Consider the following 69,543-nt stretch of genomic DNA (forward strand, 5'->3'; position numbering starts at 1 on the left):
CTCCCGCCTTTCCCACCTCCTTATGTCCCCTCCCCTTGTTCCTCCTCTTTCCTCCTCTTCCTCCTTCCTCACCCCCTTCCTGGGCATTTACCAGCACCTCACTATGCCTCTGGTCTTCCCAACACTCACACTAATACCCACATGCCCCTGGTCTGCAGCACCACCCACCCTGCCCCTGGTCTGCAGCACCACCCACACTGCCCCTGGTCTGCAGTGCCACCCACACTCCCACCCACTGCTTTTATGTAGAGGGCAGTATGATTTTTTTACCTAACGATTGAACCAAAGCTAATCTCACCTAACCTAACCCAAGCTAACCTAAGCCAAGCTAATAAATCAACCTCACCTCACCTCACCTAACCTAACCTAACCTAACCTAATCTAGCCGAACGTTTTTTTTAAATCAAGACAGGACTAAATTCACACTCCAGACCGTGGATGTTCAAATTCCACTGTGGAGGATAACCATTGTATACCTCCTCCCACAAGTCTTGGGTGTGACTTCAAATATGTGTGTTGTGGTGACACTTAAGTTAGTTATCCCTGCAGGAAGGTTGTTCTTGTGTTGGGTCTAGGAAGGTCAACAGAGGTCAAGGTCAATATGTGAAAGATCTTGAAGTGTGACCTCCTATTTTCGTGGAAGTCTTTCCCAAGTAAATCCGGTTCTGAAGTGATGATTTTTTCCTGGTAAAAGTCTGGCGATGTTATCCAAGTGATGACTCATAGACGACTATTTACTGCTTATGTTATTGACTAATATTTGATTTAGTTTTAAGTTTTGCCGCCAGCGAGAATTATATTATTAGTGTAGTAAATAATTATGTACAGTCACTCATAAACCTATTTGTACTTGGAAATCAGTAAGGCTAGAGAATGAACACTGTGACTCCTGTTGTCTCGGTAGGGTTGTCAAAATCCTTCGTCCGTTGTGTCATCTTTTTCAACACAATTGTGTATAGATAGTTTTTGGGTGACTGTACGAGAGGATGTCACAATGTTTATGTTCAAAACTCCCTAATTTACTTACCTGATGAAGTGAGTGAGTGGAGCAGCGAGGGAGAGAGAGGCAGGCAACAGGACCTTCACATTCTCAAAACCAACCTTCAAACATTAAATTTCCTCTCGTAACTTGCAACAACGTGACAGTGCATTCATCTTCACATCTGTCACGACACAAAGACCCTAGTCAGAACACCTGTATAGTCAGTCACACATTTTGGTGGTCATTATCTAAGGGGCTTTTGTTTATTTTGGGGAGATAGATGAGGTTCTTCCCTCCCCCTCCCCAGCTGGTGGTGTGTGAGGGAGGTTGGGTGATGACGGAGGTGTATGGTGTACTGTATATACTTCTGTCTGGACATATGTCTGTCTAGCTAGCTGTTACAGCCAGCTTCGTACATCTTCTTTACACTCTTACACCCCCATACACCCCTCTACACCCAACACACTCCTCCTGGCCACAGAGCCACACACACGCAGTCAACACACTGCCTCCTGCTCACACCCGCCCACACACACCTGCTGGCCACACTCAACACACCCTTATTATTATTATTATTATTATTATTATTATTATTATTATTATTATTATTATTATTATTATTATTATTATTATTATTATTATTATTATGCTATCTTAGACTTTTGTAATAACTATGATTATTTTTGTTTCAGGTGAGTTCCACCACACACCCCTCACCCCCACCCCTTACCCCTACCCCTACCCCTCCCCCTCACCCCACCTCCTCACCCCACCCTTACCCCCACCTCCACCCCTCACCCCCCCCACCTCTCACCTCCCTTTACCCCCACCAGCTTCAAGGTCGTCACGTTCCTAAGGTAAATTGTCTAGTTATCACCTCTCTCTCTCTCTCTCTCTCTCTCCCTCTCTCTCTCTCTCTCTCTCTCTCTCTCTCTCTCTCTCTCTCTCTCTCTCTCTCTCTCTCTCTCTCTCTCTCTATAACCTCATCCCATTTCTCCTCTCCTCCTCTTCCTCCTCCTCTTCCTCCTCCACACCCCAGCCCCCTCTCTCCCCCCTCCCCTCATCCCCCCTCCTCGTCACCTATCTTCCTCCTCCTCCTCCACTAACCCCCTCTCTCCCCTCCTCATCCCCTATCCTCGTCACCTATCTTCCTCCTCCTCCTCCTCCCTCCTCCTCCTCCTCCTCCCACCCCTTCCCCCTCTCTCCCCTCCTCGTCCCTATCCTCATCTACCCTACTCTTCTCTCCTCCTCCACCCCTCTCCCCCTCCTCGTCACCCTGTCTTCACTCCTCCCTCCTCCCTGCCCCTCTCTCCCCCTCTCTCCCCCTCTCTCCCCCCTCCGTCACCCTATCTTCCTCCCTACTCTCTGTAACAAGTTTCAAGATATAAACACCTTTCCCACTACTACCACCTAACTTACCTTCTACCACTACTACCACTATTACCTTCTACCACTACTACCACTATTGCCTTCTACCACTACTACCACTATTACCTACTACCACTACTATTTTTTTAATGGCCTCCAGCCTCCCCCAATAGCCATTCCTTCGCCACCATTTTATTACCTTAATATTAAATATCCTAATACATAAGTAGCTCTCCTAACTGTGTTGAGTTAGTTGAGCCGCAGATCTATGCGGCTTTCGGTGACTGTTGCCTCATAGTCAATATCTGCAACTGTTGTCGGCTTTGGGGCCGAAGCTCTCGTTCCCCTGACGCAGAGCAAAGCCGACCGAAGGAGAGAGAAGGACAGTCGACATCTCATTCAGGCTGTAACATAACTACTACTACTAGCACCACTTAAGGAGAATTTGACTTAGATAAAGAATCACTTGTCATGGAAGAATAAAAATGTTGCTTGTCCTAAATTTCTATTCATGTGTTGGGATATCTAGGACAAGGTTGCCTCCCCCCCCTTTTTGTACCACGCTGTATCACTCTACCGCCTCTTGTGCTGTACACCACTCTATCAGTCTGTACCACCCCTCTTGTACCACTCTGTATTAATCTGTACCACCTTTTGTACTGTACCACGCTGTGTTACACTGTATGTTTAGTTGAATGACATCAGTTGAGTGACATCATTAGTTAATTGACATCATAGGTTGGGTGACATCATCAATTCGGTGACATCATAAGTTGCGTGACATCATAAGTTGGGTGACATCCTCAGTTGGGTGACATCTTAAGTTGGGTGACATCTTCAGTTGAGTGACATCCTCAGTTGGGTGACATCATCGGTTAGGTGACATCATCAATTGGGTGACATCATAAGTTGGGTGACATCCTCAGATGGGTGACATCATCAATTGGGTGACATCCTAAATTGGGTGCCATCATTAGTTGGGTGACATCATCATTTGGGTGACATCAGAGATTGTATTGACTGTATATTTTGAGCCTTGTAATTAAACCACGTCAATATTAGCCCTGGCCTTCCCCTCTTCCTCCTCCCTCCCTTTCCTCCTCCTTCCCTTCCTTCCCTTCCCTCCCTCCATCACCGGATATCTTCCTCAGCCAATTATCAGCTCCCTATTGATCTCGTTGGATCAGTCAAAAGACAAGACGCTGTTTGAACTTCTCCCTGATTGGGATGGGCCAATAAACGGTGCCGCTCACTGACGTCACTCATGTCGGACAACCAATCACCATGTTTGCTTTGGTTTTAGGTACTAGTGATTGGTCTACTCAGCTTTAAGTACTCGTGATTGATCCAGTCAACTTAAACAACTCTTGATTTGTCTGGTCAGCTTTATGTACTCGTGATTTCTTTAGTCAGCTTTAAGTATTCGTGATTGGTCCAGTCAGCTTTAAGTACTCGTGATTGGTCCAATCAGCTTTAAGTACTCGTAATTGGTCCAGTCAGCTTAAGGGTGATTGATGCAGAAGACAACTGAAGTTTTCCTCGACAGTAAAATTAAAATAAACATCAAAACAAAGGAAGTTAGGTTATAGGTTATAGGTAGTAGGCAGCTACCAAACAGGGAGGTACTACGGCCTGTGAAGATAATGGAAGCATAATGTGTTGTCTGATGGTAGACCCTGCTGCCATATGTGACCAAGTCCCAGGTTGATGATCTAACTTTCTGCCTCATATACACACAATTGTAGGGTTTGCCCACAGGCCCTGATGTGGGTCATTGACCTGTGCCCTGGTGGGCTAATCCCGTAAAAAATTGACAAAATATATTAAAACAAAATAAATAAGAAATAATTAAAGGGAAATACGGCTTTGAAAAGACATGAAATGTGCAATTATGGTTCAGATTTGTCCAAATTTTTTCTGAAACTCCAAAAACGTGAGAAAGAATGCGACTCTCCACCAATAAGAATGCGTTAATTGTCTCCCACGTTTTACGACAGGAAATTCCTTCGGTTGTACATCTCACCTGGCGACGTTGAGGCGAGCCGACGGTCCTGGAGGTGAGGGGAGGAGGAGGAGGGGAAGAAGAGAAGGGGAAGGAGAAAGGAAAGGGGAGAGGAGGAAGAGAACGAAGGGAAGGAAAGGGGTGGGGGATGAAAGAGGGGGAGGGGAGAAATGACAGTAAAGGAGAGGAGAGAGGAGGAGTAGGGGGAAGGGAAGGGGAGAGGGGAGGTGAGAGAAGCGGAGAAGGGGGAGAGGGAAGTGACTGATTGAGGTTAGTGTTTTATTATGGTCAGTGATGTGTGTGGGGGTGTGGGTGTGGGGTGTGTGTGTGTGTGGGGGTGTGTGGGTGTGGTGTGTGTGTGTGTGTGTGTGTGTGTGTGTGTGTGTGTGTGTGTGTGTGTGTGTGTGTGTGTGTGGGTGTGTGTGTGTGGGGTGTGGGTTGTGGGTGTGTGTGTGTGTGTGTGGGTGTGGGTGGGTGTGTGTGTGTGTGGGGGTTGGGGTGGTGGGTGGGTGGGTCACCATACTTACCGCCTGACTATCAGACCATTACCACTACCCACCACCACAATACCATCACCACTATTACCACACTACCACCATCATCACCATTATCAACCCCTACCCACACTACCTTGCATGGTGGAGGGGAGGGGGCGTGGGTGGGTGGGGGTCACCTTGGTTCCTGCTCAGAATATTATCCACCAAGAGTTAAAATACGCCAGTATGTTAATTGACTCTAGGCACCTTGACCTCTCACCCCCTCCTCCCCCTCCTCCTTCTCCCCCTTCCCTAGCCCCCCTCTAACATCCCTCACACCCCCTCCTTCCCCCATCTCACTCCAACACCCCTTCTTCACCCCTTTCCTCCCTCTTTCCTCCTTCCCCTTTCCGATTATTCCATTCCCAATTGCCTCCCCCACCTTTCTCCCCTCTCTCCATTCCTCTTCCCCTCTCCACCCACCCTATCCTCTCTCCCACCTCCCTTCCCCATTCCCCTATCCCCCACAATCTTCCCCTCCTTCCCCACACACATCACCATCACTGACAGCCGCCCTCCAACAATCTTTCCTCCTATAAGGTTGAATCCTAGCGTAATTTTGCCACCATTTAGTACATTAACGTATGACCTCAATAACACACATACACTATGTATTATTGAGGCCATACGTGTTAAGTACTTATGAGTGACTTGTAACAGCATATTTAAGTACATTTAAGTATTAAGATAATCCTTTCATTGTATAACTGACTGGTTTATTATTGTAAGAAGGAGATTGTGTGACTGTAGTTATAACTGTGAGCATTGTGTGACGTGACTGAGCATATTTGATTGTGTGAAGTAGAACTCTCTCTCTCTCTCTCTCTCTCTCTCTCTCTCTCTCACACACACACACACACACACATTGGCGCCATCTTGGCTTTCTTGTCAGTAAGTCTTGTCCCTCACTCTGGCTACCTCCCTTCACTCTTGCCCCCTCACCCTCCCTCCTCTCTCTTGCCCCTCATCCTCCCTCTTCCCTCGCCCCTAACCCTGACTACCTCCCTCTTTCCTTGCCCCTCACCCCCAGCAAAGACTACGCTCCCTTCCTTTAAATCATATCTTAAAAAATATCTATTGTCTAAGTATTAATATTTTTTTATAATACCTACCTTATATACCTGCTTTAATTTTACCACCAAAACCGTATTATCAGAAACTATCGTGTACAGTAGATAGATAGAAATTACCATTGCAATAAATATATTTGCCAACTAGACAAAATCCTGACAGCTGTCCTCTTGTTCCACCTTAATACAACCCGCGTTGGACTCCCTTATCTTATTTATGTTTTTCAATTCCACTGTAAATTATGTATATACTTGTAATATGAATGAAAAAAATTATAAATAAAATAAAATAAATTATTATCGAAGTGATAACCGTGATATAATTCTGATATGTTCTTACCACCACCAAGCTGTGTGTACTATTCCAGATGATACTAAATGTTACATAATACTTCCTTGTGATAAATGTACAGTATATATCAGGTGCAGCTCAGGTTCTCAACTGGCTCACCCATGTTAATATTGTTATTATTATCCACTCTGTATCTGTGTTATACTGGCTAAATAAACTGTTTCATTATCAATATCACCCTGACTACCTCCCTCTTCCTTTTCCCCTCATCTTCCCTCTTTCCTTGCCCCTCATCTTCCCTCTTTCCTTGCCCCTTCACCCATTATGAGGCAATTCCGTAGAGTTTGTCTTGAGTCAGTTTATTTGAGTCACACCAACTGGGTTATGAGTCTTTCTTTCAGTGTTATAAATTGATGTAGTTGTTGTTGTTGTTGTTGTGGTTTTTGTTATTGTTGGCGTTGTTGTAGTTATTGTTTTAGTTATTGATGTTTATGATGTTACTGATGTTGTTGTAGTTGTTATTATTGATGTTGTTTTTGTTGATGTTGATGTGTCAATGTACTGAGGAGAAGAGAAAGGGAAGGAGAGAGGAGAGGGAATGAGGGATGAGTGAGAAGGAGGGAGGAGAGGGAATGAGGGAGGAGATGGAAGGGGAGGGGAAGAAGAGAAATAAAGGGAGAAGAAAAGAGAGTGGGAAGGGGGAAGAGAAGAGGAGGGAGAGGAAGAGGAAATGGGGTGAAAGGGAGGGAAGGGGGAGGAAGGGAAAGGAAAGAAAGGAAAAGAACTGGAGAGGGAGGAAGAGGAGGGGAGGGGAAGGGAATGGAGGGGTGGGGAGGAGAGGAGAGGAGAGGGGATCGCCACGCAGGAGCCAGCGGCATCAAAGGACTTTGGCCCTTCTTCTTCTTCTTCTTCTTCTTCTTCTTCTTCTGTGGTGGGGGCGATAGAAGGTGTGGTGGGGGAAAGAGGGATTTTGGAGGTGGGCCAGGATATTGAAGGGAGGGAGGGGAGAGGGAGGGAGGGATAATGAGACGGAGGGAGGAAAGAAGAAGGAGGAAGGGATAGCGGGTGAGAGGTAGGAAGGGAGAGAGGTAGGGAAGGAGGGAGAGGGCTAGTGAGACGGAGGGAGGAAAGAAGGGAGGGTAACCACAGGGTGTACCGGTCGACCTTGTGCTCCTTACCCAAGGTAGGGCTCCCTCCACCATGCCCTCCACCCTGTCTTCCACTCTGCCCTCCACCATGCCTTCCACCCTACCCTCCACCCTACCCTCCACTCCCTCCACGGAAGGATATAATAAAAATAATAATAATAATAATAATAATAATAATAATAATAATAATAATAATAATAATCGCTATCACAAAATGAACCACACTCACTCACTTGGTGAGTGAGTTGTGTGTGTGAGTGAGTGAGTAAATGAGTGTGCTGAGTGAGTGAGTGAGTTGAGTGTGTGAGTGAGATATGTGTTGAGTCTCTCTTACCTGTCATATATAGTAGTTGTCTCCTGATCCCCGTCACCGTACTGGCCCAGCCCCCGTCCCCCAGTCCCTGTCACCCGTCACCGTACTGGCCCAGCCACTGTGCCGTCCACCAGCCCCTGTCACCCGTCAACCTCACCACCACCATTACAATTAATTGCTAACTTCCTTGACTCCTCCTCTTGCTGCACAGTGTTAATAATGTTAATATATAACTATAACATGATGCTGGGGACCTGCGGCCTCCCTGTGCTGTAAGTAAACAAGGTTAAGTTGACAGTATATATATCGAGGTTAATAAAGTTAATCTTGTGGTGTTCAGTGAAGAAAGAAAATGGGTACAGTTTTAGTGGTCGTTTTTTGTTTGGTTAGGGAGGAGAGACTAAAGTAAATGAGCCATTAGTTTCATGACGACTTTTACTTAATGTAGGACGTTTAGGCCACGTATGTTTGGGCCACGTATGTTTGGGCCACGGGATGTTTGGGCCACGGGATGTTTGGGCCACGGGATGTTTGGGCCACGGGATGTTTGGACCATGGATGTTTGGGCCGCGGGATGTTTGGGCCACGGGATGTTTGGGCCACGGGATGTTTGGGTCACGGGATGTTTGGACCATGGATGTTTGGGCCGCGGGATGTTTGAGCCATTGGATGTTTGGTTTGGCCCAGGGTGGTTAGGGCCGGGTCCGTGTCTATTGCAGGCACTGGGTTCAAACTCTCCAAATCTCGTAAAACATGAACACAAAAAATTTACACCAACTGTAGCACTAAAACCTCGATGACTGATCTGCCTTAACTTATTACCTTCACTTAACACCAGTTAAGGCGTAGTTAAAGCTAGAGAGCTCTAACTGAGACTCTCTTAACCTGTCTCGTCTCACCAAACTGAGTCAATCTCGTCTAATTTAATCAGTCTCACCTAATTTAATAACCTCACTTAGACTGTGCAGCTTACAATAGTGTCAAGAAAGCTCACACACACACACACACACACACACACACACACACACACACACACACACAGAGGCAATAAATGCGGTGTTATGTCCTTTAGCTTCTACAAGTTCAGAGGTGATGAAGGGAAGGAATGGCATGGTGTCCTCTCCAAGGGCGCTGGGGAGAGGAGTCCTCACGTTGTTCCCGCGCCTCCTCCTCCTCGTCCTCCTCCTCCTCATCCTGCAGCCACACCCTCACCCCACATCACACCACTCCCTGGAATCGCGGTGACGCAAGACTTCCAAGGGCGTCTTGAGAATTTCCCAGCGATGGTGACTCGTGAGGAATGGGTAATGCTGTTTCGGTGCTTTGTGTTCTGTGTTCTCCTTCCTGACTGCTGTTGCTGCTGTGGCTTAGCTGTTAACTGGTCGTAGTATTTATAATGCTGTTGATAATGCTGCTGTGGTTTAGCTGTTAACTGGTCGTAGTATTAATAATACTGTTGATAATGTTGCTGCTGTGGTTTAGCTGTTAACTGGTCGTGCTGTTCCTCATGAATAGTCACTACGTACCTGAAGCAGAAGAATGGAGAGGATCGAGATGACTGACAATAATCGCTCCAGCTTTATCGGGAGGAGAGGCAGCAGCGGGAGGAGGGGGAGGCTGATTGATATGTAACCCTGACACGTCGTAGGGAAGAAAGTCTCACTGCTGCCGCCACACTCAGATAGTTGATCTCGGTGATTCCTTTATACGTCCTTATTGGGTTAATGAATTACCTTGTATAACCCAAGGGGTTACGAGCCAGATAATATGGGTTAAGAAGGTATGTGGTGTCAGGTGGTAAATAATGCACCAGTATCTCCACTAACAGACTATCTCCACTAATAGACTATCTCCACTAACAGACTATCTCCACTAATAGACTATCTCCACTAATAGACTATCTCCACTAATAGACTATCTCCACTAACAGACTATCTCCACTCATAGACTATCTCCACTAATAGACTATCTCCACTAATAGACTATCTCCACTTAAAAAGCCTTAGATTATTGACAAGATAATTATATAACTGAGGGTGACAGCTGCTAAGAATTTAACATTAGTGGACCATCTGTTATCATGTCAAGCGTCTATCAGGAACTACTCAAGTGTACCACCAGTTAATTGGACGGTGTAAACCAGGGGGGAATTCCCCCCTGGGGGGGAATTCAGGTTTTCAGGGGGGGGGAAACTGATTCGGGAGCAAGAGATATGTTCGATGAGAAATCAATCACAGAATTTTGGCCCTTGATGTGCGATTCCTACCCAAAAGTGGCAGAAAGAGCTATCCGTGCATTGCTTCCGTTTGTGTCGACATATCTTTGTGAGTCAGGCTTTTCAACTCTGTTGCAAATTAAAACGAAGCAACGTAGTAGATTAGAGGTAGAAAATGACCTGCGTTGTGCCCTTTCAAGCACTCCTCCGCGTATCCCAGAATTGGCGAAGAAAAAACAATCACAGGTTTCTCATTGACTGTAATCTTCATCTGAATAAAATTAATTACAAATTTACAATATCCTGGTATTCTATTGAACTTTTTGTTTATTGCATTATGCTTCAGTTTGGTCTGTTAAGTAATTCATTATAAAAAAAAAAAAACTATTTTACTTTTATTCAAGTTTTATAAATCCATCAACATTTTCAATTGGCCTTTAATTTGTAAAACTCCACTATAAAAATAATCCATGTAAAATTGTAAATGTATATGTACTAATATGGAAAAAATAAAGGATTTTCAGTATTATATGCATATTATTTGGAATGCACTTTTTGAGGCAGACAATCTTGGAAAGGAGGAGGGAATGACATTCTGACATATGGTGAAAGGGGTGCATGGGGTAAACAAGGTTGAGAACCACTGGTGTAAACAATAGTCAACTACTACTACTAGAGTGGTGTTGGTCGCCTCTCCTCCTGCACCACTAACCTCCGAGAGATTGAACCCGAAACACAACACACTGATACAATATGATTCTATCCATAAATGCTTCAAAGAGAGAGTGTGCGTGTGTGCGTGTGTGCGTGTGTGTGTGTGTGTGAGCAGCATTTGGAAGGTTGAGATCTAAAGATGTTTGTTCACTTGATGTAACAGTGTGTGACAACCTCGCCACACCTAACCTATAACCTTCTTGCTCAGGTTGTAGTTGTGGTCGTTGTTATTCTGGATATTACTTTGGATATTAGGGTTGTTGTTGTTCTGGTTATTGAGGTTGTTGTTCTGGTTATTGAGGTTGTTGTTCTTGTTATTGAGGTTGTTGTTCTGGTTATCGAGGTTATAGTTGAAGCTGTTGCTCTGGATATTCAGATTGTGGTTATTATTGAGATTGTTGTTGTTGCATTAGATATTGATGTTGTTGTTTTTGTTGCAGATATTCTGGTTATTGAAGTTGTTGTTGTTTTGGTCACCACCACTCAGGGCCACACACACACACATCGAGGTGCTCCACTTTTTGTAGGTCAAAACTTGTCTCCGGAAATTACTAGATCACTTCTGGGGGGAGGACGTAGAGAGAGAGAGAGAGAGAGAGAGAGAGAGAGAACTTGTTTGGCATCCTGTTGGCAAAGGGCGAGGCGAGGCGAGGCATTCCAGAGAATGACGGCCCTGGCACGAGTGAGCAGATTTGGGCTTCCAGGTAGAGGGTCCAGAGATACCTTGTGGCCAGCCTGGAAGTGGCGGTGATGGCAGCGGCGGCGGCGGTGATGGCAGCGGCGGCGGCATACTTATGGGGGCAGTCTTCCCTTCCAAGAATTTTGATGCCTTGTTTATTTCTTAATATCTCTAACCTAACCTAAACATCCCCCGAGTAGCAATAGACTATTTGACCAACAGGGAAAATAAACAAAGGGGTGTGTAATCTTCAGGTGAATTCGTTGTTGGCAGCTTCACCTAACTGTAGACGAGAGAGTACAGTACTGTAGAATACCTGTACTAGAGCGTAGACCAGGACAGGTTTGAGTAGCGGTGGAGGGCCGTTGTACGCCCACATATCTCAGCATACATTACCTACCGCTTATTGGTGTGCGGCTGCTTACCTTCACCTAGCCCACAGGGGGTCTGCTGTCACCAGTAGGGAGGGAGGGGGGTTCTTACCTGTTCTACTCTGGGAGGGAGGTGGGTTCTTACCTGTTCTACTCTGGGAGGGAGGGGGGTTCTTACCTGTTCTACTCTGGGAGGGAGGTGGTTCTTACCTGTTCTACTCTTGGGAGGGAGGGGTTCCCACCTGTCTCTACTCCTGGGAGGAGGGGTTCTCACCTGTCTCACTCTGGGAGGGAGGGTGACCTCTACCTGTTCTACCTTGGGAGGGAGGGGTTCTTACCTGTTCTACTCTGGGAGTGGAGGGGGGTCTCACCTGTCTCACTCTGGGAGGGAGGGGGTTCCACCTGTTCTGCTCCTGGGAGGGAGGGGGTTCTTACCTGTTCCCACCTGGGAGTGCAGGGGGTTCTTACCTGTCTCCCACTCTGGGAGTGGGAGGGGGTTCCCCACCTGTTCCCACTCCTGGGAGGGAGGTGGTTCTTACCTGTTCTACTCTGGGAGGGAGGGGGGTTCTTACCTGTTCTACTCTGGGAGGGAGGGGGGTTCTTACCTGTTCTACTCTGGGAGGGAGGGGTTCTTACCTGTTCTACTCTGGGAGGAGGGGTTTCACCTGTTCACTCTGGGAGGGAGGTGGTTCTTACCTGTTCTACTCTGGGAGGAGGGTTCTACCTGTTCTACTCTGGGAGGAGGGGGTTCTTACCTGTTCTACTCTGGGAGGGAGGTGGTTTTACCTGTTCTACTCTGGGAGGGAGGTGGTTCTTACCTGTTCTACTCTGGGAGGGAGGGGGTTCTTACCTGTTCTACTCTGGGAGGGAGGTGGTTCTTACCTGTTCTACTCTGGGAGGGAGGGGGTTCTACCTGTTCTACTCTGGGGAGGGAGGGGGTTCTTACCTGTTCTACTCTGGGAGGAGAGGGGGTTCTACCTGTTCTACTCTGGGAGGGAGGTGGTTCTACCTGTTCTACTCTGGGAGGAGGGGGGTTCTACCTGTTCTACTCTGGGAGGGAGGTGGTTCACCTGTTCTACTCTGGGAGGGAGGGAGTATGATCTATGGTGTGTGACACAGAGGGTGTGTTCTCTACTGGGCGTAGCTCATGGTGTACGCTGGGGGTGTTACTGTAAGGTGTGGGAAGAAGGGAGTTGTGGTGTTGAGGTGTGTTAAGGTGTTGTGGTACTGAAGTGTTGTTGTGGTGTTGTATTGTGTTGAGGTGTTGTGTTAAGGTGTTGTGGCGTTGTGGTGTTGTGTTGTATTGTGGTGCTAGTTGTTGTGGTGTTGTGTTGAAGTGTTGTGTTAAGGTGTTGGGGTGTCGTTGTGGCGTTGTGTTGTGTTAAGGTGTTGTGGTGTTGTGTGGTGTTGTTGTGTTGAGTGTTGTGTTATGGTGTTTGGGATTGTGGTGTCGTTGTGGCGTTGTGTTGTGTTAAGGTGTTGTGGTGTTGTGTTGAGGCGTTGTGTTAGGTGTTAGGTATTTTGTTAAAGTGTTGTGTCGTTGTGGCGTTGGTGTTGTGTTAAGGTGTTGTGTTGGGGTGTCGTTGTGGCGTTGTGTTGTGTTAAGGTGTTGTTGTGTTGTGTTAGGTGTTGAGGTTTGTGTTAGGTGTTGAGGTGTTGTTTTTAGGTGTTGGGGTGTTGTGGTGTTGGAGTGTCGTTGTGTTGTGTTAAGGTGTTGTGTTGTTGAAGTGTTGTTATGTTATGGTGTTGAGGTGTTGTGGTGTTGAGCTGCTGTGGTGTTGTGGTGCTGTGGTGTTGTGTTTTGTTGTTGTGTTGTGTGCTGTGTTGAGGTGTTGTGTTGTGGTGTTGTGTTAGGTGTTGTGTTGTGGTGTGGTGTTAAGGTGTGGTGTTGAGGTGTTGAGGTGTTGAAGTGCTGAGGTGTTGAGGTGTTGAAGTGTTGAGGTGTTGTGGTGTTGAAGTGCTGAGGTGTTGTGGTGTTGTGGTGTTGAGGTGTTGTGGTGTTGAGGTGTTGTGTTGTGGTGTTGAGGTGTTGTGGTGTTAAGGTGTTGTGGTGTTGATCGTCTTTGTGTTGTAGTTCACTAAAGTCCTTCTCCTGTTCTCCACCAAGGTTAACATCTCACGATATACTACTGAACTCTCTCTCTCTCTCTCTCTCTCTCTCTCTCTCTCTCTCTCTCTCTCTCTCCACAATTATATTTTCTTTCCTCTTTCTGTCTTTATTCAGTGTTCTTGTCTACTTCCTGTCCACCTCGCCTGTCTTTACACTGTTTTTGTCATTATTATTATACATCAGTGTCTGTTCGCGTTCTCTTTATTTTGTTGTTCGTTTAAAAAAAAAAGGTTAACTGTTTTCTTCCTGTTCTTATATTTCCGTCTTGTTCTTCCACGAGATGTTGTTATTATACTGTCTGTCTGTCTGTCTGTCTGTCTGTCTGTCATAGCGTGTGTGTGTGTGTGTGTGTGTGTGTGTGTGTGTGTGTGTATTCCTATGTCTGTCTGTCTTCATCCTTATACACAATTTTTCCGTAACAGTGAAACAAGCTCCCTTTAACGGACCTCGATATCACGAATATAGTCCGTTACATGGAGGTCTAGGATATAACAACTTGATCTCACAACGGACTAGTACGTTATATAGAGGTTTCTAATAAACCTCGATTTACCGGACTACTTACATCATTATATACATATTTTAAGTAGTTAAGAAGTGTGAACATACGTGTACAGTGAAACCCTCTATATAACGGACTTCCTTTCTAATTAATCCGTTAAATAGAGGTTTCACTGTAAAATAAACGTTAAAGGCTTATTGGGTAGTTTAGTGATCCTGACGAGGATTTGCCATGATTGGGGTCACTGTGTATATAGTGTAGCAGGTGGGGGGGTATGACTCAGTGTTGGCCAGGGGCTCACAGGGGCAGGACTTACACAGCTCTGGGAGTTTGATTGTTTTTGTCGTGTTTAAGTGACGTGATTGGATGATGATGATACGAGTTCCACTGTACTTCTGTGTCCCTTATAAGTGAAGGTTAGTTGATGTGTTATGTTATGCCTTCTGTAATTGTTGTGTTATGTTATACTTCTGTTATTGTTGTGTTATGTTATGCTTCTGTTATTGTTGTGTTATGTTATGCTTCTGTTATTGTTGTGTTATGTTATGCCTTCTGTTATTGTTGTGTTATGTTATGCTTCTGTAATTGTTGTGTTATGTTATGCTTCTGTTGTTGTGTTATGTTATGCTTCTGTTATGTTGTGTTATATTCTGTTATTGTTGTGTTATGCTTCTGTAATTGTTGTGTTATGTTATACTTCTGTTGTTGTGTTATGTTATGCTTCTGTTATTGTTGTGTTATGCTTCTGTAATTGTTGTGTTATGCTTCTGTAATTGTTGTGTTATGTTATGCTTCTGTTGTTGTTGTGTTATGTTATGCTTGTTATTGTTGTGTTATGTTATGCTTCTGTTATTGTTGTGTTATGCTTCTGTTATTGTGTTATGCTTCTGTTATTGTTGTGTTATGTTATGCTTCTGTTATTGTTGTGTTATGCTTCTGTTATTGTGTTATGCTTCTGTTATTGTTGTGTTATGTTATGCTTCTGTTATTGTTGTGTTATACTTCTGTAATTGTTGTGTTATGCTTCTGTAATTGTTGTGTTATGTTATGCTTCTGTTGTTGTTGTGTTATGTTATGCTTCTGTTATTGTTGTGTTATGTTATGCTTCTGTTATTGTTGTGTTATGCTTCTGTTATTGTATGCTTCTGTTATTGTTGTTATGTTATGCTTCTGTTATTGTTGTGTTATGCTTCTGTTATGTGTTATGCTTCTGTTATTGTTGTGTTATGTTATGCTTCTGTTGTTGTTGTGTTATGTTATGCTTCTGTTATTGTTGTGTTATGTTATGCTTCTGTTGTTGTTGTGTTATGTTATGCTTCTGTTATTGTTGTGTTATGCTTCTGTAATTGTTGTGTTATGCTTCTGTAATTGTTGTGTTATGTTATGCTTCTGTTGTTGTTGTGTTATGTTATGCTTCTGTTATTGTTGTGTTATGTTATGCTTCTGTTATTGTTGTGTTATGCTTCTGTTATTGTGTTATGCTTCTGTTATTGTTGTGTTATGTTATGCTTCTGTTATTGTTGTGTTATGCTTCTGTTATTGTGTTATGCTTCTGTTATTGTTGTGTTATGTTATGCTTCTGTTATTGTGTTATGCTTCTGTTATTGTTGTGTTATGTTATGCTTCTGTTATTGTTGTGTTATGTTATGCTTCTGTTATTGTTGTGTTATGTTATGCCTTCTGTTATTGTTGTGTTATGTTATGCTTCTGTTATTGTTGTGTTATGTTATGCTTCTGTTATTGTTGTGTTATGTTATGCCTTCTGTTATTGTTGTGTTATGTTATGCTTCTGTTATTGTTGTGTTATGTTATGCTTCTGTTATTGTTGTGTTATGTTATGCTTCTGTTATTGTTGTGTTATGTTATGCTTCTGTTATTGTTGTGTTATGCTTCCTTCTGTTATTGTTGTGTTATGTTATGCTTCTGTAATTGTTGTGTTATGTTATGCTTCTGTTGTTGTTGTGTTATGTTATGCTTCTGTTATTGTTGTGTTATGTTATGCTTCTGTTATTGTTGTGTTATGTTATGCTTCTGTTATTGTTGTGTTATGCTTCTGTTATTGTGTTATGCTTCTGTTATTGTTGTGTTATGTTATGCTTCTGTTATTGTTGTGTTATGCTTCTGTTATTGTGTTATGCTTCTGTTATTGTTGTGTTATGTTATGCTTCTGTTATTGTGTTATGCTTCTGTTATTGTTGTGTTATGTTATGCTTCTGTTATTGTTGTGTTATGTTATGCTTCTGTTATTGTTGTGTTATGTTATGCTTCTGTTATTGTTGTGTTATGTTATGCTTCTGTTATTGTTGTGTTATGCTTCTGTTATTGTGTTATGTTTGTTATTGTTGTGTTATGTTATGCTTCTGTTATTGTTGTGTTATGCTCTGTTATTGTGGTTATGCTTCTGTTATTGTTGTTATGTTATGCTTCTGTTATTGTTGTGTTATGTTATGCTTCTGTTATTGTTGTGTTATGTTATGTTTGTTATTGTTGTGTTATTGTTATGCTTCTGTTATTGTTGTGTTATGTTATGCTTCTGTTATTGTTGTGTTGTTATGCTTCTGTTATTGTTGTGTTATGTTATGCTTCTGTTATTGTTGTGTTATGTTATGCTTCTGTTGTTGTTGTGTTATGTTATGCTTCTGTTGTTGTTGTGTTATGTTATGCTTCTGTTATTGTTGTGTTATGCTTGTTATTGTTGTGTTATGTTATGCTTCTGTAATTGTTGTGTTATGTTATGCTTCTGTTATTGTTGTTGTTATGTTATGCTTCTGTTATTGTTGTGTTATGTTATGCTTCTGTTGTTGTTGTGTTATGTTATGCTTCTGTAATTGTTGTGTTATGTTATGCTTCTGTTATTGTTGTGTTATGCTTCTGTTATTGTTGTGTTATGCTTCTGTAATTGTTGTGTTATGTTATACTTCTGTTGTTGTTGTGTTATGTTATGCTTCTGTAATTGTTGTGTTATGCTTCTGTAATTGTTGTGTTATGTTATACTCTGTTATTGTTGTGTTATGTTATGCTTCTGTTATTGTTGTGTTAGCTTCTGTTATTGTTGTGTGTTATGTTATGCTTCTGTTATTGTTGTGTTATGTTATGCTTCTGTTATTGTTGTGTTATGTTATGCTTCTGTTATTGTTGTGTTATGTTATGCTTCTGTTATTGTTGTGTTATGTTATGCTTCTGTTATTGTTGTGTTATGTTATGCTTCTGTTATTGTTGTGTTATGTTATGCCTTCTGTTATTGTTGTGTTATGTTATGCTTCTGTTATTGTTGTGTTATGTTATGCTTCTGTAATTGTTGTGTTATGTTATGCTTCTGTTATTGTTGTGTTATGCTTCTGTTATTGTTGTGTTATGTTATGTTTGTTATTGTTGTGTTATGTTATGCTTCTGTTATTGTTGTGTTATGTTATGCTTCTGTTATTGTTGTGTTATGTTATGCTTCTGTTATTGTTGTGTTATGTTTGTTATTGTGTGTTATGTTATGCTTCTGTTATTGTTGTGTTATGTTATGCTTCTGTAATTGTTGTGTTATGTTATGCTTCTGTTATTGTTGTGTTATGCTTCTGTTATTGTTGTGTTATGTTATGCTTCTGTTATTGTTGTGTTATGTTATGCTTCTGTTATTGTTGTGTTATGTTATGCTTCTGTTATTGTTGTGTTATGTTATGCTTCTGTTATTGTTGTGTTATGCTTCTGTTATTGTTGTGTTATGTTATGCTTCTGTTATTGTTGTGTTATGTTATGCTTCTGTTATTGTTGTGTTATGTTATGCTTCTGTTATTGTTGTGTTATGTTATGCTTCTGTTATTGTTGTGTTATGCTTCTGTTATTGTTGTGTTATGTTATGCTTCTGTTATTGTTGTGTTATGCTTCTGTAATTGTTGTTTGTTATTATGCTTCTGTTATTGTTGTGTTATGCTTCTGTAATTGTTGTGTTATGTTATGCTTCTGTTATTGTTGTGTTATGCTTCTGTTATTGTTGTGTTATGTTATGCTTCTGTTATTGTTGTGTTATTATGCTTCTGTTATTGTTGTGTTATGTTATGCTTCTGTTATTGTTGTGTTATGCTTCTGTAATTGTTGTGTTATGTTATGCTTCTGTTATTGTTGTGTTATGCTTCTGTAATTGTTGTGTTATGTTATACTCTGTTATTGTTGTGTTATGCTTCTGTTATTGTTGTGTTATGTTATGCTTCTGTTATTGTTGTGTTATGTTATGCTTCTGTTATTGTTGTGTTATGTTATGCTTCTGTTATTGTTGTGTTATGCTTCTGTTATTGTTGTGTTATGCTTCTGTTATTGTTGTGTTGTTATGCTTCTGTTATTGTTGTGTATGTTATGCTTCTTGTTATTGTTGTGTTATGTTATGCTTCTGTTATTGTTGTGTTATGTTATGCTTCTGTTATGTTGTGTTATGCTTGTAATTGTTGTGTTATGTTATGCTTCTGTTATTGTTGTGTTATGTTATGCTTCTGTTGTTGTGTTATGTTATTTGTTATTGTTGTGTTATGTTATGCTTCTGTTATTGTTGGTTATGTTATGCTTCTGTTATTGTTGTGTTATGCTTCTGTTATTGTTGTGTTATGCTTCTGTTATTGTTGTGTTATGTTATACTTCTGTTATTGTTGTGTTATGTTATACTTCTGTTATTGTTGTGTTATGTTATACTTCTGTTATTGTTGTGTTATGTTATGCTTCTGTTATTGTTGTGTTATGTTATGCTTCTGTTATTGTTTTGATGTGTCGCGTGCGTGTTGGATAGTGGTTGTGGTATTATGTGTTGCCACCACCCTCACTACCACCATCCTCCCTCCCTCCCTCACTACCACCATCCTCCCTCCTTATCTCACTACCACCATCCTCCCTCCTTATCTCACTACCACCATCCTTCCTCCTTATCTCACTACCACCATCCTCCTCCTCACTACCACCATCCTCCTCCCTCCTCCACTACCACCATCCTCCTCCTATCTCACTACCACCATCCTCCCTCCCTCCTCACTACCACCATCCTCCCTCCTTATCTCACTACCACCATCCTCCCTCCTTATCTCACTACCACCATCCTCCCTCCTTATCTCACTGCCACCATCCTCCTCCTTATCTCACTACCACCATCCTTCCTCCTTATCTCACTACCACCATCCTTCCTCCTTATCTCACTACCACCATCCTCCCTCCTCACTACCACCATCCTCCCCTCCTCGCCTCCACCACCAATACCCGACCAGCTGGCTCTCTGGCTAGGAGGTGGAGGAATGGTAATGGGAGAACGTTGGGTCGATCCCTACTGTCTGTGAGGAACAAGAGGCAGAAGAAAATTGGGGAGGAAGAAGAGTGGTGGAAGGGGAGGAGAGAGGTGGGAGAGTTATGGTAGGGAGGTGAGATGGGAGGGAGGAAAAGGTGAGGTGGAAGGGGAGGAGAGAGGTGGGGAGAGAGTTATGGTATGGGAGGTGAGATGAGGAGGGAGGAATAGGAGAGGTGGAAGGGGAGGAGAGGTGGGGAGAGAGTTATGGTATGGGAGGTGAGATGGGAGGGAGGAAAAGGTGAGGTGAAGGGAGGAGAGAGGTGGGGAGAGAGTTATGGTAGGGAGGAGATGGGGAGGGAGGAATAGGAGAGGTGGAAGGGAGGAGAGAGGTGGGGAGAGAGTTATGGTAGGGAGGTGAGATGAGGAGGAGGAATAGGAGAGGTGGAAGGAGGAGGATGGGGAGAGAGTTATGAGTGTGAGATGAGGAGGGAGGAAGAGGACCGTAACCATCACCACCACCATCACTACCACCCCTATCACCACTACCACCACTCTATCACCACTACCACCACCCTATCACCACTACCACCACCCCTATCACCACTACCACCACCCCTATCACCACTACCACCACTATCACCTACAGTCACTACACACACCCACCACCACCACCACTACCCACCACCACCACTCAACACCACCACCACTAACACCACCCACCACTATCACCACAATCACTACCATCATCACCACCACCACCAACACCACACCATCTCATCACCACCACCACTATCACCACAACAATCACTACCATCATCACCACCACCACCACCCACCACCACACACCCACCACCAACACCACCCACCACTATCACCACCCACCACTATCACCACCATCATTACCCCCAACACCACCATCACTACCCCAACACCATCACTACCCCAACACCATCACCACTGTCATCATTACCGTCACCACCACCACTCGGCAGAGCAGCGGCTTCTCCACTCCATCCTCACTCTCCCATTTATCAAGCTTCTCAATTTATTTCCTGAAACACAAACTACTCTCTCTCTCTCTCTCTCTCTCTCTCTCTCTCTCTCTCTCTCTCTCTCTCTCTCTTCTCACACACACACACACTGGGTCTATACCGACTAGACCTGATGAACCGGTATTGGCTGTACCTCGACTATGAGAACCAGTGCCAAGTCCCTTTGTCTACCGTATGAGTCTCCTGTGTACCGTGATTCCTTAAGTTCTTAAGTCCCCGTGAGTCTCAAGTCTCCTGTACCGTATAAGTCTTAGCCTGGTTGAGTATTAATTACATATTTACTTAAGTTAATTAAGTTACTTTGGTTGAGTTAAGACTTTTTGGTGAGTGTTGGATAATTGAGTTGAGTAAATAAGTGAGTTGAGTTATTGTGTTGGATAAGTGAGTTGAGTAAGTGTGTTGGATAAGTGAGTTGAGTAAGTGTGTTGGATAAGTGAGTTGAGTAAGTGTGTTGGATAAGTGAGTTGAGTAAGTGTGTTGGATAAGTGAGTTGAGTAAGTGTGTTGGATAAGTGAGTTGAGTGAATTGGGAAAGTGTGTTTAATAAGGGAGTTGAGTAAATGTGTTGTGTTAGTGAGTTGAGTAAGTGTGTGGTAAGTGTGTTGAGTAAATAAGTGAGTTGGGTAAGTGTGTTGGGTAAGTGTGCTGGGTAAGTGTGTTGAATAAATTAGTGAGTTGGGTAAGTGTCTTGGATAAGATCCTCACTGCCACAACAAGTGTCTCACCACAATCCCTCCTAACAAGCAAAAGTTAACCAGTAGAGAAAATACAAGTGAGAGAAACTTAACTTGAGAGTGAGAGAAGACTGAGGAAAGTGAGATAAAGTTTTTGTTGATTTCCTACGTGTGAGAAGCTTCTGAGATTACCATGAATGGCACGTAAGACACATTTAAGTGACACATAAGACACATTTAAGTGACACATAAGACACATTTAAGTGACACATAAGACACATTTCAAGACACATTTAAGTGACACATAAGACACATTTAAGTGGCACATAAGACACATTTCAAGACACATTTAAGTGACACATAAGACACCTTTAAATGACTCATAGGACACCTCTCTTCCTCCTCCTTTTCCTCCTCCTCTTTCTCCCCCCTCCTCCCCGCCCCTCCTTCCTTCGTCCGCCTCGTGTTCCATAAGGTGTAGGATACGTGTTATAATACCCGGGGAGCGTTAGTTCATTACCAAGGAAGAACTGCAGGAAAAAACTTGGCATTAAGCAGTTATAACTTCTTGTTTAACCCTGAGGGGGTGGGTAGAAGGAAGGGGTAAGTGAGGGGGTGGGTAGAAGGAAGGGGTAAGTGAGGGGGTGGGTGGAAGGAGGGGTAGGTGAGGGGGGTGGTGGAAGGAGGGGTAGGTGAGGGGTGGGTGGAAGGAGGGGTAGGTGAGGGGGATTGACGGAAGGAGGGAGGTTGATGAGGGGTGGTGGTGGTGGTAGTGATGCCCGATGTGTAAATGGGTTATTTGGTTTCGTAAGTGTAAAAAAAAAACGATGTTTACAAGAATACACTTAACAAACCAGCAGAGTAAATGAGGTTTGTAAATAAGTAACCTAACTTAACCCAACCCGAGACAGGACACTGTTGCAGGAAGACAGTGCTTAACGTGATTCCCTCTACCGTCAAGGTCTGGGCTGGCTGGTGGCAATTTTAACACTGTTGCCACATCTGTTGTTGTTGTTTCCTTATACACTGTGGCTATTGTACGGATCACTCAGAGGGGTCGATTTGGCACCACTGCTTCCTAAACAAATTCATTCGTGAACTTGATAATAGTCTTGGTTGATTGTGGTTGATGGTGGTCTTTAATTGATGGTGGTTTTTGGTTGATAGTGGTTGCTAATAGTTTGGAGTACATGTGGTTGATGGTAGTTGATGGATGGCAGTGGTTGATGGTGATATGAAAAATGACATGTTGCAGAGAAAGATCTAATGGACCCTTGATATAACGGACTTCCATAACTAAATAATTCGTTAAATGGAGGTTTCACTGTATCCCTCTGTTCGTTTAAGAACGTCCTTAGGCTGTCGACACACACACCACACACACGTAAAAACAAAGGAAGTATAGCGCCTTATTGTGTGTGTGGTCACAGGTGAAGGTTAACGCGTGTCCCTTACCGCCACCACCTCCTCCTCCTCCCGGGATTAAAACTTATTGTAGAAATCTTCTATAGATTAGGTTACGTTGGTGGCGTGTGGTGTACTGGATGAGGAGCAGGGGGGGTAGGTGGGCGGGGAGGGGTAGGTGGGCGTGGGAGAGGTAGGTGGGCGTGGGGAGAGAGGTAGGTGGGCGTGGGGGAGAGGTAGGTGGGCGTGGGGGGGAGAGGTAGGTGGGAGTGGGGGGAGAGGTAGGTGGGCGGGGAGGGGTAGGTGGGTGGGGAGAGGTAGGTGGGCGGGGGGAGAGGTAGGTGGGGCGTGGGGAGAGGTAGGTGGTGGGCGTGGGGAGAGGTAGGTGGGCGTGGGGAGAGGTAGGTGGGCGTGGGGGAGAGGTAGGTGGAGTGGGGGGGAGAGGTAGGTGGGCGTGGGGAGAGGTAGGTGGGCGTGGAGAGGTAGGTGGGCGTGGGGGAGAGGTAGGTGGGCGTGGGGGAGAGGTAGGTGGGAGGGGGGAGAGATGGGTGGGCGTGGGGGAGAGGTAGGTGGGCGTGGGGGGGAGAGGTAGGTGGGCATGGGGAGAGGTAGGGTGGGCGTGGGGGAGAGGTAGGTGGGCGGGGGGAGAGGTAGGTGGGCGGGGAGAGGTAGGTGGGCGTGGGGGAGAGGTAGGTGGGAGTGAGAGGTAGGTGGGCGTGGGGAGAGGTAGGTGGGAGTGGGGGGAGAGGTAGGGTGGGCGTGGGGAGAGGTAGGTGGGCGGGGAGAGGTAGGTGGGCGTGGGGAGTAGGGTAGGCAGAGTGGGGGGAGAGGTGAGGTGGGCGTGGGGGGGAGAGTAGGTGGGCGGGGAGAGGTAGGTGGGCGGGGGAGAGGTAGGTGGGCGTGGGGGAGAGGTAGGGCGGGGTGGTGAGGTGGGCGGGGAGAGGTAGGTGGGCGTGGGGAGAGGTAGGTAGGTGGGCGTGGGGGAGAGTAGGTGGGCGTGGGGAGAGGTAGGTGGGCGTGGGGGAGAGGTAGGGTGGGATGGGGGGAGAGGTAGGTGGGCGGGGAGAGGTAGGTGGGCGTGGGGAGAGGGGTAGGTGGGCGTGGGGAAGGGGTGGGTGGGCGTGGGGGAGAGTGGGTGGGCGTGGGGGGAGAGTGGAGGTGGGCGTGGGGGGAGGTAGGTGGGCGTGGGGGAGAGGTGGGTGGGCGTGGGGGAGGGTGGGTGGGCGTGGGGGAGGAGTAGGTGGGCGTGGGGAGGTAGGTGGGCGTGGGGAGGGTAGGTGGGGGTGGGGGAGGTGGGTGGGCGTGGGGGGAGGTGGGTGGGCGTGGGGGAGGTGGGTGGGCGTGGGGGGTGGGCGTGGGGAGAGGTGGGTGGGCGTGGGGGAGAGGTAGGTGGGCGTGGGGGAGTGGGTGGGCGTGGGGGAGAAAGGTAGGCGTGGGTTTAAAAAATGCGTGAGGACAAGAATGGGTGGCATTGGTACAAGGGTGGCTGGGTGGCATAGGTACAGGGGTGGCTGGGTGGCATAGGTACAGGGGTGGCTGGGTGGCATAGGTACAAGGGTGGCTGGGTGGCATAGGTACAGGGGTGGCTGGGTGGCATAGGTACAGGGGTGGCTGGGTGGCATAGGTACAGGGGTGGCTGGGTGGCGTGGCATATTGACTCCACCTGTCTACAATACAAGTTTTTATTGTCTTCACCGCTGCCTCTGTGACGCCATGCAATCAATATGACGTCACGTGCTCTTTATAGGTGACGTCACGCGTTCTTGTAAGGTGACGTCACGCGTTCTTGTAAGGGCGACGGCGAATTGTTTTGTTTGTCTTTCAGGGAACGAGTGGAGGTGAGGAGGAGGTAGGTGAAGAAGTTCTCAGGTGTCATATGAATTCCCAGGTGTCGTATGTGTTTTCAGGTGTCATATATGTTCTCAGATATGATATGTGTTCCCAGGTGTTATATGTGTCCTCGTATGCGACAAGTGCCTTCATGGCTCGTGTATGTGTCACCAGGTAGCTACTTACATGTGTGTGTGATAAAAATATATTAAAACTCCTAAGCTAACCTAACCAGAGGCATTGATATAGCACGAGTTAGGGGGAAAATTGACGATTATTAGATGTGGGACTCTTGTTATGGTTGAGACGTTCTATACTGTGTGGTGGTCGTCGGGTGTTGTGTGTGGTGAGGCGGAGGAGTGAGGTGGGAGGGAGGCGGTGTGTGGTGAGGCGGAGGTGGTGGGAGGAGGCGGTGTGTGGTGGGGCGGAGGGTGAGGGTGGGAGGAGGCGGTGTGGTGAGGGGGGAGGTGGGGTGGGGAGGGAGGCGGTGTGTGGTGGGGCGGAGGGTGAGGTGGGAGGGGCGGTGTGTGGTGGGGCGGAGGGTGGGGTGGGGAGGCGGTGTGTGGTGAGGCGGAGGGTGGGAGGTGGGGAGGAGGGAGGTGTGTGGTGAGGAAGGGAGGTGTGTACGTAAGAGTGTGGTAAGAATTAAGAGGATGTGTGCGTTGGGTGTGGTAAGAAGGAGGAGGGATGTGTGCGTTGAGTGTGGTAAGAAGGAAGAGGAGGATGTGTGCGTTAGAGTGTGGTAAGAATTAAGAGGATGTGTGCGTTGGGTGTGGTAAGAAGGAGGAGGAGGATGTGTGCGTTAGAGTGGTAAAATTAAGAGGATGTGTGCGTTGGTGTGGTAGAAGGAGGAGGAGGATGTGTGCGTTAGAGTGTGGTAGGAGAGGGATGTGTGCGTTAGAGTGTGGTAAGAAGGAAGGAGGATGTGTGCGTTGGGGGTGTGGTAAGAATTAAGAGGATGTGTGCGTTAGAGTGGTGAAGGAGGGAGGGGATGTGTGCGTTAGAGTGTGGTAGAAGGAGGAGGAGGATGTGTGCGTTAGAGTGTGGTAAGACGGAGGAGGAGGATGTGTGCGTTAGAGTGTGGTAAGAAGGAGGAGGAGGATGTGTGCGTTTGAGTGTGTGGGGAGGAGGAGGATGTGTGCGTTAGGTGTGGTAAGGAGGGGGATGTGTGCGTTAGAGTGTGGTGAAGGAGGAGGAGGATGTGTGCGTTTGAGTGTGGTAAGGAGGAGGAGGATGTGTGCGTTAGAGTGTGGTAAGAAGGAGGAGGAGGATATACTTGCTGTCTATAATTGTACATTGCTTTGTGGAATGAATTCTGTCTGTCTGTTAAATAGGAAATGAGAAGAGTCAAGAGATGGTGACAACACTTAGATTGAAGGTCACGTGAGACGTACACTCACACACACAGCTATAGACCACTACTGGGTGAGGGTAGGGAAAGAAGGGGGAGGGTAGGAAGCAGGGAGATAGAGAGAAGAGGGCGAGGAGAGGGTGTAACAGGCTGGAGAGACGAGGTGGGAGATGGAGAGGGTGGGAGGTGGAAGGGAGAAGGGGAAAATAAACCCCGCCTGGTGACATCATTTATCATACCGATATTCATTTACCCAGCAGTACCTCTTCATACTATAAGCACCACTCATATATTAAAATAACAAGGGATCCAAAATGAAGCCCAAAGATTCGTCACAGGTGAAAGATACCCCTTCACCAGAACCACAGCCGAGATACATAGAGACCTGAGAATAAAACCCATCACCCAGCAGCTGCACACCCTGGCTAGCAGAGTCTGGCAAAAGATAGAACGATCAGAGCAAGAACTCCTTCAAAGACTCCCACCAGATAACGACAACAACCATACATGGTTCCCAAAAAGTTACCAAATCTCAAAAGGTCCATTACCACCCCCGATCTATACGGCCAGGCAATAGACAACCTCCCTTGACCAGCATCCGCCAGTAGGGTCGGCGGAATATGAAATAATAAGGCCCCCAAAACACCCATATATGGGACAGGGTAGGCTGTCTAGTGCCTGTACCGACAGACAATAAGTAACCCATGACACAACCCTAACGCACCATTAGCTTAGCTGGGCGGTCAGCCCGCCCTCTCTTACCTCCTAAATATCTTCAATTTCCGAACTATAACTTCCTTCCCCCACCTCTAATCTTCTTTCACCCCTCCTTTCTCTACCCAAAAAAAAGGGAGATGGAGGAAGGGAAGGAGAGAGGAGGAGATGGAGACCAGGAGAGAATAGAGAGAGAAAGAAAAAGCAGATAATATAACGAAAGGATTGACAAATTGTGTTTGTGTTGAGGCTAAATGATAGTAATGATAAGAATGATAGGAATGATTATAATAATCATACTAAATAATGATGTCATTATTATTATTAGTATTACTATTATTGTTGTTGTTAATGTTATTGGCTTTATTATTATTATTATTATTATTATTATTATTATTATTATTATTATTATTATTATTATTATTATTATTTGTTGAGGGCCACATTTCAGGTCATTCACACCTGTGTTTAAAGCTACACACCTGCTAACCCTTCCTTCCCTCTTATTTCAGGTGTGTACCAGGTGTGGGAGACCTAGCGTGGTGTAGTGGCGTCAGTCTCCAGGTGTAGGTAAGAGTCCTGGCTCCATTATGAGTCCCTTGGCTTTGTTGTGAGTCCTGGCGCCATTATGAGTCTTCTGGTGTCAATTATGAGTCGTGTCGCCAAATATGAGTCTCCTGGCGCCAATTATGAGTCTCCTGGAGCCATTATGAGTCTCCTGACGCCATTATGAGTGTCCTGGCGCCATTATGAGTTCTAGCACCCTTATGAGTCTCCTGGTGCCCTTATGACTCTCCTGGTGCCATTATGAGTCTACTGGCGGCCTCATGAGTCTCCTGATGTCATTACGAGTCTTGGCGCCAATTTTGAGTCAATTTCTGTGTGTGTGTGTGTGTGTGTGAGCTCTACGCACTAAAGGTCACAAGTGTATAAACATTGACCTTCATCTCTGCGTGCCAAGGTCGCGAAGGTCACAGTCGTGTATAAGGCAGTGTACAGACACGACACTGCCGGGCATACATACATACATACATACATATCACCTGCGTTATTGACACCTTCACGCTCCTCACCTCCCCCTCCTACACCTTCACGCTCCTCACCTCCCCCTCCTACACCTTCACGCTCCACACCTCCCCCTCCTACACCTTCACGCTCCTCACCTCTCCCTCCTACACCTTCACGCTCCACACCTCCCCTCCCCTACACCTTCACGCTCCCTCCTCCCCCCTCCCTACACCTTCCGCTCCTCCCTCCCCTCCTACACCTTCCGCATCCCTCCACCTCCCCCCTACACCCTCACACTCCCTCACCTCCCCTCCTACACCTTCCCTCCCTCACCTCCCCCCCTACACCTTCCCACCTCCTCTCCCCTCCTACACCTTCACGCGCTCCCTCCCCCTCCCCCTCCCACCACACCTTCACTCCACACCTCCCCTCCCCTACACCTTCACACTCCTCCCACCTCCCCTCCCTCCCCTTCACACTCCTCCCTCCCCCCTCCCCCACCTTCACACTCCTCACCTCCCCCTCCCCTACACCTTCACGCTCCCCACCTCTCCCTCCCCTACCTTACGCTCCTCCCCCTCCCCCTCCCCACATCTTCACGCTCCTCACCTCCCCTCCCCACACCTTCACACTCCCCTCACCTCCCTCCTACCTTCACACTCCTCACCTCCCCTCCTACACCTTCACGCTCTCACCTCCCCCTCCCACCACCTTCCTCCCTCCACCTTCCCCCCCTCCTACCTTCACGCTCCCTCCCTCCCCTCCCTACACCTTCACGCTCCTCCCTCCCCCCTCCTGCCCTTCCACTCCTCACCTCCCCTCCCTACACCTTCCCTCCCTCCCACCTCCCCCTCCCCTACACCTTCACGCTCCTCCACCTCCCCTTCTACCTCTCCGCTCCTCACCTCCCCTCCCTACACCTTCACACTCCCTCCACCTCCCCCTTCTACACTCTCACGTTCCTCCTCAAAACAAAAGACCCCAATCATAACTGACTTCTCTTTCTGTATAATCGTTAGATGGGGTACACATCTAGCGGACTACCTCAATATAACGGAATTCCTCTCCATCTCGTCCGTTAAATAGAGGTTTTGCTGGATAAACTTAACGTGTGATGTGTTGGCAGAGCGGAGTTAACTTTTGACTAGAGTTTTATGTATGTGGATGGACGGTGGTGCTGTTGGTGGAGGGACGGTGGGGAAGGGGAGGGTTAGGTGGTGGTGAGAGGGGGCAGGTATTGAGGGAGGCGTAGAGGGGGCAGGTTCAAGGTAGGAGGAGAGGGGGTTGAGGGGGAGAAGGGGACAGGTATTGAGGTAAGAGGGAGGAGGAGGGCATGTTCAGGGAAGGCGGAGAGGGGGTTGAGGGGGCAGGTATTGAGGGGGAGAAGGGGGGCAGGTACTGAGGGGGAGAAGGGGGGCAGGTATTGAGGTAAGAAGGAGGAGGAGGAGGGGGGCAGGTTCAGGGTAGACACAAATGGCAGGCCAGCACAGGAAGGACAGTCAGTTTAACAGAACACGTGGAGGCAACAGGAGGACTGTACCACCTCGCCCGACGCTGGTACTACTGGCAGCCTCTGATCACCATCTTACTAGTGTGTGTTAGCCTTACTGGTAGCTGTCATCGTCAGCCGGTTATATCCCGTCACCCACGTCCACTGTCCCTCTCCCACAGTATCTCAACACAAACATCTCCCAAGTACTCCAGACACACATACATACATACACTTGCTCAACATACAAACACAAAGTGGTGATTATATTATCTAGTGTTTGTGTACAGTGAAGGTTTTTGTGTTTTGTTATTGTGAGTGATCCAAGGAAAAAAACTACTGCATAGGACAGGGGCCTATTGTCCGTCACCTAGTACAGGACAGGTGAGTACTGTCCGTCACCTAGTACAGGACAGGTGAGTACTGTCCGTCACCTAGTACAGGACAGGTGAGTACTGTCCGTCACCTAGTACAGGACAGGTGAGTACTGTCCGTCACCTAGTACAGGACAGGAGTATACTGTCCGTCACCTAGTACAGGACAGGTGTGTACTGTCCGTCACCTAGTACAGGACAGGTGTGTACTGTCCGTCACCTAGTACAGGACAGGTGTGTACTGTCCGTCTCCTAGTACAGGACAGGTGTGTACTGTCCGTCACCTCGTACAGGACAGGTGTGTACTGTCCGTCACCTCGTACAGGACAGGTGTGTACTGTCCGTCACCTCGTACAGGACAGGTGTCTACTGTCTGTGAACACTTCCAGGCTGTAAAGTGAGGGTAAGTTTTTCTTCATGTTTATTCACCTTGTCATAACTCAGTCCCTGTGATCTTTTAACACCTGAACTTTTAACTGGCGTCCACTAGTAAACTGTTACACCAGGATTAGTCACGTGTTACATCTCTTAATTCACTGTAACCATTTGCGTTCTTTTATTTCCTGTTACATGAAAAATTAACGTATCTTAAGGTACCTAATAAGAATCCAGTGTTGAGGAGTACAGGGGACCAATCCAGCGTGTCCTTCTGAAGCAAAACTCAACCGTGTTATTCTTAAGTCTTTGAATTATCCTCAGACTTTTAAAAAATAAAATATAATTCCCTAATTGAATGTGTCGTTAAGTTAATCTCTCAAGTACTGAGATGTTTACAAAGACAACATTGTATAGAGATTAAGAAGTCAGCAAGTAGGTATATTGTGGTCTTTTCACTCTAAATCAGTTGACTTTTGCTTCACTTAACTATCCTGTGGTGATCACTGATGATTTCCTCACTTAGGGAAGTAAGAATTGGCTTCGGCTCAAGGTTGAAGAAGCCACAAGTCCAGAAAACTGAGGGCAAACTTTTTCCGAGTGAGAATTATCGGAGCAACCTGCCAGTGTTCAAGGCCACACTTGACCAACACGGGGGCAGGTTATGATACATTCAGGAACCAGTGCAAGCCCAGTACTTGCGCGGGCGTAACAGAGACGTAACCGACCGCCCAAGCAGCTAACAATCCGATCAGTGGTGAAGAGGATAAAATAAAACAAAAGTTGTGAAACACACTGACTGACTCAGCTAGATAATGGCCCCCTGGCCACGTGACGTCACACAGTGCGGTGGAGGATGTCACTGAATTTGTATAATTCATTTGTTGTTTTCTTTAAGACATTCATGTTGCCAATTGATTTCACATGTTTTTTTTTTAAGTTATGAATTTTACATCACCACCAGTCCTCACTGGTGACAATCTGACACACACATTAATCTAACCCCCTCCGGGTATAGCATTAGGGTATTTAATCAAGTGAAAATAATTTGAGGATAATCATCATGTGATTCTACTTTTTTGCGGGTGGTGAATGATGTACGATAATTGTTACAAGGTGTACGATAATTGTTGCAAGGTGTACGATAATTGTTACAAGGTGTACGATAATTGTTGCAAGGTGTACGATAATTGTTACAAGGTGTACGATAATTGTTGCAAGGTGTACGATAATTGTTACAAGGTGTACGATAATTGTTACAAGGTGTACGATAATTGTTACAGGGTTAGCGATAATTGTTACAAGGTGTACGATAATTGTTACAAGGTGCACGATAATTGTTACGATGTGTACGATAATTGTTACAATGTTTATTACGATGTGTACGATAATTGTTACAATGTTTACGATAATTGTTACAATGTTTACGATAATTGTTGCAATGTTTACGATAATTGTTGCAAGGTGTACGATAATTGTTACAATGTGTACAATAATTGTTACAATGTGTACGATAATTGTTACAATGTTTACGATAATTGTTACAATGTGTACGATAATTGTTACAATGTGTACAATAATTGTTACAATGTTTACGATAATTGTTACAATGTGTACGATAATTGTTACAATGTGTACGATAATTGTTACAATGTTTACGATAATTGTTACAATGTGTACGATAATTGTTACAATGTTTACGATAATTGTTACAATGTGTACGATAATTGTTACAATGTGTACGATAATTGTTACAATGTTTACGATAATTGTTACAATGTGTACGATAATTGTTACAATGTGTACGATAATTGTTACAATGTTTACTATAATTGTTACAATGTGTACGATAATTGTTACAATGTGTACGATAATTGTTACAATGTGTACGATAATTGTTACAATGTGTACGATAATTGTTACAATGTTTACTATAATTGTTACAATGTGTACGATAATTGTTACAATGTGTACGATAATTGTTACAATGTGTACGATGGCCGTTCCCCCGAGTCCTGCCCCACCATCACTGCCCCGGCGCCCCGCCCCGTTCCGCCCCGGATTGTCATCCCCTTACATTAACTAATTATTCTGTGACTGTTTTATTCATGTATTGACCAAGTTAATTCTGTACCTGCATCTGCACTTGTATCTGTACCTGTGCTTGAAGCTGTACCTGTGCTTGAAGCTGTACCTGTGCTTGTATCTGTACCTGTGCTTGTACCTGTACCTGTGCTTGTACCTGTACTTGTATCTGTATTTGTATCTGTACCTGTGCTTGTACTGGTATCTGTACCTGTGCTTGTACCTGTACCTGTGCTTGTACCTGTACTTGTATCTGTATTTGTATCTGTACCTGTGCTTGTACTGGTATCTGTACCTGTGCTTGTACCTGTACCTGTGCTTGTACCTGTACTTGTATCTATACCTGTGCTTGTACCTGTACTTGTATCTATACCTGTGCTTGTACCTGTACTTGTATCTGTACCTGTGCTTGTACCTGTACCCGTGCTTGTACCTGTACTTGTATCTATACCTGTGCTTGTACCTGTACTTGTATCTATACCTGTGCTTGTACCTGTACTTGTATCTATACCTGTGCTTGTACCTGTACTTGTATCTGTACCTGTACTTGTATCTGTACCTGTGCTTGTACCTGTACTTGTATCTGTAATAATAATAAATAAATATAATAATAATTAACGGTTTATTGAAAGAGCTTGGCAGCCAGAAGGCTGAAAATATACAGTTACATATTTGGGGAATGGGTTTGGAATTACAAATAATATACAAGTAACATAAGTGATACAAATAAGATATATAATAACTAGATGGGGAAAAGCTCAAACTACAGTGCATTTCAACATAGTGACAGTGCAAGAAGTAGTATTTACTGGGAGTGAATACACTGGTTTATTACAAGTTATTGATAATTTTTACAATGGTTGGGACTGGGCTGTTCTTATAGCGATCAGTTCGTGCACGTATGGGCTGGATGCGGTTGTGGTGTCGAACAGCAATTCTCGGGCTAGGGATCTCAGGTGGTAGTACCTGTGCTTGTACGTGTACTTGTATCTGTACCTGTGCTTGTACCTGTAATTGTATCTGTACCTGTACTTGTATCTGCACCTGCACTTGTATCTGTACCTGTACTTGTATCTGTGCCTGCATCTGTACCTGTGCTTGTACCTGTACTTGTACTTGTATCTGTACCTGTACTTGTATCTGTACCTGCACTTGTATCTGTACCTGTGCTTGTACCTGTACTTGTACTTGTATCTGTACCTGTACTTGTACCTGTACTTGTATCTATACCTGCATCTGTACCTGTACTTGTACCTGTGCATGTACATGTACTTGTATCTGTACCTGTGCTTGTGCTTGTACTTGTACCTGTACCTTTGCTTGTACCTGTACCCTGTACCTGCATCTGTACCTGTACGTGTATCTGCACGTGTTCTTGTACCTGTACTTGTATCTATACCTTTGCTTGTACCTGTACCCTGTACCTGCATCTGTACCTGTACTTGTATCTGTACGTGTTCTTGTACCTGTACTTGTATCTGTACCTTTGCTTGTACCTGTACCCTGTACCTGCATCTGTACCTGTACTTGTATCTGCACGTGTTCTTGTACCTGTACTTGTATCTGTACCTTTGCTTGTACCTGTACCCTGTATCTGCATCTGTACCTGCATCTGTACTTGTATCTGTACTTGTATCTGTACCTTTGTTTGTACCTGTACCCTGTACCTGCATCTGTACTTGCATCTGTAACCTGTACTCATATCTTTACCTGCATCTATACTTGTATCTGTACTTGTATCTGTACCTGTTCTTGTACCTGCGCTTGTACGTGTACCTGTTCTTGTACCTGCACTTGTACGTGTACCTGTTCTTGTATTTTCCTGTACTTGTATCTGTACCTTTGCTTGTACCTGTACCCTGTATCTGCATCGATACTTGTATCTGTACCTGTACTTGTATCTGTACCTGTGCTTGTACCTGTACTTGTATCTGTACTTGTATCTGTACTTGTACTTGTATCTGTACTTGTGTCTGTATCTGTACTTGTATCTGTACTTGTATTTGTACATGTATCTGTACTTGTGTCTGTACTTGTGTCTGTACTTGTATTTGTACTTGTATCTGTACTTGTATCTGTACTTGTATCTGTACTTGTATCTGTACTTGTATCTGTACTTGTATCTGTACTTGTGTCTGTATCTGTACTTTTATCTGTACTTGTATCTGTACATGTATTTGTACTTGTGTCTGTACTTGTATCTGTACTTGTATCTGTACTTTTATCTGCACTTGTATCTGTACTTGTATCTGTACTTGTGTCTGTATCTGTACTTGTATGTGTACTTGTATCTGTATCTGTACTTGTATCTGTACGTGTATGTGTACTTGTATCTGTATCTGTACTTGTATGTGTACTTTATCTGTATCTGTACTTGTATGTGTACTTGTATCTGTATCTGTACTTGTATGTGTACTTGTATCTGTATCTGTACTTGTATCTGTACTTGTATCTGTATCTGTACGTGTATGTGTACTTGTATCTGTATCTGTACTTGTATGTGTACTTGTATCTGTATCTGTACTTGTATGTGTACTTGTATCTGTATCTGTACTTGTATGTGTACTTGTATCTGTATCTGTACTTGTATCTGTACTTGTATCTGTATCTGTACTTGTATGTGTACTTGTATCTGTATCTGTACATGTATGTGTACTTGTATCTGTATCTGTACTTGTATGTGTACTTGTATCTGTATCTGTACTTGTATGTGTACTTGAGTCTGTATCTGTACTTGTATGTGTACTTGTATCTGTATCTGTACTTGTATCTGAACTTGTACCTGTACTTGAACCTGTACTTGTTTCTGTATCTGTATCTGTACTTGTACCTGTACTTGTATCTGTATTTTTACTTGTACCTCTATTTGAACTTGTACTTGTATGTGTTCCTGTACTTGTACCTGTATCTGAACTTGTACCTGCATCTGTACTTGTACCTGTACTTGTATCTGTACTTGTACTTGTATATGTTCCTGTACCTGTAGTTTTGCTGAATTTATAACAAAAACACAGTCGCTTAGAGTAAAAGGCAGCGTGGAGTGACAGGCAGCGTGGAGTGACAGGCAGCGTGGAGTGACAGGCAGCGTGGAGTGACAGAAACAAGTAACATTATGAAGTAACAGTAACGGGCAGCATGGAGGATAGTAACCGTAACAGTCAGCATAAAGTAAGAGTAACAGGCAAAAGTAACAGGCAACAGTAACAGACAACAGTAATAGGTAACAGGTGCCAGTAACAAGTAACAGGCAACAGTAACAGGTAACAGTAACAGACAACAGTAACAGGCAACAGTAACAGGTAACAGTAACAGGTAACAGTAACAGGCAACAGTAACAGGTAACAGTAACAGGCAACAGTAACAGGTAACAGTAACAGACAACAGTAACAGGCAACAGTAACAGGTAACAGTAACAGACAACAGTAACAGGCAACAGTAACAGGTAACAGTAACAGGTAACAGTAACAGGCAACAGTAACAGGTAACAGACAACAGTAACAGGCAACAGTAACAGGTAACAGTAACAGGTAACAGTAACAGGCAACAGCAACAGGCAACAGTAACAGGCAGCAGTAACAGGCAACAGTAACAGGTAACAGTAACAGTAACAGTAACAGACAACAGTAATTGGTAACAGGTAACAGTAACAGACAACAGTAACAGGCAACAACAGGCAACAGTAACAGGTAACAGTAACAGGTAACAGTAACAGGCAACAGTAACACAGGCAACAGTAACAGACAACAGTAACAGACAGTAACAGGTAGTAACAGGCAACAGTAACAGGTAACAGTAACAGGCAACATTAACAGGTAACAGCAACAGTAACAGGTAACAGTAACGACAACAGTAACAGACAACAGTAACAACAGTAACAGTAACAACAACATTAACAGGTAACAGCAACAGTAACAGTCACAGTAACAGACAACAGTAACAGACAACAGTAACAGGTAACAGTAACAGGTATCAGTAACAGGCAACAGTAACAGGTAACAGTAACAGGCAACATTAACAGGTAACAGCAACAGTAACAGGCAACAGTAACAGGTATCAGTAACAGGCAACAGTAACAGGCAACAGTAACAGGTATCAGTAACAGGCAACAGTAACAGGTATCAGTAACAGGCAACAGTAACAGGCAACAGTAACAGTTAACAGTAACAGGTAACAGTAACAGGTAACAGTAACAGGCAACAGTAACAGGCAACAGTAACAGGCAACAGTGACAGACAACAGTAACAGGCAACAGTAACAGGTAACAGTAACAGGTATCAGTAACAGGCAACAGTAACAGGTAACAGTAACAGGCAACAGTAACAGGCAACAGTAACAGGCAACAGTAACAGGTAACAGTAACAGCCAACAGTAACAGGCAGCGTATACGTGTGGGCAACTCTACTTGGCGGTCAGAGGCCCACAAAGTGAACATCATTGGGTAGTGTTGTGTTGATAATACATCGTCGAGGTCACTTGCCCTCATTACCAGATGTCTCCTGTGCTTTTATCTGTCTTTATGTCTATCAAGAACTTACAATAAGGTTAGGTTAGGTTAGGTTAGGTTACATTCGGTTATGTTGGGTTGTGCTTGGTTTGGTTGGGTTGTGCTTGGTTTGGTTGGGTTGTGCTTGGTTTGGTTGGGTTGTGCTTGGTTTGGTTGGGTTGTGCTTGGTTTGGTTGGGTTTGGTTGGGTTGCGTTTGGTTAGATTAAATTTGGTTTGGTTTGATTAGGTTGTATTGTGATGTGCTTTGTGTGTGTGTGTGTGTGTGTATGTGTCCAGACATTCCTTAAGAGCGAAAATAAATTAATTTTTCGCTCCTCAGGAATGTGTAGATACCCGTATAGTAGGCCTATATATTTACAGTTAAACCTCCATATAACGGATTTCTCACTATATATAATCCGTTTGCCGGGAATTTCACATTTAACGTCGTTTGATGGAGGTTTCACATATCACAAACCCTCGACATAACTGATTTTCCTCTCGATATAGTCCGTTAAATATAGGTTTCATTATAACACATCTCGTACAACTGTAACTCTTAATGAATAACGAAGTGTGTGTGTGTGTGTGTGTGTGTGTGTGTGTGTGTGTGTGTGTGTGTGTGTGTGTGTGTGTGTGTGTGTGTGTGTGTGTGTGTGTGTGCCAGTAAGAGTGAAGCTTGAAGTTTTTTTTCAACATTAAAGAGCAAGTTTATGAGATGTTTTAATAGGCGAGGAGAGACCAATGACAATGATCACTTGTATCTGTCAAAATAACCCCAGGTGTGTTGTCGAGCTTCGTGTGTTGAGGAAAAAGGTGTTACCAGCTTGACTCTCACGTGTTGAACGTAAGTAATTATGTTTATATGTTAATTAGCAAGATTTAACTGGGTTATTTATCAGTTTAGTTTATTTTAAGTGATCAGGTTTCGTTGGGTTTGGTTAGGTTAGGTTGCATTAAGATCATCTGTCACTACCAAGGGGGTGGAGGGTGTCGGTCAAGGTGTAAGGAGGTAAATGGGTGTCAAGAGGGAGTTAGTCAGGTGTCATAATGCCATCTGTCAAGGATTACATCCAGCCTTGACACCCTGACATTCTTCTGCGGGTTGACCACACACACACATTTGTTCCGAGGTCTTATTACCTCTTACTTATTACCTGGTGGTTGTCTGTTACGTGTGCTTGACTCCTAACATATAACCTAATATAAGGTGTGTGTGTGTGTGTGTGTGTGTGCGCGCGCGCGCGGGCGGGAGGGAGGGGGCTGTTGTGGATGCAGCAGTGAGTGTGTGTGATGGTAATGAGTCTTGGCCACGTCCCACCTGTGGTGACGCCAGACCCGGCCTCCACCCCCCAAGCTTGTTTACACACAGCAAGTATAGCGCAGCACACACTACCCGTGCACGCACTCACTCATCACCCGTGCACGTACTCACACAACCCGTGCACCCACTCACTCATCACCCGCGAACGCACTCACGCACAACCCGCGCCCATAATCACGCACCTGCCACACACCCTACGCAGAGTCAACACCTGTCCGGGTTTCTCTTGACCTCCTGCTTGTCACGTGTAGGTAAGGGACATAGACGTGTGGTTCTCCCATCCCAAAGGTTCCATTCCAGCCGTGTCCACACTCCAGTCGTGACTTGAGACGTGTGAGTGAGGGACACGGAGGACATGGTGATGCCCCCCACCCCCCAGCTTCCCCGTGTGTCCCGATATAACTAGGTCTGGAATAATTCCTGAAGGGACTGTCGACAACATGTCACCTTTTGTAACGCTTACCTTGTTTAAATCTACCATGGTCGTGCAGGTAAGGGTCACTCAAATGTTTTTTTTCTGCGGCCATGATTCTACCCCAGGTGTGTTCAGCCCTGGAGGAGGCGAAGAAAAAGGTTCTTCCTTGTCGTCTGGTCCTGGACGTGGAAGTAAAGTGACTTGACACACGACGTTGGCATGCTGTTATTCTTCTGCCCTGGATCTACTGGTGGCCGTGTTTGAAGACAGGACGGGCAGGCCAACATACACACACAGACACACACACACACCACCAAGGCTGACCGTGATGCTCGTGCCAGGAACAACAGGAGAGGAGTCAGTCTAGTCATGGTAGGAGGGAGGAGGGATGTGTAAGAGGAGGCAAAGGAGAAGAAGGAGAGATGGGTGATAGGAGAAGGAGGGATGGGTGAGAGGAGAAGGAGGGATGGGTAAGAGGAGAAGGAGGCAAGAGAGCGATGGAGGGAGTTAGGTCGGTGTACACAGGTCCCTCCTGACACCCATAATAAGTCCACACACGAAGCTCTTGACAATATTAAACGAAATGACCCATTGAGGTTATTTTGAGAACCTAACCTAACCTACATTCAGGCACCAACTACGACACGACGTACTGTGTTTATTGCCGCAGAACACACACGCACGACATGCATACAGGACCCAGCCAGTCAGTCACTACTTATTTGGTGACGTAAATAAAAAAAATATATATATCTACAAATATAGGGATTTTTTTCCTCGTCTTTTCGTCCATAAACTTAAAGAAAAATATATTGTCTTAGGTAAGGTTAGGGCGGCGTTGATTGACTATTTATCTTTTATTAGTCAATTTTGTGTTGAGAGAGTGGGCAGATGACCTTGCGTATGTGTGTGTTGGATTATAATAACAGGTATCACGAATTTATTATATTTATTATAATGTGTCTTGTATAGAGATGAAAAACACACACACACACACATAACCACAATCAAACCATTATCACATATCTGGACAAAAATAAGAGGTCTGCCTTTATTGTGTGAGTAGTGAGGTGAACTTGCTCACTTCCTCACCATTTAAAGGTTGTGTGTGTGTGTGTGTGTGTGTGTGTGTGTGTGTGTGTGTGTGTGTGTGCACCTCATGGTAATGTCAGCAGGCAGTAGGAAACAAAAGCCTCTCTTCCCTTCTCTTAACTGTCTGTCTCTTAAGGTCGAACTTCATGTCCACTAGCTCAAACTTTATCACCTCTAAGATCAACAGGTAATTAATCCCTTGGCGTGTGTGTGTGTGTGTGTGTATTTAAATTATAATACAGACACAAGAAGAGGAACATCCGGGTTGCTGAGAGGGAGATACTGTCGCGCTGACAAAAGTTTTCGCTCTGTGGTAAAACTGAGTCACGGGAATGAATCTCTGAATTTACTTATATTTACCCTTACTGTCATCTGCTGTGTTATCTCATTTGGTGGTTTATGCTGCTTCATTTTTCGAAGGGAGAACTTTTTACCCTGATTGCATACACCCACCAATAAAAGTCCTGTCAGTCTTACGCCTCGTCCATGAACGGCCTTTGGGATGGTCAGGTGTGGCCCGCGGGATGACGGTAAAATTTATCATCCCGTGAAATAATGAAAAAAATAGATATAATCATGTTTATTTAGTAAACTGTATTTTACATACTTAAGATCAGACAAAACCCAAATGAGGTATTCCTTTCAACCCGGGTAAGGCAATGTGTGAAGCTGTGAACTTCAATCCTGCAAATATGTGATATAGCACTTGTGTTGGCCCTGAAGAGGGTAACTAAAATACGAATTGGCCCTCGAAAGGTTTTGAGTTTGACGCCACTGGTCTACTGTGTGATGTCTCAGATTCACGAGTCTCAGTCTGGTTCATGGATGGTAGAAAGGACTAACATGACTTTTTTTGTGGGTGTAATGTACAAAGAAAGATAAAAGTCGTTTTTCTTGAAATTTGGTGAAAACATATGCCGAAGGGCTAAACTTTTGGTGCTTGCCAACAACGAGTATGTAACTGTGGTAGGGCTCTTATAATGTTTCACGAGTTACATTTAATCTTCGGACAAAACCGCGACACAACTTTTGTCTGATTGTACATACACTCAAAATACTATCTGTAAGGGGGGGTGGGGGGGTGGAGTGTGATCGATGAATTTCAGAATGAACACTGTGACTCCTGGTGACTCTTGTTGTCTCGGTTGGGTTCCCAAAATACTTCGTCCGTTGTGACATATTTCAACACAATTTTGTATAGATAGTTTTTTGGGTGACTGCACAGTACAAACATGACATATATATAACGTAAGCATTAACATACTTCATTACCAAGTCCCAGGTTGCTGATCAGACTTTCTGCCTCATTTACACTTAATTGCAGGATTTCAATATTTTCTCTTCCTTTGACAACACAACACAACACAACACAACACAACACAACACAACACAACACAACACAACACAACACAACACAACACAACACAACACAACACAACACAACACAACACACGTATATTGTTTCTCACTGTTGGTCTTTTTATTTATTTATGGTCCTTTCTTTTCTTCTTCTTCTTCTTCTTATTATTGTTATTATTATTATTATTATTATTATTATTATTATTATTATTATTATTATTATTATTATTATCATTATTATTATTATTATTATTATCATTATTATTATTATTATTATATTATATTTGTATATAATATTTTTAATATTTATTAATTTTAATTAATAATAATTATTATTATTAAATTATATTATATTTTTATTTCATATTTTTGTAATATTCTTATTAAGTTTTATGTTATTATTATTATTATTATTATTATCATTATTATTATTATTATTATTATTATTATTATTATTATTATTATTATTATTATTATATTATATTTGTATATAATATTTTTAATATTTATTAATTTTAATTAATAATAATTATTATTATTAAATTGTTATATTATATTTTTATTTCATATTTTTGTAATATTCTTATTAAGTTTTATATATTATTATTATTATTATTATTATTATTATTATTTATTTATTTTTTTTTTTTCGCTCCCAGGCCCTGATGTGGGTCATTGACCTGTGCCCTGGTGGGTTTATCCTATAAAAAATAAATATAAATATAATGCTATTAATGTATTACATGTTAGAGTAGGAACGTTGGTGCGTGGATGGTAAGTCATGTCTTGCACACCAATTATGTACCATTCTGCAATAATATTATTGCTGTTGTTGTTATAATGTTTGTGTTTGTTTCAGCCATGACGACCGGCTGGACAAGATGGAGTGCGGTGGTGGTGGTGGTATTGACCTGCCTATGCCTGCCACCCCTTGCTGTCTCCCACACTCTGCCAGTCATGGTCAGTATACCTGTCTACCTCTACTTGTCTACCTCTCTCCTTTTCTCCCTGTATCTCTATCTCTACCTGTCTACCTCTACTTGTCTACCTCTCTCCTTTTCTCCCTGTATCTCTATCTCTACCTGTCTACCTCTACTTGTCTACCTCTCTCCTTTTCTCCCTGTATCTCTATCTCTACCTGTCTACCTCTACTTGTCTACCTCTCTCCTTTTCTCCCTGTATCTCTATCTCTACCTGTCTACCTCTACTTATCTACTTCTACTTATCTACTTCTCTACCTGCTTACCCGTATCTCTATCTTTACCTGTCTACCTCTGTTTGTCTACCTGTCTTACTGTACCGTACTTCTCTCCCGTTCTCTACCTCGTTACCTTTCCCCATTCTCCCTCTCTCTCTCTCTCTTCCTCATTACCTGTGAGTGCTGGCCTTGGAGGATGATTATGTAGTTGGTGAGTGAGTGGGTGTTTGTGGTGCATGGTGAGTGAATGATGAGTAAGTCACGAGTGAATGATGAGTAAATCTTGAGTGAATGATGAATAAATAGTTGACTCAGTCACCCACCATTCACTCCCTCCTTCAGGATCACGGCGAGGTACCACTAACCGACTTCTCCTGTATCGGGAAGATCATCGGCGGTTACTATGCCGACGTCTTCACCGAGTGTCAGATGTTCCATGTGTGTACGATCAACGAGAAAGGTAACAAGACCTACTGTAGCTAACATGTTTCCTAACCTAACCTAACCAAACCTCACCTAACCTACTGTAGCTAACATGTTTCTTAACCTAACCTCACCTCACTTAAGCTACATACAGTAGCTAACATGTTTCTTAACTTACCTCACCTCACTTATACAACAGTAGCTAACATGTTTCCTCACCTAACCTAACCTAACCTACTGTAGCTAACATGTTTCTTAACCTAACCTCACCTCACTTAAGCTACATACAGTAGCTAACATGTTTCTTAACCTTACCTCACCTCACTTATACTACAGTAGCTAACATGTTTCCTCACCTAACCTAACCTAATCTACTGTAGCTAACATGTTTTCGAAGTTCGTAAACCTAACCTAACTATAGCTAACATGTATTCTAAGTTCATAAACAGGGAAGGAATTAGATATGCGTCTTTATCATGGGTAATTTTTAACCACTTCGAGTCTATAAGATGATGTTTTTCAGTCAGTTTTTATGGTGACATTTTCAAAGGGTGCAAACTTAGTTTTGTCCAGGCGTGTTTAAGAAACTGAGTTGAGATGGATGAGTAAGGTTTGGGATTTTTTTTTTTTTTTTTTAGATGGCTATGGTAAAGAGAAATATTATGAACAATATAAGCATAGGTTAGGTTTAGTTTGCAGTAGGTTAGGTTAAGTTAAGTTTAGTTTACGTTAGGTCAGGTCCTAAACACCCTGGCCCAAAAATCAAACGTCCCGTGGCCCAAACGTCCTAGAACAGTCAGACTCAATATCCATTTTTTTTCGCAGGTAAAATCCACGACTACACTTTCCGATGCTTAGCGGGCACTGTGTTCGATCAAGAAACTCGAGTGTGTGAGCGTTCTGGCGAGGTGAACTGCAGCCAATCAGAATCCTTCTTTCACCTCAACAATGATCTCTATGGTCCAGGCATCATCCCTCCCACTGCGTGAGTACAGTACAGTATCATCACAACAAATTGAAGGAAACAGTTATTTTATTTAGGTTTATATGAGGCAATAATTATTCAGTGCCGTTAAATATTAGTCAATAATAATTCCATATAATATTTTTTACATATTTTGTAGTTAATATAGTTGTACAATCAACTACTACTTAAAACCTGATGGTCGTCTCTCCTGAACCACGAACCCCTGAGAGATTCATCAGACTCGTGAACCCGAAGCAGTAGACTGATACATTATTCTGTCGATAAATGCTTCCTGTTCATGAGTCTGAATCTCTCGGGGGGTGGGGGGGTGGTCATGGTTCAGTGGGAGAGGTGATCGAAGGAGTTTATTAGTTGATTGTACAATACTGAGATCCTAATGATAGTAATTCCAATTTTAAGGATTAACGTGGCACCTTTGACAATGATACTCTGTGTATTTGTATGACGCACCTTCCAACACCACTGTCATGCTTTCATTTACTGTACTGTTTTTCTTTCCTGCATATAAATTTTGATAATCGATATAATATATCAGATGCAAATATCACAGTTTATTTCCAGTTCTGTGTAAAGTTTTGAAGTGGATGAAGAACACAATTATAACACTGCGCACTACACCAGTTGTGGGACAGAATGGACAGTTTTTCAGTTGGTGGTGACAGACGAAGACCAATAAATGACATCTTGCGATATGATTTATTGACAGTTGTATAACAAACTGACAAATACAGCAACAAATAACGTAAATTAATTGTAGGTGACACATACTTTAAGCTGGGGCATTCACTGTGTTTAGTAATGTCACCTACGTCATTTGTTGGTGTATTTGTTAGTTAATATTTTACAACTGTCAATAAAACATATCGCAAGATGTCATTTATTGGTCTTCGTCCGTCACCACCAACTGAAAAACTGTCCATTCTGTCCCACAACTGGTGTAGTGCGCAGTGTGTTATAATTGTTGTACTTGCAGTACAGTGTTATCATAATACTGTCGATTAGTTTAGTACTAATATCGTATAACCTTTATTTAATGGACTATATGAGGAAGAAAATCAATTTTATCAAGGCTCCATTAGATGTGAAACCTCCATTTAATGAACTCTATAGAGATGAAAATACATTATATCGAGGGGCCATTAGATGTGAAACCTCCATTTAACGGACTATATGGAGATGAAAATCCGTTATATCTAGGAGCCATTAAATGCGAATCCCCCTTCCCCCATCTAACTGATTATATAGGAGAGAAAAGTCCGTTATATGGTAGTTTCACTGTAGTTTCAATGGCAACCTTATTATTATCATTTTTTTGGGAGGGGGGGGGGGGTTGCTTGGGGGGTAGGGGCGTGAGATAGTACCAGTCACTGATATTGTAAGAAGAGGTCTTGTGATAGTTGTGTTGGACCAATGTTTATTCCATCTTGTGGCCAATTACTTACGAACTACAATATAGTATCGTTAATGATAAGAAAATTAACCATTCAAGTAGTACACATAATCCCTACCCCTTGAGAAAAAGCTCTTGTATCGACCTTTACTGTACCTATTCTTGCTTCTTACAATTCACTTTCACAATATTGGTGTGTGTCTTGAGTTGGTCTTCACAAGTGCAGTAGTTTTGCTTCTGCTTTTACAGTCATAAATCACAGCTCTAGGATTGTTTGTTTGTTTTTTCGTCTAACAGTTTTTGTCTATAATGGTTTCTTATTACACTGGTGGTGGATAGCTGAGGGTTAGTAAGATCAGTGTTTTCTATACATTTTATACCTATTTAAGAGTTTTATTGTCACTTGTCACAAACACTCATTATAATGTTAAAAGGACTTGAGGTCATTAGATTGTACAGTCAGTCAAAAATTTATCTATACTGTATGTGCAAAATTGTGTTGAAAAAAATATGCCACAACAGACCCCAACCGAGACAACAGGAGTCGCAGTGTTCATTCTGAAAAATCATCGATCACCCCCCAAGTAGAGATAGATTTTTGAGTGACTGTACAGTACATGCTGTAAATATCTTATATTGAAATATACTCAGAAACATGAATAGAATGTATTGGAGAATTTTCACTAGACAAATCATTATTTTGTCATTGGGAAGTCAATTATGTATAAAAAAATAGTTTTTGTGAGCTTGAAAGTTTGTTTTGAGAATTTTTAATGTTTGCAAGACTTTTACTTAATACTCATGATATTGAGGAGGCGATTATTTTACGATACAGAGTAAATGAAAGTACTGTTTATAGTTTTATGATTTGCATGCTTTTTGGGTAGAGTTCTGTATAGTCAACTAATATAGTCCTCCGGTCACCTCTCCCCCTGAACCACGAACCCCTGAGAGATTCAGACACGTGAACCCGAAACACAGTAGACCAATACATTATTCTGTCTATAAATCCTTTGGGTTCATGAGTCTGAATCTCTCGTGGGTTCGTGAATTAGGGAGAGGGATGAGCGGAGGACTTTATTAGTTGACTCTTTTATTAACGCCGTTAAGTTAAGAGTTATTTTGTCTTCTAAATATATCAAAATAAAGTTAGGAAGTCAGAGCAGTCCACCACTAGCTATCATATCTCCTATTTAACATGTTAGTTATTTTGATGCTAATACTTGCTTGTACTCTAGTATTTTCCTTTTATAACTTCGCTCTGGGGTCACCCTGGGTTCACCCCCACCCCCTATGTCTCCACCTAGCCTTGTTTCCTCCTTCACCCCCAGAGACTCGGAGGGCACCCCCAGCGCCGCTAAAGTGCAGGTTCTGGACCCCACTGTCGCCCTCATGGGGGCTTCTGACCCTCCCACTGTCCCTCCTGCCACTTCGGAAGTTACTACACCATCCCCTCCTCCTGCTGCTCCTTCTCAACCCCAGCCTCAGCCCACCAGCTCCCCACCACCTCCTGTGATCCCTCCAGGAGTCACTGCCTCCACTACTCGTATGTCCACTTCAACTTCCTCCTCCGTTACATCTGCCTACTCCTTTCCACCCTTGCCCTTCACTGTCAGCAGAACATCCACTTCTGTGTCCGCTTCCTCACATGTCCGCATCCAGACGCCCCTTGCGCAGATCTCCCTTCAGCAGGGTGTGGACCACTCTGTCCTGCCTGCCCCCCACCTCCGGCCCTCCTTGCTCCGCCTGGCAGCTGAAGCTCAGAATGCAGCACAGGCAGCAAAGATACTTGAGGATCACAACCCCACCGCGTCCCCCACAGTCACCGCTCAGACACCTGCTAACTTCGAGGATGTCCCCAGACTTTCTGTATTACATCTTGATACTACTACTACTTCCGGTGCTGGGACAAGTCATAACCATGGTGGGTCTTCTCTTATTAGACAAAAAAGACAATTGACACCTCGAAGTCAAAACAACTTTTCCCCTTTTATAACCCAGGAAGATGCAACTCCGCTTACTGCCACTGCTTCCACTTCTTCCTCCCAACGACAAAATATTCGAGACCGTACATTAACTTCCACAGACAATACCCGTAGAACTGTTTCCTCTAGAGGTCGAGTAAGATTTAGGCAACCAGATTCCATTGTTCAGCCTCATAGAAGAAATCCAGTGAGAGGAGGTAGCCCATCAAGAGTTAGACAACCTAGTCAGGTAAGAGTTAGACAGAGGGTTAGCTCTGTACAAGCTAGGCAAGATGACGACAGTCTGTTTCGTGTAAGACAGGCGTTCGTACCTGCTGTGAGTGCACCAAGAATCACTCCAGTACCCAGTGTTCGTGTTCATGAGTTAGTGAGTGGTAGTCAACAGAGACATCCAGTATTAGAGAGGCAGAGTAACCCATCAGTAGGATCCAGGCAGCGAGATAGAGTTCGTGTTTCAAGACCAAGGCCAACTAACCTTGGTCAAGTGACGAGACACAGGCCAATGGTTTTTCAGACTTTTACACAAGACTCCTCTACTGATAGTCTTGCCCACCACAATACTTTCATACAAGACACTGTTTCAGAGACTCCTCCTTCGCAGTTAGCTGACCCTCCTGTTACTCCAATACCCCCCACATTCTTGACAGCCGAATTCCCCCCTGACAGCCACATCAGTGTCTTTGACGGGGATCAGGCAACAGCTAGGACGACGGACTCCACCTCCACCAGTACTGCCGACTTCACTATCACAACAACAACAACACCATCACCACCGTTCGTGTTCCCAGAGACTAGCTTCTCCTGTCTAGACAAGATTCCAGGTGGATTATATGCTGATGTTGAGGCAGAATGCGCCGTCTTTCATATCTGTTCAGTGGAACCAGACTCAAGGTAAGTGCAATATAGTACTGTACAGGATATTCTATTGTATAACATGGTATATGTTTTAGTAATCAAGGGGTTTCATTACTTTATATTGTGCTATACTATTTAAATATTCAGGATATTCTACTATATATTTAACAGGATACTGTATTTAGTATGGTACCGGTACTCAAGGGTTTCATGACTTAAAACACTCACTATACAGTACTAAATACTCAAGACATTTATTCAGTTTATATTATGATGTTTATTTTAGTACTCAAGGGGTTTCAATACGTTTATACACACATTATACTACGAAGTACTTTCTTTATATTACACCCTTGAATTATATATCTAATACAGATACTAAACAGGTCGTTAAATGTAAGATGAATTTATTAAAATATGAAATAAACTTGTGAAATTTACAAAGGTCAGATGAGCTTTTAGTATAAAGAATTGTCTCTGATATCCTGTTTTGTTTTCTAGCGCAAAGGATAACAAGTTTGTGTGTGGTTCAGGAACTTTGTTTGACCAGAAGAGCCGCACATGCCAGACTGCTGCTCTGGTTGATTGTGCATCAGCTGCTTCCTTCTACTACCTCAACGACCCTCTTAAGGGACCAGGTACAACCCCCGTATCATTACATGTTAGGGAAAATCTTGGACAGAAATAAATTTTATTGTTTCCCCCAAATTATGGATTTTAAATAATTTTGAGAGTAAACCCCTCTCATCAACCATTACTGCAGCAGTTCACTATCAATGAGGTCAACTTGCATATACAGTATCTATATTTGTACAGTACCTGTACTGTACTTGTTTCTGGTACTTTATCTAACTTAATGTTTATGGCTCCTGGTACTGAACATACTTTGGACTTGAGGCCTTGTACTTGTACTACTAAATGCAATACTTTATTCAACTTGCTTTTTATGGCTCCCGGTACAGTATATACTTCAAAAACATTTTGAGTTCTTATACTACAAAATATTTTCATCTGAACTGTTTTATCCTTTTTTCTTGCAGTCTATTTAGAACTTGAAACCCAACATCCTGAACAGCGGTTTGATTTTCCTCGTATCCTTAAACATTCCTCCTCCCCCTCTTCCATCTCCTCTCAACGTGGCCGTCGCAGTGCAGGTAAACAAAGAGTCTCATGCGTTGCTTGATGAACGACAACAACAAGACAGACACCTTGACATAGCCTTTGAGTCTCATGTGTTGCTTGATGAATACAACAAGACAGACACCTTGACATAGCCTTTGAGTCTCATGTGTTGCTTCATGAACTACAACAAGACAGACACCTTGACGTAGCCTTTGAGTCTCATGTGTTGCTTCATGAACTACAACAAGACAGACACCTTGACGTAGCCTTTGAGTCTCATGTGTTGCTTGATGAACTACAACAAGACAGACACCTTGACATAGCCTTTGAGTCTCATGTGTTGCTTCATGAACTACAACAAGACAGACACCTTGACATAGCCTTTGAGTCTCATGTGTTGCTTGATGAACTACAACAAGACAGACACCTTGACATAGCCTTTGAGTCTCATGTGTTGCTTGATGAACTACAACAAGACAAACACCTTGACATAGCCTTTGAGTCTCTGTTGAGAACTCTGACATGTTGTTGCTTGATGAACTACAACAAGACAGACACCTTGACATAGCCTTTGAGTCTCATGTGTTGCTTCATGAACTACAACAAGACAGACACCTTGACATAGCCTTTGAGTCTCATGTGTTGCTTCATGAACTACAACAAGACAGACACCTTGACATAGCCTTTGAGTCTCATGTGTTGCTTCATGAACTACAACAAGACAGACACCTTGACATAGCCTTTGAGTCTCATGTGTTGCTTCATGAACTACAACAAGACAGACACCTTGACATAGCCTTTGAGTCTCATGTGTTGCTTGATGAACTACAACAAGACAAACACCTTGACATAGCCTTTGAGTCTCATGTGTTGCTTCATGAACTACAACAAGACAGACACCTTGACATAGCCTTTGAGTCTCATGTGTTGCTTGATGAACTACAACAAGACAGACACCTTGACATAGCCTTTGAGTCTCATGTGTTGCTTGATGAACTACAACAAGACAGACACCTTGACATAGCCTTTGAGTCTCATGTGTTGCTTGATGAACTACAACAAGACAAACACCTTGACATAGCCTTTGAGTCTCATGTGTTGCTTCATGAACTACAACAAGACAGACACCTTGACATAGCCTTTGAGTCTCATGTGTTGCTTGATGAACTACAACAAAACAGACACCTTGACATAGCCTTTGAGTCTCATGTGTTGCTTCATGAACTACAACAAGACAGACACCTTGACATAGCCTTTGAGTCTCATGTGTTGCTTGATGAACTACAACAAGACAGACACCTTGACACATAGCCTTTGGAAGGTCTCATGTGTGTTTGCTTGATGAACTATAACAAGACAGACACCTTGACATAGCCTTTGAGTCTCATGTATTTAGCGATGAACCAACAACCAGACAAACACCTTGACACTTAGCCTTTGAGTCTCATGCGTTTGTGATGAACTACAACCGAACCAGACACGGCGCCTTTGAGTCTCATGGCATTTTGCTTGATGAACTACAACTTAACCGAATAAGCACCTTGACATAGCCTTTGAGTCTCATGCATTTGCTTGATGAACTACAACAAAGACAGACACCTTGACGCCTTCAGGTCTCATGTGTTGTGATGAACTATAACAAGACAGACACCAGCCTCCTTTGGAGTCTCATGTGTTGGCTATGAACTACAACAGACAGACACCTTGACATAGCCTTTGAGTCTCATGTGTTGCTTCATGAACTACAACAAGACAGACACCTTGACGTAGCCTTTGAGTCTCATGTGTTGCTTCATGAACTACAATAAGACAGACACCTTGACATAGCCTTTGAGTCTCATGTGTTGCTTCATGAACTACAACAAGACAGACACCTTGACATAGCCTTTGAGTCTCATGTGTTGCTTCATGAACTACAACAAGACAGACACCTTGACGTAGCCTTTGAGTCTCATGTGTTGCTTGATGAACTACAACAAGACAGACACATTGACATAGCCTTTGAGTCTCATGTGTTGCTTCATGAACTACAACAAGACAGACACCTTGACATAGCCTTTGAGTCTCATGTGTTGCTTCATGAACTACAACAAGACAGACACCTTGACATAGCCTTTGAGTCTCATGTGTTGCTTCATGAACTATAACAAGACAGACACCTTGACATAGCCTTTGAGTCTCATGTGTTGCTTCATGAACTACAACAAGACAGACACCTTGACATAGCCTTTGAGTCTCATGTGTTGCTTCATGAACTACAACAAGACAAACACCTTGACATTGCCTTTGAGTCTCATGTGTTGCTTCATGAACTACAACAAGACAGACACCTTGACATTGCCTTTGAGTCTCATGTGTTGCTTGATGAACTACAACAAGACAGACACCTTGACGTAGCCTTCGAGTCTCTTGTGTTGCTTGATGAACTACAACAAGACAGACACCTTGACATAGCCTTTGAGTCTCATTCATTGCTTGATGAACTACAACAAGACAAACACCTTGACATAGCCTTTGAGTCTCATGTGTTGCTTCATGAACTACAACAAGACAGACACCTTGACATAGCCTTTGAGTCTCATGCATTGCTTGATGAACTACAACAAGACAGACACCTTGACCTGTAGCTGAGTTACATGTTTGCTTGATGAACTACAGCAACAAGGCAGACACCTTGACTAGCCTTTGAGTCTCATGTGTTGCTTGATGAACTACAAGACACATCAGCCTGTACTGAGTCTCATGTTTCTTCTACATGAACTACAACAAGACAAACACCTTGACATAGCCTTTGAGTCTCTGCGTTTGTGATGAACTACAACCGAACAGACACCTTGACATAGCCTTTGAGTCATGTGTTTGCTTGATGAACTTCCCCAACAATGAGCCAGACACCTTGACATAACCTTTGGAGTCTCATGCGTTGTGATGAACTACAACAGACAGACACCTTGACATAGCCTTTGGAGGTCTCGTTGCTTGATGAACTACAACAAGACAGACACCTTGACATAGCCTTTGAGTCTCATGCGTTGCTTGATGAACTACAACAAGACAGACACCTTGACGTAGCCTTTGAGTCTCATGCGTTGCTTGATGAACTACAACAAGACAAACACCTTGACATAGCCTTTGAGTCTCATGCGTTGCTTGATGAACTACAACAAGACAGACACCTTGACATAGCCTTTGAGTCTCATGCGTTGCTTGATGAACTACAACAAGACAGACACCTTGACGTAGCCTTTGAGTCTCATGTGTTGCTTGATGAACTACAACAAGACAAACACCTTGACATAGCCTTTGAGTCTCATGCGTTGCTTGATGAACTACAACAAGACAGACACCTTGACATAGCCTTTGAGTCTCATGCGTTGCTTGATGAACTACAACAAGACAGACACCTTGAGGAAGCCTTTGGAGTCTCATGTATGTTTCCATGAACTACAACAAGACAAAACACCTTGACATAGCCTTTGAGTCTCATGTGTTGCTTCATGAACTACAACAAGACAGACACCTTGACATAGCCTTTGAGTCTCATGTGTTGCTTGATGAACTACAACAAGACAGACACCTTGACATAGCCTTTGAGTCTCATGTGTTGCTTGATGAACTACAACAAGACAAACACCTTGACATAGCCTTTGAGTCTCATGTGTTGCTTCATGAACTACAACAAGACAGACACCTTGACATAGCCTTTGAGTCTCATGTGTTGCTTGATGAACTACAACAAAACAGACACCTTGACATAGCCTTTGAGTCTCATGTGTTGCTTCATGAACTACAACAAGACAGACACCTTGACATAGCCTTTGAGTCTCATGTGTTGCTTGATGAACTACAACAAGACAGACACCTTGACATAGCCTTTGAGTCTCATGTGTTGCTTGGATGAACTAGCAACAACAAGACAAACACCTTGACATAGCCTTTGAGTCTCATGCTTGCTTGATGAACTACAACAAGACAGACACCTTGACATAGCCTTGAGTCTCATGTGTTGCTTGATGAACTACAACAAGACAGACACCTTGACATAGCCTTTGAGTCTCATGTGTTGCTTCATGAACTACAACAAGACAGACACCTTGACATAGCCTTTGAGTCTCATGTGTTGCTTCATGAACTACAACAAGACAGACACCTTGACATAGCCTTTGAGTCTCATGTGTTGCTTCATGAACTACAACAAGACAAACACCTTGACATTGCCTTTGAGTCTCATGTGTTGCTTCATGAACTACAACAAGACAGACACCTTGACATTGCCTTTGAGTCTCATGTGTTGCTTGATGAACTACAACAAGACAGACACCTTGACGTAGCCTTCGAGTCTCTTGTGTTGCTTGATGAACTACAACAAGACAGACACCTTGACATAGCCTTTGAGTCTCATGTGTTGCTTGATGAACTACAACAAGACAAACACCTTGACATAGCCTTTGAGTCTCATGTGTTGCTTCATGAACTACAACAAGACAGACACCTTGACATAGCCTTTGAGTCTCATGCATTGCTTGATGAACTACAACAAGACAGACACCTTGACATAGCCTTTGAGTCTCATGTGTTGCTTGATGAACTACAACAAAGACACCTTGACATAGCCTTTGAGTCTCATGTGTTGCTTATGAATCACAAGACAGACACCATAGCCTTTGAGTCTCATGTGTTGCTTGATGAACTACAACAAGACAGACACCTTGACATAGCCTTTGAGTCTCATGTGTTGCTTCATGAACTACAACAAGACAGACACCTTGACTATAGCCTTTGAGTCTCATGTGTTGCTTGATGAACTACAACAAGACAGACACCTTGACATAGCCTTTGAGTCTCATGTGTTGCTTCATGAACTACAACAAGACAGACACCTTGACATAGCCTTTGAGTCTCATGTGTTGCTTGATGAACTACAACAAGACAGACACCTTGACATAGCCTTTGAGTCTCATGTGTTGCTTGATGAACTACAACAAGACAGACACCTTGACATAGCCTTTGAGTCTCATGTGTTGCTTCATGAACTACAACAAGACAGACACCTTGACATAGCCTTTGAGTCTCATGTGTTGCTTGATGAACTACAACAAGACAGACACCTTGACATAGCCTTTGAGTCTCATGTGTTGCTTGATGAACTACAACAAGACAGACACCTTGACATAGCCTTTGAGTCTCATGTGTTTTGATGAACTACAACAAGACAGACACCTTGACATAGCCTTTGAGTCTCATGTGTTGCTTCATGAACTACAACAAGACAGACACCTTGACATAGCCTTTGAGTCTCATGTGTTGCTTGATGAACTACAACAAGACAGACACCTTGACATATGAGTCTCTTGATTGACCTTGTAGCCTCATGTGTTGCTTGATGAACTACAACAAGACAGACACCTTGACGTAGCCTTTGAGTCTCATGCGTTGCTTGATGAACTACAACAAGACCTTGAAAGCCTTTGAGTCTCCTTGATGAACTACAACAAGACAACACCATAGCCTTTGAGTCTCATGCGTTGCTTGATGAACTACAACAAGACAGACACCTTGACATAGCCTTTGAGTCTCATGCGTTGCTTGATGAACTACAACAAGACAGACACCTTGACGTAGCCTTTGAGTCTCATGTGTTGCTTGATGAACTACAACAAGACAAACACCTTGACATAGCCTTTGAGTCTCATGCGTTGCTTGATGAACTACAACAAGACAGACACCTTGACATAGCCTTTGAGTCTCATGCGTTGCTTGATGAACTACAACAAGACAGACACCTTGACGTAGCCTTTGAGTCTCATGTGTTGCTTGATGAACTACAACAAGACAAACACCTTGACATAGCCTTTGAGTCTCATGTGTTGCTTGATGAACTACAACAAGACAGACACCTTGACATAGCCTTTGAGTCTCATGTGTTGCTTGATGAACTACAACAAGATAAACACCTTGACATAGCCTTTGAGTCTCATGTTGTTGTGCTACTGAATGTATTATTGATATGGATTATTTTTAGCCGTATTGTATACTTACCCAATTACCCATTATCATTGGTATTGTACTATTATCCAATAAATTTTACTGAGTTTGTATTATTACTGATATTTTTATTGATCTGCAAAATTGCCACTGTACAGATCGCAGAGTTGACCTGTGTAGCAGCAGTCTCCCGCACAAACCACAGGTTATTTCGGAAACTAAATGCAGAGAATTTGTTGTGTGTAAGCTTCAGGCTAATGGCACATTTAAGGAAATGCGTAAGCTTTGCAAGAAAGACTACCTCTTTTCCCCGATCCGACACAAATGTTATCACGCCAACAAAGTGAGTGTATCGTTATTTTTTATTGAGCCTTATTATTTGATACAATAAGTGTTTATATATAATAATAATATAATAATAATACTTAATAATAATAATGATGATAATATTTATTCAATAAAGTTGTCATACAGATTTACAATTAGATAAGCATGATTATAAACTATGCCGGCAAACAGTTCAACATGAATATAAACAGTGCAGGTAGGCCGTGGGACTGTGGGAGTATACAGTTTCCTGTGTGAAGAGACAGTGTTGCAGGTTATGCAGCCTAACTTAACTTAACCTACCTTAACCTAAATTTATAATTAATATATTTTATTATCTATCACAGGTACATTGTGACAAGGAGACAAAGATGGCAAGTAATAGCTTGAAAGCTTTGAATTCACTAGGAGGCCGATGGAAAAGACGCGCTGCCTCTCTCCTACGCTCTCGTAGGTTCCGCCGTGCAGCCCTGCCACCCTTAGCCAACTTGGTGATGACACCAGGGGTTGAAGATGCCCGTGTACGTCGTGCCCTCTACAGTCTCGCTGCACTTCAACAATGGACCTTAGAAAATGCCAAACACTCCACTTTTATTGAAGTTTATGCCTTGCAGACTGATGGTGATGGGAAAGTTGATCATTATCCAAAGAAAGTTTATGTTGATAGTACGGTTCTTCTAACTAGTCCCGGGGCAGTACAGAGGTACGGGTATATCCATCGTAAGAGGAGAGATGTTGCCAATATCACTGTAGCAGAACAAGTACTCACTGGGAATACAACGAAAGTTGAAGATACACTAGCTCCAACTGCTGTCTTAACATCATCCGGAAATACAGAAAAAGAGACTAATGTTGAACAAACTGATATTGTCATTAACACAACAACATCTGTAGGTTCTCTGACTCTGCCAACTATTGCTACTACAACTATTAGCTCAAGACCTACAGCCCTTCCAACGGTAACGGTTACAAAACGCAAAGACACACCATCAGTTGTTTTTGTCAGTTCATTTAACCCTGCAATACCCACAGCTTTTCCAACTTTTACGCCCACAACATTATCAACTTTTGTTCCCACAACTTTCATACCCAGGACCTTATCCACTTTCACTATATCTCCAGTACACACCTCAGTGAAGATTCCCACCGACACTGCAACACGGGTTACCGTGACTGTTACAACTACAAAAACGATTGTACCAACGTCTATAAGCAATATGCATACAGAAATTTCACCTACAGGTACAGCTGGTACACATTCTTCTGTATCCTTAACTACAGCTTTTCCTACTCCATCTTCTACAACGAGAAAGGTTAATTCTGTAGATGAAGTTACTTCACCACCAGCACCATCAGCAGTAGGCACAACTCTCCCAAATACAAACTTAGAGACCACTACATCTGGGACACAACCAACTTCTGAGTCTGACCCCATATCACCCATGGAATCTCCACCAACTCCACCATCTGTTAGAGAAAGTGATACTACAGTACAAAATTTAATTTATACGAGCTCAACGACCACGTCAACGAGTCTAGAAGTTGGAGAATCTCCAGTTAGTTCTCCAACAACTCCTCCGGCCATTGACACAACTACTGGAATTATTAAGGTAACAGAATCTACCACTTCAGAATCCACCTCTACAACTGAAGGTGGTCAATCATCTTCAACAGTGAGCACAACCACCGCTGCAGTCACCCCATCTACAGCTAATGGAACGGATGACCAAAATGAAAATACTACAGTTTCCAATAATATCACCATAACTTCTACTACTGAAAGCCTTTTTTCAGAAGATGTTCAAACAGCAGGGAGTGTAAATGTGTCGACAACTGAGGCACCAAAGGACACCACTGTGTCCGATAATTCCACAACAACAGCAGCATCACCATCTGCCACCTTCGATAGGGAGAACTTACCTGAAACAAATTTCACTTGTAAAGACAAGAAACTGGAACAATTTTATCCTGATCCCGAGGCCAATTGTCAAGTATTCCACTACTGTTCACCAGGATTCAACAAAAAGCAAGTTCTTGATCTTAAATTCCTCTGCACTGGGGCCACTATGTTTGATATCAATACTCAAAAGTGTGAGGACATGGAAAAAGTTACTTGTAGTTTCGACACATCAAGATCTCATAACATCACAACTTCAACTACGGTCTCTCCTGTGACAAACACTATGACACCGAATGTTACTAAAACTACTACTACTTCTACAACTACTTCTTCTACTACTTCTACTATTACTCCTGAATCCGAAACAACACCAGAGGACAAAACTCTATCATCCAACACAACTACTGAAGCTACAACAACAAAAACATCAAAAAGTACAACAGAAATACCCAAAGTCAATGATACCACAAGTAAACACAACTGGAATGCTACAACTTCGGATCATCATCATCTCCCAGATCCTGAAGTAGCAGCTGAAGATTACAATACTACTACTACTACTACTCCTACACAGATATCGGATACAACTCAACAATCAACTCCAGAAACAACGACTCTAGTAGATGAACTCCAGGTAACAACTATAGTACCTTTATTGGAAACTACAGAAAACTCAAACCCGGAAACTGTCACAGTAACGTATGAGTCCTTATTGAAACACCAGGAAGAAGATGTAGCAACAGATAATGAAGAACTAATTACTACTACAGTTATACCTACAGAAGGATATATAACCGAGACAAATACTCCACAGACAGACACAGTAACTGAACGAGATGCTAGAGAAGAAATATCAACAAGTACTATGGGAGGTTTCGATGAGGCTATTGTCACTGTTACTGAATTCACACTTGAAGACAATAATGACCTTGAAATAAGCACAGAACTTGGTCCCATCTTCGATCCTGAGACTGTAGATGAGGCAGCAGTATTCAACCCTGTAACAGAAGATGTAAATGATATTCCAACAACAGAATTGAATAATGTGGATGTTGGTACAGAAGCTACCACCTTGAGTCCGACTGTTAATATCCCACAGACGTCTACAGACGTATCGGTGTCAACGAATATATCCGCCTTCAGTAATCATTCCGCGTCTAGTGAAACCTCAATGTCCAGTGATGTATCCGTGTCTAGTAATGTGTCTGTGTCTACCAATCATAATGGAACAGAAGCAGAAGCAGTAGCATTGTAAAAGTCCATTAGTAATGGACTAGAAGGGTATTAATGACATGTCTTGATTCATGTCCATATTACTGTAATATTTTTTTGTTTATTTATTCCTGAAAAATATCAGTATAGGGTTATGTGAGAATATGCCTCTTAATCATATATTCCGTGCCAAAAAATATATAGTTGCCTACTTTATAGAATCTTAGGAGCACATATAAAAAAAACATTCCACATGGTAGTAGAAAAAATTTCATCTCTGTGATACACTAATCAAGTAGGTCAACACTATACAGGGGAGGAGAACCATGTACTATACAGTGAAACCTCCATATAATGGACTTTTCTCAATATATTCCGTTAGATGGAGGATTTCATATCTAATGAACCCTCAATATAACGGACTTTCATCCCTATAAATCATAGTTAGATGGAGGTTTCATATCTAACAGACCCTTGATATAACGGAATTTCCTCCCCCATATAGTCCGTTAAATAGAGATTTCATTGTATTCCGTTTTACTAATAATTAATCATAAAACTATGTTATGTGTGCCGGATGTGTAATACTCAGACTTTGTCCTTCACTAATTTTCTGTTCTTGTTCTGTTCACTACAACACTGTATTATTGTTCGTAACCTAAAGTCAACAAGTTGTAAGGTATTTGGAGTGTTGTGTCAAGGTTGTGGGGTTGTATAGTCCAGTATTGTTCAGTAAAGGGAGAGAAAACGGACAAGTGTTGGCGTCCATTCTATTCACTAATACATCATCCTCTTTGAAAATCATAGTTAGATATTTGCAGAAGAATATTTTGAACTAATGGACGGTATACGACTTAGAAAAACGCTCTGTGGCGGAATTCCACAGGGTGATTTTCAGGGATATAATTTTGGTTGTGCAGGGCTTCTGTAAAGTGATGGGGCTCTACCAGATACTCTTGTAGGCAGGTGAAGGGTGCCTTTTGATAGCCCTAAGGAGTGTAGCTATGTATAAACTCTGTCTATACAGTATACGTAATATGCCAAGGGACACAATATCCTTACAAACATACAGAATAATGTATCGGTCTACTGCTTCGGGTTCCCAAGTCAGAATATCTCTGGGGTTCGTGGTTCAGGGGGAGAGGCGAATGGACTTCAGTAGTTGACTGTACAGTGCTAGAAATTTTTTTATAAGGTTATTATTACTGATTGTTTTGAAATATGGACAATGAAAACACTTGTTTAAATTGATAATAATACGGTTGTCAATATTTCAGTAATAATAAAACACTGCAATTAGATTTTAGAGGAAGAAAGAAAAAGTACAGTACATCTATAGTAAAATATAATAGTATGTCATGCATTGAGATAAAGTTTTCTGTTAACCAAAGTGGTAATAGTGGAGCAGACGATTAGCAACCAGAAGGACATTATAGAATTCGTTCATTTATTTGTGTATGGGTTCTTTATCGTTTTGCAACTTGTCTGTGCTTGTGGAGGATAAAGACCACCTCCAAAGAGTTCATCTGTCAACATGGACAAGTTGGCAGGATGTGTAAGTCATCAAAATGCGACAGAGAACTGACTGTGAAGAAGAAATATATGTTTCAGTGCAACAACTGATAAATGTAAAATTACAACATGCCGCTTCAAGAAAGTTGCTTTCATTGGTACCGGATATCAAAGTAAGTTCTTTCTTCATGATATACGGGGGGGGGGGGTCCTTAGGTAGTATAGGTCAGGTTCTGTTAGGTTCTATGCATTGTCGTTTCCATTTCCGTGTTTAGAATCATGCAAAATAGTATTTCAAGAAATTTTGGTACAATTCTATAAAATCCTTCTGGTGCTAACTAATTACCAAAAAATTAATCAACATAATTTTTTTTTCAAGAACTTGACCTTCCTTATAGCTTGTATACTGATGGGACCAGACAGTGTAGTGATATAACTAAATTGAGAATGTGAATTATACATTAGTTTGTGAGTTTTGGCTATGCTGTTAAGAATGTCACTTACTTCAATGTTAGTGCCAGATTTGTATGAAACAGATTTTTGTTTTTAATAAACTACTTAATATTATCTGAAACTGTATTTCATGTGCAATCTTATTCATTAATAACTTTAAGGAATCCATTACATTAATGTTCTAAGGTTCATATATTTTTTCTTTATTTTTTGTATCAATATTTTATGTCCTTTCTCCCAATAATATTATTTTTAGGACCAGAGTCAATATATGATGGTACAGTCAACTACTAGAAAAAATAAGTCCGTTTGCCTCTTCCTCAGCCACGAACCCCCGAGATATTCAGACCCGTGAATCCGAAGCATTTATGTACAGAATCACGATATCGGTTACTGCTTCGGGTTCATGAGTCCGAATCTCTCAGGGGTTCAGGGGGAGAGGCGAATGGGCTTTTTTTTTTTAGTTGATTCTACATCTCTCGCAGTATTGAATATGATTTACACTTTTTTCCCCAATGTAGACTTAATACTGATTAGACGATGAATGAAGTGAATAGTGTTATCACATTTGCTATATCAATATCCGCAAGCAGATACATTCCATACTAGAATAAAAATTGCATTTGCATTATCCAAACACATTGCTTCAGCTTCGTGTAAGACAGCACACCAAGCACTTCCCCCCCACACTTTTATATTAACCACACAATTTGCTTCAGAATTACCTATGATACCGTTGAAACAGTTTCACATACACAAACGTCTCTGTAATTATAATAGAAATACAAAGCCTGTATTAGATGTCTTTCTGTGTTATGTACAACAGGGTTCCCACACACACACACTAGTGGTAAAACAAATAGGTTTTCTTTAATATACAGTATAGTACTGTACTGATGTTTTAGTCAAAGCATAGGTAATGTAACATTATATTCAGTTTCTTGTCAGAGTGGCCTCCTCCCCCCTCCCCCTCCTATCCCTGTTCCCGCCCCCCTCCTGTCCCTGTTCCCATCCCATTCCTATCCCTGTTCCCGTCCCCCTCCTATCCCTGTTCCCGTACCCTTCCTCTTCCCCGTCCCCTTCCTCTTCCCCGTCCCATTCCTCTTCCCTGTACCCCATCCCCTCCACCACCCCTTCTCCTCCTCCTCCTCCTCCTCCTTCCTCCTTTTCCTCCCTTTCTCCTTCTCCCCTTCCTCCTTCCCCTGCCCATCCCCCTCCCTCCTCCTCCTTTTCCTTTTTGTCACCTAATCCACTAGCTTTGTTTTGTTTTAAAAAGATGGGCTGCCCCTGATGTTAGAGATCAGATGAAAGTTTATTTATGGTCACAGTGATGAGCCTCGTATCACCAGCAGTAAGAAGCCGTTTAACTTTTATCATAAATATTTTACAACATTTAAGAATACCTAAGTAAATTTTTTCTTCACAAAATCATATAAAGGTACAACTCGACTTAGACAACCCAGACATACGACCGCCGTGGTCTTATAAAATATTTGTCAAATTATGTATTTTCTAGTACCTACGTTTGTGATCACGCTGTGTACTGACAAAAGTTTCATTTGTATTCCCTTTAAAATGGCTGGCAAGCGTAAAAGTGAGAGTTCTCGTGGTGCTGAAAAGAAAAAGAGACACCCATTTTAGAATTTCTATGTATTATTTTCGCATTTTCGACTTACAACCAATTCGACTTACGAACTGGTCGTCTGGACAGAACCCCGTCGTAGGTCGAGGAGAGACTACATAAGAGTATGCACATTATATTTATGTTTAAATAAAAAAACACTTGAGGATGTAAAGAATTTATATTGATGTTAGTTATGGGGCTTTGTATTCTTACCCATCAGATATTAGTGATATGGTTTTAATTAGGCACAAGTAACCCAGGATTTTATTCACGTATTCTGCCATAAAGTATTTTCTCTTCCAGACTACTATATTGTATTATACTTTCATTGTTTATCCCATAAGTACTTCTGTTATGATGTGAAAGATAATTTATACAAACTCAGACTAAGGCTGAGAAGTACACTTGTTGTGTACCTTATAACATTCAATGCTATAAATTGGTACTTTTCTTCAAGCTAATTACAATAATCTTATTTACTGCTTTTCATAATAATAATAAAATTATTTGTGAAAGATGGTTCATATGTTCCATGGTATAGTCAGCCCAAGTGGGAACTGTGACAAAATATTCTCTGGTGTTAGGAAGATGTGGAAGCCCCTCCGTAGTAAACACACGGAGGGGCTTCCTTATGTATCGTCCAGATGTCACTATCCTGTATATAGTTTCTAGGTTCTGTGCGGATGTCCACCACTCTAACCTGAATGAAAATAGGGACACACATTATTGATCACAAAGGTAAACGTTCTATACCTAAAGATGCAGAACAGGGTTAGAAATTTATGGGTCTAAAGGAATTTTCTGATAGTTTGTGTGTACAGTATAGATACTAAAGGTGTATGCAAATTTGACTTAACAGGTTATTAATGAAAGGAACTTAAGCATGTGACTTTATCACTTCATATCACTACATGTACATTATTTTTGGTAAGTGACAAATTGTTTCTTAATACAATACAGTATTGTAATAAAGAAAACTTTTTTATTTTTGAAAAGGAAATTCTATTTAACCACCATATGTATGGGGTTCTCTCTCTGAGCTGAATTAAATCGTTTGGCATAATGAAGGGGTAATACAGTAACTCCCTATTACATTAATAAACTAAAACCCCCCTATCTAGTGCATGACACATTACTGTAACATAACTGAACACTGCTGGCTGAGGAAGATAGTGTAAATATTGTAACGTTAGCTCTTCTGGTTTGGTTAGGTAACTTACTGTTCATCCTTTCATTGTATACCTATGACTATTTTTTGTCTGTTAATTCAGTTGATTATTATATTTTATTTCACTTCAACAGTAAACAGAACTTGATAGACCACCACATTGCTGCCTCAGACTAAATGAATTGACTTTTCACTATTACCCATTTTCTATAACATCCCACGATATTTGAGGAGTTGGGAACCTTGTAGTAATAATAGGATTGTTACATCTAATTTGGGTAAAGTAGGTGGGCTACCAACTCCATGACGTATGGTTGTGTACCAGCAGACTATAAACTAATGATTAGAAAAAAAGGTAAAAACCGAGCTAGCAAATGAATAATTTATATGAAAAAACAAAGCAGACATAAATGAATACTGTACAAGCATAATGTTTAATTAATCAACATTAGAAATTGACCTTGAATAAAAATAATTGCACAAAGATGTACAAGACTTAGGTAAAAATACAATGCTTAATACAGTATTTTATATAATTATAGTAACTGTTAGACAACTGTATTATGCTGAAATTATTATAGAGAATAGATCTACTCTTATATATAATTATGATAGGATTATTATTATTATTATTATTCCCCATGTAATGGATACTTTAGATTGTATGCATGAAGGATAAATGTGTAACAAATATTTTTTGTCTCTACTATGACAAGAGTGTCCAAGGCATTTAGAAGAATTAAATCGTATTACCGGGTTGCTCAATTTCCCATTTTTCTGTCAATCTATATCCCCATGCAGCATTAGTCTGTTAGGTAATGCTGTCAGGCTATGTAATGTAGATAAACCTTGAGAGGCAGAATACATGCAGTGCAGCCTGAAAATTGAGCCGAGATATTCAGGCATACGCCCTTGCTATTATTTTATGGGCCTTGTGCGATCTATGGGCTCAATGAGTATGAGTGAATTGTTATTACACTGATGTTGGATACCATTGGAAGTGTGTGTGTGGGTGTGTTTGGTTGTGGGCATAACTGTCTTCCGGATGTTGTGGATTAATGTACAGTGAAACCTCTATTTAATGGACTGTATGGAGAGGAATGTCCGTTATATCGAGAGGTCTTTTGTGATGTGAAACCTCCAGCTAACGAACTTTACAGAGTTGAAATTCTGTTATATCAAGAGTGAAACTCCATCTAACGGATTATATGGAAAGAAAATTTCGTTAAATAGAGATTTCACTGTAGCTTGTTGCAATGATGTCAACTGTCATGTATACTGTAATGTATATTGTCGATTAAAAAACTATAAATTATTTTGGGGGTCGATGATTTTCAGAATGAACACTGCGAATTCTGTTGTCTCTGTAGGGTTGTCAAAATCCTTCTCCATTGTGTCATATTGTCAAACATAATTTTTGTAAAGATAGTTTTTTGAGCGACTGTGACATGTTCCTTATAAAACGACTGAGAAACATAAATATGACAAGGACATGATAGTCATACATACTCATTTGTATGATTTGTCTTGATCCTGGAAGCTTCATACACAAACAGTCAGTTGAAATAACACCAAAGTCATTATATGGCCGTGTTTATTCTTTGACCCCTTAAGATATATAAAGAGATCAGTGATTTTAAACTTTATTAACTTTTATCAAAGGTAATTTTTGTGTATCGAGTCTAAATCACTGATCTCTCCCATATCGATGTAAAATGTGATAACGTTTGTAAGCATTACATCATAAAGTTTGATTCTTTCAATGAGATTCAAAGTTCACAGTTTTTGTAAATAGTCGTGAATCTTTTTGAAACACTCAGCTAAATGCAAATATAATATCCCACTGTAATGGCAGAAATGAATATTGACGGCTTCATGCATTTGTGATTATATTTATTGTAGTATAAATATATATATCATTTTTTTGCATTGTCTCCATCCCTGATTCTTTTTATCTTGCCTTTCAGTAAACACTGATGACTTTGTTACATTCTTGTATTTTTTTCCCATTTAAGCAGTGCAACAAACATGACTCCAGTTTAGTCCTGGCAAAAGAACAAGGTCAAGTTTCTATTATTACTGAATTTGCCACCGATCATTCTGACTGTGCCTGCCTATAGTGCTCCTGTTTACCGTCTATTTAGCTTTGGAGAGATAATGGCGAGACCTCAGAGATGCTGAACATCAGCATCATGTATGTAATAAGCCTTCTCATATATTAGATAAACAGAAGTACGTATATCTAATTATTAATATTTGTACCATGAAACAGAAAAAAATACAAATAATATGGCAGTTGGTAAATATTCCCATGTTTTAAGATAACAAATCCCGGGTCTTCAACCCATCAAAAATGTTATGTATAAACCAAGACCCTAATTTTCTATGAAATTAAATTATCCTAAAATCTCTGTTCATGCACATTGTGACGACTCTGCCCTCTCCCCCCCCCCCCTCACTCTACCACCATAACCATCACTTGCTCCAACTTGACACCAAGAGAAGAGAAGAAACTGCTTTACGAAGCTACTCGACCTCAGTGAGCACCGTTTCAGAATCAGTTTCCCATTTGACTATGAGACCGAGGTACTGAGTCAAGTGTGTCTGCTTGGCAGCCTGCCACACTTACGGTGTTCTTCTTCCGGGGTGTGGACGACGAATTGTATTAAGGACTACTGCTGATAGTGTTGTGCAGGTTTGACGTTAGTGGTCTACGGTGTTAATCCCTGGTTCCTTATGGTTGGCCATTGCAACGTAGACTTGCTGGTTACGATATAGGACCAACCCGCCAGGGCTGCATAGAGCTGATGCGGCCGTATCAACTCCCGTCCAGAAAATGCCTCAAATTTCACCATGTCAAAGTAAGTTCTTTCTGTTTAATATACCGGGAAGGTTAGGTAGGTTTGTTTGGTTTGGTTTGGTTGGTTAGGTCTGCTCTTCATACCCACAAATGTTAAATTGAATTGAATTTAATTAAAACCGTTTATTTAGCCAGAAAAACACAGATACAGAATGGATAATAATAACAATATCAACATGGCTGAGCCAGTTGAGAACCTGAGCTCTCCTGTAGGTACCTGATATATACTATACATTTATCTCAAGGAAGTATTATGTAACATTTAGTAACATCTTGAATAGTACAATAGCATGTTGGTAATAAGAACATCTGATAATATGTACCACGGTTTTCACTTCACTATTTATTTATTTTATTTATTTATTTTTCATTTATATTATAAGTAGATACATAAATTACAGTGGAATTGAAAAACATAAGTATAATGGGGAAGCAGTACATCATGGGTTGAACAAGCTACCACCAACTACAACAGTGTCCACTATTATATAACAATGAAAATTCGGCGTTTTCCCTCATTCTGGACCTACACCCTCCCTCCTGTGTGGTCTTGTTCACCCTGATGCTGGACCTACACCCTCCCTCCCTCCTGTGTCGTCTTGTTCACCCTGATGCTGGACCTACACCCTCCCTCCTGTGTGGTCTTGTTCACCCTGATGCTGGACCTACGCCCTCCCTCCTGTGTGGTCTTGTTCACCCTGATGCTGGACCTACACCCTCCCTCCTGTGTCGTCTTGTTCTCCCTGATGCTAGACCTACACCCTCCCTCCTGTGTGGTCTTGTTCTCCCTGATGCTGGACCTACACCCTCCCTCCTGTGTGGTCTTGTTCACCCTGATGCTGGACCTACACCCTCCCTCCTGTTTGGTCTTGTTCACCCTGATGCTGGACCTACGCCCTCCCTCCTGTGTGGTCTTGTTCACCCTGATGCTGGACCTACACCCTCCCTCCTGTGTCTTGTTCACCCTGATGCTGGACCTACACCCTTCCTTCTGTGTGATCTTGTTCACCCTGGTGCTGGACCTACACCTCCCTCCTGTGTGGTCTTGTTCACCCCTATGCTGGACCTACACCTCCCTCCTGTGTGGTCTTTTCACCCTGATGCTGGACCTACACCTTCCTTCTTTGATCTTGTTCACCCTGGTGCTGGACCTACACCCTCCCTCCTGTGTGGTCTTGTTCACCCTGATGCTGGACCCTCCCTCCTGTGTGGTCTTGTTCACCCTGATGCTGGACCCTACCCTCCTCCTGTGGTCTTGTTCACCCTGGTGCTGGACCTCACCCTCCCTCCTGTGTGGTCTTGTTCACCCTGATGCTGGACCTACACCTTCCTTCTGTGTGATCTTGTTCACCCTGATGCTGGACCTACACCCTTCCTTCTGTGTGATCTTGTTCACCCTGGTGCTGGACCTACACCTCCCTCCTGTGTGGTCTTGTTCACCCTGATGCTGGACCCCACCCTCCCTCCGGACGAAGCGACGGACGGATACTGGTAAAAAAATGTTCTTGTTAATCTTCGGACAGGTCGATAAACGTACAGTACTTGTTAATATACGAACAGGTGGCAAAACGTTCTTGTTAATCTACGGACAGGTGGATAAACGTACTTGTTTATCTACTTACAGGTAACAAAAAGATCTTGTTAATTTACGGACAGGTAAAAAATGGACTTTATAACTCCCGGACCGACGAAGGAAGATGCAATTGTTAAAATAAAAAAAATAGAATAAAAATAAAATAGCAAAATTGCCACAAATCAAGAAACTACTTCACTTATCTCCCAATTAGTGTAGTTAGGTGAGGAAAAGGACGATATATCTTGTAATTATTATAGAAGCGTATTACCTCCGTTTTTTCTTTATAATCGACAAGTACGTTTTCTTTTATTGTCACTATTAAACAATCTGGTCTAAATGCCAACATCCCCTTCGCTGCTTCCATGGCCATTGCGCGACACTGATGAATTTTCTCTATAATCTCTCACTAATTATTACCTTTTAAATCTTTCATCACCAAAGTAATAATCCCCAGGTGCTCATTTACACACGGGGATTATTAAATTATTACACGGTGTGATTTTATAAAGGAATTAATGCCCGAGGTAAGCGGACGATGTATGATAATTCCTATTGGCTTAATAACGTCACTGATTATGTTGGTGGGTCATAATTCAGTCTGGATGATAGAGTTTAAGAAATTATAGGTCGTTTCTCTTGGTTTCTTTCTCACCGCAGTTGGTAAGGAAGATAAATAAAAGGATATATGTGTAAGGAAAAAGTTGTCGTTCTCACACTTGTGGTGAAATGGCACAATGACGCGAATGACAGTTTGGTAGCGGATTATACACCCCCATTAGATTATTTGTGCCAATTATTCCTTACTGTGGATGATTATCTGGGCAGAACAGAAGGCGTGTTAAAATACAGCCAATGATTAAATCATACTATTAGAGCCAGGTAAGATTGTGTAGTAGCTGACAGGTGTGTATTAATTACCTGTGTTTTCTCCCTTCTTCATTACTCTTATTAGCATTATTAACACTTGTTATTCTTATTAGTTCTTGTACATCAGTGTCAAACGTATTCCACATCCTGTTTTTATTTTTTTATAATTTCTTAAGGCAAAAAAGGTTATAATTAACCCTTTTTTTAATTGAATAAATTAATCCACGGACAGGTAGCTAAACGTACCTCCTTCATAAACCTCAACATTTTTATTTCCTTCAATTTTTTAAGATTTTTGCATAAAGATTAAAAAGCACATTTCATAGCTGTTCTGTCCTGTTGAGACGAGTTATATTGTAAGGTTATCACATATGTCAAAGGTCAGTAAGTGGTGTTTGAGGTCATTTGGGGTTAGTTATATCCGTGGGGTCAAGTCATGGGGCTGAATAGGGAGAGGAGGTGTGTGGTTTTTATTGTGGTGTAGTTGTGGTGGTATTAGTAGTTGTAGTTTTATCATTATTTCGTAATATTTATATTTTTCAATTTTATCGTGTTTATCAAATATTTTAGTCAACATGAACGCAATTTAAAACATATAATTAATAGACAATTCAACAAAAATTCCACAAAATGAACGTGTCCATTATAAAACTTGACGGAAACCAATACACATTAAACATAAACCTAAAAAAACATTAAAACAGAGAGATTATGTAGTTGCTGACCCACACACACCTGTTTATAATTTATTTACGGTGGAGACGCTGTGAACCTTACCTGGTGTACGGTGTAAGCGGCACCAGCACGCTACCACGACGGTGATTTTTGCCCAGTCACACGGCATGGGTGAACTGCAGTAGGTGTCTTTGATTACTGTCCACACTCTATACCAATAATGGTAAAGGTTTGGTGGTTTGGTTAGACTAATTAAAATAGCTCTAGTTTAGGTAGTTAGGTCTGGTATAGTTTAAAATAATGTATTTTAAACTAAACCAGATTATAAGTTAGCTTTAGTTCAGATTGTTAGGTTAAGTTAGACTAAGTTAGGTTGATTAGGTTATTGAACTCTAGATCCGGGCAGTAACCTCGACCAAAATGAGTCTATATACCTAGTCCAACAGAGACGTATGTCAACACATGACAAACTGTATTTTTCCTGTAAGTGGGTACTAATAGGTAAGGTAAACTCCAGGTAATTCATCAGAGTCCAGGTAACGATGGCAATTAAGAGATAAAATATGTTAGTAAATAAATGAAGGATGACCAGAAGCAAGACACACACACACACACACACACACACACACATGAATTTTTTCTCCCGGTAAAATGTTATCGTGTTGGTACTAACTTCCTAAAAAATATTGTTAATAATAATGAAGACAAAGCATCAACAGGGAGATAGAGTAATAAGATAAATTAGAATATAATTGATATACGTCATTATTCTAACATCAACAACGATTTATACGATAGAGAATTAAAAATAAATAAATGTTGGCGATATGGCAACATGTAT

At 42.4% G+C, this 69,543-nt stretch overlaps 1 protein-coding gene across 1 annotated transcript; it reads left to right on the forward strand.

Moving 5' to 3' along the window:
- The first annotated feature begins 29,114 nt into the window (after positions 1–29,114).
- On the forward strand, positions 29,115–60,046 carry LOC121871843 (mucin-5AC-like). The gene is made up of 9 exons (XM_042374383.1): positions 29,115–29,142; positions 41,442–41,542; positions 42,123–42,240; positions 43,029–43,188; positions 45,913–47,457; positions 47,923–48,059; positions 48,462–48,575; positions 54,687–54,871; positions 55,203–60,046. Exons 2-9 carry the CDS (start codon positions 41,444–41,446, stop codon positions 58,008–58,010), a joined length of 5,166 nt encoding a protein of 1,721 aa, XP_042230317.1. The 5' UTR covers positions 29,115–29,142; positions 41,442–41,443; the 3' UTR covers positions 58,011–60,046.
- The last annotated feature ends 9,497 nt before the right edge of the window (positions 60,047–69,543 follow it).

The sequence above is a fragment of the Homarus americanus genome, unplaced genomic scaffold (assembly GCF_018991925.1).
Source record: "Homarus americanus isolate GMGI-L3 unplaced genomic scaffold, GMGI_Hamer_2.0 scaffold39675, whole genome shotgun sequence".
Lineage (NCBI taxonomy): Eukaryota > Metazoa > Arthropoda > Malacostraca > Decapoda > Nephropidae > Homarus > Homarus americanus.

Excerpts from the sequence above, each read along its gene's own strand:
- LOC121871843 (XM_042374383.1), top strand. The coding sequence starts at position 41,444 with ATGACGACCGGCTGGACAAGATGGAGTGCGGTGGTGGTGGTGGTATTG. Across the intron at positions 47,458-47,922 it reads TCAGTGGAACCAGACTCAAG|CGCAAAGGATAACAAGTTTG; the intron begins GTAAGTGCAATA and ends TTTGTTTTCTAG. Across the intron at positions 54,872-55,202 it reads AATGTTATCACGCCAACAAA|GTACATTGTGACAAGGAGAC; the intron begins GTGAGTGTATCG and ends TATCTATCACAG.